Source organism: Amborella trichopoda, chromosome 1 (genome assembly GCF_054954075.1).
Source record: "Amborella trichopoda isolate Santa Cruz 75 chromosome 1, AtrichopodaSantaCruz75HAP2 v2.0, whole genome shotgun sequence".
NCBI classification, from domain to species: domain Eukaryota; kingdom Viridiplantae; phylum Streptophyta; class Magnoliopsida; order Amborellales; family Amborellaceae; genus Amborella; species Amborella trichopoda.
Genome location: NC_142336.1, coordinates 35,000,275 through 35,072,363, shown reverse-complemented (window position 1 = coordinate 35,072,363; position 72,089 = coordinate 35,000,275). Strand labels below are relative to the sequence as shown.

The 72,089-nt window shown below is 34.1% G+C and overlaps 2 protein-coding genes, 1 long non-coding RNA gene and 1 other non-coding gene across 5 annotated transcripts; 1 reads left to right on the top strand and 3 right to left on the bottom strand.

Moving 5' to 3' along the window:
* Positions 1-1,236: 1,236 nt before the first annotated feature.
* On the bottom strand, positions 1,237-2,187 carry LOC18433301 (glucan endo-1,3-beta-glucosidase). The gene has a single exon (XM_011624668.2). It carries the CDS (start codon positions 1,849-1,851, stop codon positions 1,237-1,239), a length of 615 nt encoding a protein of 204 aa, XP_011622970.2. The 5' UTR covers positions 1,852-2,187.
* A 28,501-nt stretch (positions 2,188-30,688) lies between these two features.
* LOC105420576 (uncharacterized) lies at positions 30,689-32,103 on the bottom strand. The gene is made up of 2 exons (XR_966648.3): positions 31,292-32,103; positions 30,689-31,179 (listed from the first exon to the last, which is right to left on the bottom strand). It is a non-coding gene; the product is annotated as an uncharacterized LOC105420576 (long non-coding RNA).
* Positions 32,104-35,443: 3,340 nt separating this feature from the next.
* LOC18433302 (glucan endo-1,3-beta-glucosidase) lies at positions 35,444-44,522 on the bottom strand. Of its 2 annotated transcripts, XR_016052894.1 has the most exons (3): positions 44,339-44,522; positions 35,990-36,504; positions 35,704-35,895 (listed from the first exon to the last, which is right to left on the bottom strand). It is a non-coding gene; the product is annotated as a glucan endo-1,3-beta-glucosidase (transcript). The 2 variants fall into 2 exon arrangements; XR_002280769.2 differs by having other exon boundaries at positions 35,444-36,504.
* Positions 44,523-59,841: 15,319 nt separating this feature from the next.
* LOC18433305 (glucan endo-1,3-beta-glucosidase) lies at positions 59,842-66,520 on the top strand. Its single transcript, XM_006843399.4, has 2 exons — positions 59,842-59,969; positions 65,474-66,520. The coding sequence occupies exons 1-2, from the start codon at positions 59,885-59,887 to the stop codon at positions 66,418-66,420; spliced, it is 1,032 nt and encodes a 343-aa protein (XP_006843462.2). The 5' UTR covers positions 59,842-59,884; the 3' UTR covers positions 66,421-66,520.
* The last annotated feature ends 5,569 nt before the right edge of the window (positions 66,521-72,089 follow it).

The window sequence follows — 72,089 nt, the reverse complement described above, 5'->3', positions numbered from 1 at the left end:
CTCTCTCTCTCTCTCTCTCTCTCTCTCTCTAACTTCATAAATACATTCGTCTAACTTCACAGTGAGTAGACTTTTTCTCTTCCCTTAAAGAGCACAACAGAAACAAAAATCTACATACCCATCCCAACCTCACTTGCTAGCAGTTGGGGTTCTCCATGGCAAATCTCCAAAAGGCCAAACAAGCTCTAAAAATGGTTAAAATCTTCGAAAAAAAATTATTCACTGGATTGCATGCAACTTCATGGTTGTGAAATTTGGTGATATCTTTGATAGAGGAGGAGAAGAGTTCAAGCTCCTTTATTTTTTAGAAAAACTCAAACAAGATGCAAAGAAATCAAATGGGAAGCTATTAATTTTACAGGGAAACCATGAAAGCCTGAATATACGAAGAGATATCAGGTATGTTATAAAAGTTGGCCTTGACGAATTCAAGGATTGGGGTGGCTGATTTTCTATTGGAATTCAAATGAAAAACCTTTGTAAAGGATGGAAAAAGCAATTTAACATTTTTAATAGCGTACCAAAAAATTACCCATCTGGAATTAGAGCTAGAATAGTTGCTTTGAGTCCTAGAGGCCCAATTTTTACTTGTTTTTTAGCTGATAACCCTACTATTTTAATGGTGGGTGGATCTATTTTTGTTCATGGTGGGATCCTCCCTAAGGATGGAGTTTTGGGAATGTAGGGATCACGATCTTAAAATTCTGGGAGCGGAGATCTAATTTGTTCAGGAACGCGTTCCGTGAGACAATGGGAGCGAGATCCATGCGGTAGCGGGAGTGAGCTCTGTTGTGATTGGGATCAAAAATCCTAAAAATAGGAGCGAGCTCCCAAAAAGTTGAGAACGGGTTCTGGGCGGGATCCCAGTCACGGAACGCCAAAGCTAGGTCCCAGAGTGGGAGTGCCACCCTAGTTGGGCACTCCCGATAACTATGGTTCAAACCACTCAAGCCCTGCCCAAACTATAGCATATTTAATCAATTTCCCTTTTCTCAGGTTGAAATATACATTTCAAAATCTCCTTCAACCACGAAGTCACTATGATTTGTTTGTTCAGAACTCAATTATGCAAGTCAACAATGCAATAATTGCGAACAAGATTAAAAAGTGAAGAATGGGGGACAAAATATGAGTTACTTCTTTTGATATTGCATATTCTTAAATGATTAACACAAACAACATACTTTTATTTATTGCAAATACATTAAGGCTTATTTAGCCTTTAATATTCACTCTCTAAGGGAAACTCACATCATAAACCGGCTGCTTGTTGGGATTGAAGAGCCCAAAGTTTTGTTCAATCCCTGCGGCCTTATTATTCTCATTGAACATTGCAAACACATACGTTTCCAGGGGTCTGCCCACCCTCCTCAGAGTTCCTTGATCCACATGTTGCACCAAGTTCGAGTTATAGGTTTGGGCGTTGTCAATTGTGGCTGCAGCGCCTCCGACAGAAGGCCACCCGCTATCACTAGCTACGAGTGGGACTCCCCGTCCGCCAACATTCTCCATTGCAGCATACACACTATCTACCATCGCATCGAAGAGGTTACGGTACTTAAATTGACCATCTATTAGCACATCAAAATTAGCAGTAAACAACGCATACTCCAGTTGAATATCTCTAGTGTTGCCTATGTAATTGAAATAAGGGTACACGTTCAATAGCAGTGGTACTCCAGTGCTAGAAAGGAAACCAACGATGGATGTCATCGTTGAAGAAGATTCGGAAGAGAATGAGTCGGCAGATGGTGGATAAGATGTGCCTATCACATTGGAGGCGACAGAAGTGGAAACCTTGATACTGTCCTGTAATCCCGCTGACTTTATTGCATTGTATACATTCTGCATAGCTGGAAGGACATTACCAGCTTCAGGACCTGGGATTACCTCATTGCTAACAACAATGTAGCGGATATCGACAGCAGGAAAGTAAGCTTGGACATTGGTCCTGACCCAGTCGGCAGCATAGGATGTGTTGGCTGCCGCCTATGTGAGGTTTTCCTTCGGGAGGCCGAGCATAACTTGGATGTCAGATCCTCGAAGGGCTTCTAAGACTGTGGTGTTGGGGTCATAGAGTCGCATCTTCTTGATTTCCTTGGACTGATAGAGGGCCACAACTTCATTAGGGGGTGGAAGGTTGTCGCCCAACATTCAATAACAAACACCCACGGATCGGGCTCCTGACATAGAAATCCACAAAGATCATCAATATTGGTACATACAGAAAGGCATTTATGTTGATTTTTCATGCTAATCAAGTTTTTGTCTTAAAATAGTGTTTTAAAACCCAAATTGGTGGCGCACATCGTCCACCCTAGATCACCAAGTCACTATTCCGGATTGGACCGAATAACAACTTTGAAAAATATTTAAAAATTATAAAAAACTAAAATAAGGGTTTATGGATGTGGATTTAAAAATGACTTAAAAACTATTAAATAAACTTAAAAAAATGAAAAATGGGGACAAGGCAGAGGTGGGGTTTGGGCGAACAGGGAAGGACAGATACCTTCCCAAAATCGGCTTGCTCCTGCCGATTATCAGCCCAGATAACCAATTCTCAATCCTAATCATCGGGTTCTAATTGCATGGGCATGGACTCAAATCAACATGCTATTCAGTCCAATACATTTTGGACTTGTGAGCCTATAATTTGTGGGACTTGTCAACACACTATGAACCGTACATGCCGCAAAACTTATTTAGAAGATTTGATCGAGTTGAAACCCGTTCAATTGCTAGTGATTGGATTTAAACAAATAGCGAAAATAAATACGAACAATAGTTCATAAAAAGAGATTTTTCTTTTCAATGCTAACTTGTGAACTATAGAAATCCCTTAAAAGGTCGGGCTAATAGGATTTTCCGAAATCTAAATTTGAGACCTAGGGACCATACTGAGTTTAGTGAGACATAGTGGACCTAACCTTCTCAAAATTGACCCAAAAGCTATTTTAAACAATAATAGAGCACAAGAGTTTTCTAATAATTCAAGAATCACCCAAATCTGAGTCACCATTTGAAAATTATCTTATAAGGAAAATTATTTGATGAGAAAAATTATTTGAATAAATAACAGGGTATTCCCTGGTGCACACTGCTTCGTGGGTTGCACGACTCATGGAGGTGCGCAGGCCCATGGACCGCACATCCCTCCTCGAGTTGCGCAGGCACGTTGGGCATGGCCGTGTCCCAGACCTCTTCCAGTTAAATCTGGCTGTGCAGTTCTTGTTAGCCCTATTTTGGACGATTTTGACCTTGGTGAATTTAGAATAAATTTCTACGGTAAATCATAAACATTTTAGCCAAACCCTAGTCTAGTCTATATAAACCCTTAAAAAAAGTTAGAAAAATCATCCAGAAATTTTTCCAGAAAACTTTTAGAAAATATAGAAAATCTTAAGACCCCCAAAAATTTAGAACAAATTTCCATAAATCTTTAAAAATTAATAAAAATTCACAAAAATAACCAAAAACATTAAAATCTTACAAAAACCCTGGAAAACCCTAGATTTGTAAATCCTAGAAGTCCTAGAAACCCTAGAGCCCCGTTCTAGGAAATTGTAACCTATTTCCAATAAAATTCCAGCCTAATTAATCTATCAAATAAGAGCATTTAAGGAAGGAGAAGGTGTGCAAAAGGTATCTTGATCTGAGCCCAAAACTCTGGGTTTCGGGTTCTCCAGGTAAGTTTTCTCTTTTTCTTTATTTAATTTGTTTAATTTCTTTTTTCTGATTTTTTATAGTTTGTGAATTTTATTTAAAAATTTTTATGCTTGTAAATATCTACTTTGGTGTTAAATTTAGAGTTGGCAATGCCAATAGATTTATAAGGAATTAGATTTGTCAAATCTGAGGTTGTTTTAATCTATAATTTCAAGGGCCCATCTTTTTTATTGATCTAATTATATTTAACTTGTTTTGGATGAACTTGAAAAACTGTTATCAGAGATCTACTCAGATTTGCACTAAAACAAGGTACGGGGAGAAAGTAATTCACAACAGTATCTGCCATTTTGACTAACCTCTGCTTTAGATTTGCTCTTAATACCTATTAACAAAAGCAAACATATACAAAGACGCCATTTATTTTTAGTACAAGGAGGTGACAATCACTCATGTCCATTATATTTCAAATGGGGTAGTTGTAAGTTTGTTATTAACTAGACACAAAGTTCAGAGAGAAAAATCTTGAACTTCATGACACCCAAGCTATCCAATTTGACACCAGATAGCAAGAAGTAACTATGACGTCCTTGTAACAAAGATAAATACTCTCGCATTGTACAATCCCTTAACAAAGGGAAAGTCTCCCATCCACATCATGTGGACGGTGGAAGGTGCATATATACTCTTTCATTGGCACATATTACACATGGGTACATCCAATGGCAGCAAATTTTTTATTTTTTATTTACTTTTTATTCGGGTTGTTAATATCTTTTATTATAATGAATCAAATAAATAATAAAAATTGTTTTGATAAAAAAGTTTACCAAAATACTATTAAATGTTTTAGGGTATCTTGATCAACTTTTTTGTTTAAAATATTTTTTTTTATTATTTTAATCGTATAGACCATATAAAATATAACTACAAATATTACTTTTAAATAAAAAATAAAACACAAAATACAAAATTCTTTTTTGGCCATGATACTAGGTTCAATCTGAACCATAAAACATTTTCTTTATTATTTTTATCTTATATACCATATAAAATATAACTACAAATATTACTTTTGAATAAAAATAAAACACAAAATACAAAATTCTTTTTTTGGCCATGATACTAGGTTCAATCTGAACCATTTGTTGGTGCTCGTGCACCCTTCAGGCATCCACATCGTGTGGAGGCTATACCATCCCTAAACAAAAAAAAGTTGCTCTACCATGTTTAGTAGGTCCAATAGGTCGAAACTGTAGTTTCAATTGCCTAGAATCAGTCACACATTTATTTTATAAATTTTCAATCGTAGTCATCGCCTTGAACTAGAACGGCTAATACCATAATCGGGAGTCTCGTTAATTGGGCTAACTTATAAGGTCGAGTCTAAGTAATAATGGTATGGATATGAACACATATATATTTGATGCTTTAAAAAACTTACATATCTGGTTAACTTATTCTATTTGATTGTAACTACGAAGGTGTTTAATTTCACTTGAAATCCGAATTTTGTGGGCTTTAAATGAAATGATAGAAACAAGTACAATGTTGAAAGGCCATTTTTGACATTGGCAACAATGTGCGTACGCAATTTTGACTTATGTATGTCTTTGTAACATAAAATCGTTTCTAATTATGAATCCTTGTCCCGCAATAACTTAAATGATTCGTTATTTAATGCCTAACAAATATGAAAAGTATATAAAAATATCATTTACTTTTAATACAAGGAGATCACAATCACTCTTGAGCATCAAATTTCAAATTGAATTTTTATAAATAATATATATATATATATATATATATGGGTGTGGTTTCTATAAAGTTGCAACCATAAGCAATCTAACTAAGGCGCACCTCCAAATTTTATCATAACTTATAGTTTTGGCCTAAAATATTCTTAAGATTAGTTTCATATCTAATTATAAAATTTTAAACTCCAAAAATGGTCAAAAACAAGTAGATCTATAAACATATGAAAATCTTGAAAATGGACGGTATAGATAATGTGTTGCGAGATGCACTATTTCTAGTACTTAATGTATTTATTTTTCATATTCATTAATACCGATGTTGAGATGATCAATTAGAGGATTTTTCAAAATTAAAAAAATAGTTTTCAATGGATTTTGAGGTGCATTTGTAAGTCTACATTTTAAGGTTGCAACCTTATATATATATATATATATATATATATATATATATATATATATATATATATATATATATATATAACATAATATAATATATATATTATATATTATATATTATATATTATATATACTTATTAATAATAATATAATTATATAATATAATGTCATAAATGTTATATATATAATAAATATATGTCATATAATATAAATTACATTAATAAAATACAAAAATATGTAACAATGTAATATAATACAATATAAACGTATGTTAATAGTATATATTGTACATTATACGTTGTACATAGTATTATATAATTTATAATATAATGTACAATATTATTATAAATATATTGTATATAATACAAATATATATTAATAATATAAATATAAATATATATTACAATAAGTATATATATTTGTATTATATATATATATATATAATATAATATAATATTAGATTATTGTAATTGTATTATGTATAATATTAATATGGGTGCAATTTATATATAATTGAGGCTCTAAACAATCAAAGTAAAGTGCACCTTCAAATAGTGTCGAGAAATGTAGTTTCAATACTAAAAATCTTTGTGATAGCTTTAAAATATATTTTCATCTTTAATTGTAAAATGTAGAGCTTTAAAAATAATCTAGATTGAGCGGATCTATAAAAACTTGTATATTAACGGTCCAAAAAAGTGTTACATAATACACTAATTTCAAAACTTGAACACCAATTTTTTCTCATGTCCATGCATCTTGAGGATATTTTGACATCAAAACAACTTCTTCTAGTGAAATTTTAAAGGAGGGATCTAATTTGATTGTTTAGAGCCTCGGCTTTATATAAACTTCTTCCGATTAATATTATTAATATAAGGGTGCAGTGTGTATAGAGGCAAGGCTCCAAACAATCAAAGTAAAGCCCACCTTCAAATTGTGTCAAGAAATGTGGTTTTAGTACTAGAAGTCTTTGTGATAGTTTTCAAATATATTTTCATCTTTAATTATAAAATTTAAAGCTTCAAAAATAGTGTAAATAGAGCAAATATATGAAAACTTGAAAATATTGAAAATTGATTGCCAAAAAATGCTTTACAAGATACACTATTTCCAAAACTTGAAATTCATTTTTTTTCTCATGTCTATACATCTTGATATTGAGATGATCAATTTAAGGATATTTGGACATCAAAACAACATCTTTTAGTGAAATTTTTGAAGTGGGCTCTAATTTGATTGTTTAGAGCCTCAGCTCTATATAAACTTTTTTTTTAATATAATATAATATAATACAATATCATATAATATTACTATAACATCATATTATACAATATAATATTATTATTGAAATATAATTTATATGTTATAAATAGTAAATAGTGATCACCAAGAGCACTAATCGACAAAACGTTCTAGAAGTTACACCCCCACCCCTCCCCTGGAACTTAAACTCTCATCTTTTAAAAAGGAAAGAGAAGGTTTGTTTAAAGTTAAATTTTTTTTTTTTCTGGAAAGTTCTCGTGCTGTCAAAGGCGAAACTTATCAAAAATAGGAATGTTTTCTTTGTGAAAGAAATCTTTGAAAAAATCAAACACGCCCCTAGTGATCCCAAAAGTATCTAGGACTTTTACAACTATAAAACAACATGATATTACGTACCTTTTGGGTTTTATCTCTTCTGGGCCTGAATTACTTGAAGTCTTGAACTAATTATTTAAAAAATGGATAAGTGGGGTGGATCATCTGACTATTGATCTCGATCTAAAATTAGCTGATGATAGTCAAGGTTTACGATCCCAAAAAAAACAGAATATAACAAAACAAAATGAAGTGCACAAGCTATCTCGAGCATTCAACCCCCTTCCTCTCCGTAAAAGATAGCATCGATTACTTCTATACCACTAGTGATTCTCGATCTAGATTAGTAATTTTTAATATGGATCAACGATTTGTGATCTGGATGGGCCAATTTTTAACCACTTTCGGGTACGAATTTGGGTCTGTCTCGATGACGCTAAACAATTGGGCAAGGTGGCTAAAGCATTCCTTCATCCTTCTCCACAACATTTGACACTCCACTATTATGGATTAACGGGTAACTTGTTTTTTTCTCTTGGAAAATTTATGTATGGACTAGTGTGTGCAATATGGGCCGGATAGATCGGAACCAAGTATTGGCCGGTTTCGGTTTTGGTGATATGGCCGGGTTTTTAATAAAAAAATCAAAAAATTGTATTAAACCCCAAAAAATAAGGCATTTGTTTGTAATACGTTTTTTAACGCTTTTTATCATTTTGGCAAAGAATGGAAAGAGTTTAAACCATAAATACTTATATTTACATTTTTTTATCTATTTTGAAAGTTTTCAAAAATACCTATAGGCACAAATCGATTTTTTAAAATCTTGTTTTTTTCACTAATTTTTAACTTTATTTGGATGTACTTTGTTTGAGCATTCTTTAAATATATTTTTCATATTTTTTTAGATTTGTTTTGTATTTTTTGTTTCTTTAACAATTTTTTACAGGCTGGACTTGCTAGGTTAGGCCGGTTGAACCAGCTGGTTTGCTCGTTACCCAGAACTAGCCCTTGGCCGGTTTGATATTTCGAACACTGGTATGGACTATAATTCTTTTGCGGGATTTCATTATGACTTATGTTTTTGTAAATTTTACATTGAGGTACTACATTTTTCTGATTTTATAATCCCAATTTTGCCTCCGATTTTATGTTTTGCAATCATCGGACTCCATTTTTTCTACTTTTGTCGTTTCTAAAGCATTTTGATGCCCTAGATATTAGACTGACTCATTTTTAGGGCAGTCCAATATTGGAAACACCAAATGGTTCTATACTTAGCATTTTTTTTTTGGACTATACTGGTTTGATGTCTCCAACAGTGCGCTACATTTGACATTTTAAAAAAAATAATCTAAAAATGGATAGGTCTCATATCAAAACATATCAGACCACCGACTTTTTTCCTTGATTGTGCCACCTAATAAAAAGTAGCCACCAGATGTAGGTTCTTTTTATGCTTCGGTAATTTAAAATTGCCATGCTTTTTCATTTTAAAGGAGTCGGATTATTCAACGGTCCATTGTTAGAGATATGAAATTGATCCAATTGAATTTTCATTTGTTCTAAATGCAGTATGATATTGGAAGCGCCAGACAAGTACACTTAAAAAACGAAAGAAAAAGAATTAAATATGGGGCAGTCCGATATTTCTTTTGTCAAACCACTCTAAAAATAGATCCATCTGATACTTGGGGCAAAAAAAAAAAAAAGTGGTTTAATATTTACAACATCGATTAAGAAACAAAACTGCAATAATAGCACAATATAAAAATATAAGAACTTAACATAAAATTTACGAACCAAAATGTAATTCTGCAAAAGAATTAAATTTTCCTTTTCTTTTGCAATCAAATTTTGATTGATGTGTAGCAAAAATGACATGCGACCTAGTGACTTGGTAAGGCTCACCATAGGTTTCTACGTGACAGTGTAAGTTATGTCTTTTCCTTAGGATGTCTTGTCAATCTATCAAAGGGTGCGGTTTCCATAGAGAGGCTCTAAATAATTAAAGTAAAGCCTACCTTCTAATAGTGTGAAGAAATATGGTTTTAATAATGAAATTGTTGTGATAGTTTTACAATATATTTTTATTTTTAATTATAAAATTTAAATATTCAAAAAATCAATTTCTACCTAAGGTATTTTAAAAATAATCCAAAAAAAATAGAAAAACTATAAAAATAAGCATTTATGAGCAAAATACTTCCCAATCCTTTTCAAAACAATAAAAAACATTAAAAAATCTATTACAAACAAATTTCTTATTGTTTAGATTTTTCATAAATTTTTTATATTTTATTTTTAAGTTTGTGTGGTCAAGCCAGTTAACCACACTAATACGCCAAAACTGGCCACGGCCAGGTCCGAGTAACCCGTCCGGATTGTCGAACACTGGCCAACTGATATAGGGACTTTTGTGAAAAAATAAAAATAATACAACTCTCTTAATTGGGCTTGGGGCCTCTCGCCAATATCCTAGCTTTAATCCCAACTAAAGAAACTATATCCTCCTTCCCCCATCCCCAAAACTTATAATCTAATGCAAATAATAGGGATGGAAATGGTATAGCACAATGGGTGCAGATATAATGTATTAATTCTGATATGTACATATAAACTACATATAAAGGATAAAAAGCAAGAAAAAAATTAACCATAAGATGATTCGTTAGAATCCCAACCATAGACATAGTGCCCAAAAACCAGAGCCCATAGTGGCTTGAAGAAACCAAGGCGAAATGTTTAAAATATTGGTAAGCTGTAATATGTAATGGATAGTCATACACATGCTACACTTATATTTGTGTGGAGGCGGCTTAGTGGCACAGAGACTTGTTTGGATGGCCCTCAAATTTCCAATTCAAGTCTTAATCGTACAATTATTTTCTCTTGTTTGGATGAACCTCACAATTTCCAAGTCAAGTCTTAACCGTACAATTATTTTTCTCTCTTGATTTGAGAGACGGCCAGCCCTCCCCCTTCCCTTGTTCACAATCAAAATTGGACGTTATTTCTCCAATGGTGAGTGCGATGGATGGATATTTAGAGATCGCGAACCGATCCAATTGGAGATATTCAACACATACCAAGACCTAACCTAATAATATTATGAAAGGATACATTTTTTATACGACTGCAGATGTAGCTATTGGAGTTGGGATGTAGCCATATGCACCTTCCTACAATTTTTGCACAATTCCCAATATAGAAAGAGAACATTTATGTTTGGTATAAACGTGCACAACATCTACATTTCAACCGTTTTGAGAAATATACAAAGAGAGTATTTATTTTTTATACAAAAATATTACAATCATTATTATCTGTTAGATTCTAAATCTGGTGAAATCTCATACTTCGTAGAAACCATACAATTTAACATGTAATAATCATAAGTAATTGTGGCCTCCTTCTGACCAATGTAGGAAAGCACGACTCGACCCCTGAAGTGGCCTGCGCCAGGTCGAGTAACTTAGACCGAGTTCAAGTAATGCGGCCCAAGTTGGGCAGGTCCTAGCCAGGACAAAAAGTGTTAAAAAATAAAAATTTAAAAAATCTTAAAAAATATGAAAAATATCTTTAAAAGAAAAATAAACAAAATACATCTCAATGAAGTTAAAAAAATAGTGAAAAATGGATTTTCAAAAAAAAAAAATCAATGACCAAAGGCATTTAAGAAATAAATTAAAAAAAAGAGAAAATATAAATATAAGAATTCATGACCAAAACACTTTTCACTTTTTGTCAAAATGATAGAAAATATAAAAAAATATATTATAAATAATTTTCTTATCTTTTAAAGATCCCGAACTCGATCACCAAACTCGAGATATTCGGAGACACCAGGGTGGAGAGCCCGTTACCTACAAGCGAGTACGGGCGAGAAATCGTTGTAACAAAGATGTATGGTCTCATTACATGCAATCCCCATTTTAATGAAATCTCTCGTTCACCAAAATATGCTCATGACTTGCGTATGAAACTCCTCCACCTCAATTCTAAGGTTTTCATGGAAAGTATCTTGAAGGTGGAGAAGGGCCTCCCTAATAGAATTGTTTTCCGACTCGTGGCCTTATATCTATATTATATTATTATGCCAAAGTTAAAGGGTGGTTACTTAAGAAGGAGCTTTAATTCTTGAGTGTATAAGACACATAACTTTTAGATTAAAAAAAAAAAACCTAGGGTGCCTAATCCCTACATTTTAGGGGGAAAGAGATGAGAGTACATGGAGAGCAAATTGTGAGAAGGATAGAGAGAAAGATGGAAAAATAAGTTTTTTGATATTTAAAGGAGAGAGAGATGAATAGATTGAATAAGGAGTATTTTCAAAACTAATCTAAAATTTCCTAATCTTTTTTTCTATTATGACCATTTGTTTATTGAAAATCGTTAATTATCTTATCTCTCAATTTCTCTCTCTCTCTCTCTCTCTCTCTCTCTATATATATATATATATATATAATTCTTAACTCTTAAAAACGCCTATTGGGAAAATTGAACAGTGTTTCTCCTTGCTGCGGACATGCTATGTTCGTAGCGGTTTTGTCTTAAAAACTGCTATGGAACTACGAAAGCCGTGGCGGTTACCCGTGGTTTTTTGTATGAAAAAATATTGTCACAGACATGATATGTTTGTTACTGTCTTTTAATCCACACCGTCCGAAAAAAGCAGACGACACCAAGCCTTAAGACAAAAATACTGTTTATTTTTGCTCATAGGCGTTGCGTAGTATATATATATGTATATGAGAAAAGTTTATATAGAGCCGAGGCTCTAAAATATCAAATTAGAGCCTACCTCAAATATTTCACTAGAAGAAATTGTTTTGATAATCAAATATCGTCAATTTGATAATCTCAACATTAAAATGCATATACATGAGAAAAAATGGATTTCAAGTTTTAGAAATGGTGTATTTTGTAATGCATTTTGGACCTTCAATTTCCAAGATTTTCAAGTTTTCATAGATCTATCGATTTAAACTATTTTTAAAGCTTTAAACTTTATAAATAAAGATGAAGCTTTAAACTTTGTATAGAGCCTTGGCTCTAAACAATCAAATTAGAGTCTACCTTCAAATAGTATCGATAAATGTGCTTTAAACACTGGAAATTTTTTGTGATAGCCTTAAAATATATTTTTATAGTTATTATTAAAGTTTAAAGCTTAAAAAATAGTGTAGATCGACATATCTATGAAAACTTAAAAATCTTGAAAATTGACAATCCAAAAATGAGTTACAAAATATATTATTTCCAAAACTTGAAATCTATTTTTTTTGTCTTGTCCATTCTTGATGTCGAGATGATCAATTTGAGGATATTTGGACATCAAACAACCTCTTCTAGTGAAATTTTTGTGATTGGCTCCAATTTGATTGTTTAGAGCCTCGGCTCAATATAAACTTTTCTCATATATATATTTCCGGTCGTTCAGATTTGTAGACAAAAAATAAAAAATAAAATACTACCGGACAATCGTGATTGCGCGATGAACTATGGACGGTGATGAGGTTAGGCGAAATCACAATTCATTTTCGCCTATCGGAGTTGGAAAGGCTTTTTCTATATATATATATACTCCTCATATATAATTGAATACCCGGATGGAGAAATTGAAATATAATTTCCATCATCTAAAAACACTAGGTTTAACATTTCTAATCCACTACATAGGATTCCACCTAGAACCTTGATGTCTTCTGTTCTCCAATCTGACTATTAGAGAGCTCATAAGGAAAGAATAATTTTAGAAGGGCTATGAAAGGCTTCAAATCATGTCCAGCATCCTGTATATAAGGTTAGCACTCTTAGTTCTTTTCAAACTTAGCTAAAAGAATCGACTCTTTCCGATCTTGACTTTGATCTTCTTACAATCCAGAGTCAAAAAGAGTTTGTCATTGATAAAGAATGGATTAAAAAGGATTTCCTGTCAGAAGAAAATAGACAGATCAGGGATTGATGAATTTAAAGAAGAATTAAGGGATGCCTTCCAAATGGAATTCCATAAATTTATGACAAAATATAAGAGAAATGTGAAGTTCTTTAAATGCCTTGAATATATCTTTATAATAAAAGGAATTAAGCTCCCAGAATTTGAATAAACATTGCTGAAAAATCTTTTCAGACATTCCATACTTTTAAAGGTGAGACAGTTGAGTCAATGCATCGTCTAGAAACAAGTTTACAACTTAGAGGAGAGAAACTTGAAACTAAAACTTCACCCTTCATACTAGGGCCTAAAGAATCTGACAATCATATGGCTAAACTAGAAGGAATACCATGCATCATAGAACAAAAAAAATACACCAATATCTTCCTACAAACTATAAGAAAACAAACCACCAGAATCGAAAACACCCTGAATAATTTAAAATATGTACGACAAGAAAAAAAAAAAGAAAGCAGGAAAGAAGCAGTTTTATTCAAACCCCCACCAAGTATAAAAACCGGAAAGTTCAGCCTACATGGAATAAAGAAAAAAGAAGACAATAAGGAGTTGGTTGACGAGCTAATTAAAAGGCTTTTAAAATTAGACATTGATGATAAGGATAAGAGAAAACTTCCTATTGGTGAGTTACAAGTTTGTAAAAAGATCAAGGTTATACACACCAAGAGATTTTTCAAATAGATAATGTTTTTAAGGTAAAAAGATTAGATATTAATAGAATAGACTATGGGAGAAAAACAAGACCAGTCTCCCAAACTAGAATGTATTATCCTCAACCCACTCTTGTAGACTTCCAAATAGAAGAAGACCTTATTTTCTGTTCAGTTTCATACTCTGGTAGGTCTAATTGTTAATTGGAACATAGATGGTATGTCTGAAAATCAAATATTTGACCGGATGAAACACATGACTATGTATATCACCGTTTGTAAGCATAGTCGAAATAAAGATCATGAAATTGCCAAGGCTATCATATGTGGCTTTACAGGATTAGCTTCGAGGATGGTGGGATTTTCATATGGATGAATCTGCTAACGATTAAATTCTGAATGCCACTAAACAATAGCTTGTTAAAAATGAAGTTGCGCCTGGACAAGTCCTAAAACTGTAGTCGACGAAGGTGATGCAGTTAAAACACTGATCTACACTATAACCCTTTATTTTGTTGGAAGTACTGCCCTTTTAACCGCTAGATCTGAGGATCTGCTTTCAAATTTACTCTGCCCTACACTCTCTCACTTTAAATTATATAAGGATGTGTTCTACTTGAGATTATTATCTAGAGAAGATCATAAGACAAATCACCGAAAAGAAAAATTCGTAGTCGTCTTTCTTCATCTTTTTTCTGAAAATTTTAAGACTAGACTCAACTTAAAAATAAGCGTGGTGAAATTATTACATATTCTCAATATACCATAGGAGAATTATCAGCAGAAATCTATGCTGAAGGTCATGCTTTGTGCATAGACTTAAAACTTCGGAGACAATTAGAGAAACAATGAATGATAGGGAAAAAGGAATAAGGAGATTTTTGTGAGCAGTTTGGATATAATAATTTACCCTCTTCCAGACCTTCTCACAAAAAAATATATAAGAATTTACAAAAGTCAAGGGCTAAATATTTACAAAAAAGAAAACAAAAATTTCCAAATAAATGTTTACAAGAGCACTCTTTTAAGAAAAAAGGGAAATGAAACGTACTCGTCTGCTATAACTGTGGTAAAATAGGTCATTATAGGAATAAATGCAGAGTCAAAAGAAAAATCAATGTACTTGAAATCAATGAAAACATCAAAAAATAATTGTTTGACATTTTATTGATAAATGAAGTCAATTATGATAGTTCTTCCAATACTGATGAAAAAATTTTAATTGGACAAATTAAAGATGTAGACTTGGTCTTCACAAGCTTAGACTCCGATTCAGATAATGGGGATAACCCTAAAAATGCATGTCAATGTAACTTTTACAAGGCTAGCATTGACATGAGCGGTCTAAACTATGAGAGAACCTTTAATCTCTGAGTTAAAACATGTAATAAATGAAATACGAAACAAATTAATAACTCTAAAAACTACTTTTAATAAAAAGGTGGAAATTCCCATTGAGAATACTGAAATTGAATTCAACAATTTAATAAATGAATACCACCATAATCTGCTACCACCTGAAGATGAAGATACCAGCCCAAAAGTGCTAGAAAATGAGAAGCTAGAAACTTCAAATGAATGCCTTGTCCTAGAGCGGACCATGCTTCAAAATTTTAAATACATCAACCTTATAGATAAGCTCATAACTCAACGATGGTTTACTATTGTTAAAATAATAATATATAAAGAAAATAGTTTTCAAATCTATGCCCTAATTGACTCTGGAGCTGATTTAAATTGCATAAATGAGGGCCTAGTACACAAAATATTTTAGCAAGGCTATCCAAATTTTAAATACTGTTAATGGTTGTAAAATGTTAATAAACTACAAATTATCTAATGTTGCAGTTTGCAACAATGGAGCCTGTTTTAATTTTCCTTTTATTATGGTTAAAGGTTTGAGTCAAGAGGTTGATCTCGGAACTCCATTCCTAAATATGCTTTACCCAATCACAATTAATGATACAGGAATTGAGGGTAACATTGAAGGACATGAGGTAAAATTTACCTTTATAGATAAGCCCCGTATTTATGAAATAAATAATATTAAGAATAAAATCTCTACTAAGGAGAAATTCCTCTATTTTCTAAAAGAAGAAATTAAGTACAAGACCATTGAGGAAAAATTGTTATCTTCGAAATTACAACATAAAATTAGTACTTTCAGAATAGTTCTTGAAAACGAAATATGCTCCAATGTCCCTAATGCTTTCTAGAATAGAAAACAACATATAGTTGAACTCTCGTACGAACTAGATTTTAATGAACGAAAAATCCCTTCCAAAGCAAGGCCTATTCAAATGAATAGTAATGCTCTGAGAAATTTGTAAAAGAGAAACACAAGAATTGCTTGATAGAAAACTTATTAGAAAAAGTTCATCACCTTGGAGTTGCTCAGCTTTTTATGATGAAAAGGCTTCTGAAATAGAAAGAGGAGCCCCTCAATTGGTTATAAATTATAGCAATTAAATAAGGCATTAAGATAGATTTGGTACCCAATCCCAAACTAAAGAGATCTCTTAGATAGATTGGTAAATGTCTGTGCTTTTTCCAAATTTGATCTAAAATTTGGATATTAGTAAATCGCTTTTAGGATTGTACTTAAATGTTTCCAATGTTGGTCAATTGATTCAAATAACACAAGTACATCATTAACAAATACGATCATAAATTTAGTGGATGAATCATTTATTGTATTTTGAAATTCAGATGGTGCACTTTTAAAACTGAAAGGCATAACGTTTCATTCGTAATGCTCGAATGGAACATTACAAGTTGTTTTATATCTATTTTTTTCGATTATTTGGATTTTACCAATAAATCTTTTCCAAACAAAAATAAGGTTTCTAGGACATCACATTTATCAGAGAAGAATTATTCCCATTGATAGGGCAATTGAATTTGCATAAAAATTCCCAGACGTCATTAAAGACAAAACATAACTCCAACGATTTCTTGGTCGCCTAAATTACATTTCAGATTTTTACAAAAATCTTGCAATTGATGCTAAGCCAATGTTTCAACGGTTAAAAAAGAACCCTCCGGATAGGATTGATGAACATACCCAAACCGTCAGAAAAATAAAACTTAAAGTCAAAGAATTACCCTGCTTAGCATTGTTTAGTCTTGTAGCCTTTAAGATCACTGAAACCGATGCTTCAGAGCAAGGACTGGGAAGCACACTTAAGCAAAAACTTCATAACCAAGAACAACTAGTCTGGTTTACTTCAAAAACATGGAATCTGGCTCAACAAAAGTATTCTACTATTAAAAAGAAATCCTTGCTATTGTTCATTATGTAACTAAATTCCAAAGTGACCTACTAAATTAAAGTTTCCTTATTCGCATTGACTGTAAGGCATCCAAGGATATCCTTAAAAAAGATGTAAAAAATCTCGTCTCAAAACAGATCTTTGCTAGATGACAAGGCATTCTCTCAGCTTTCAAAATTACTATTGAATATATTAATGGTAAAGCTAACTATCTTCCTAATTTTTTGACCCTAGAATTTTTGCAGGGAAGACAAGAGGAAGCAAAATCAGTCAAAATAGATAATTCTTAGCCCAAATAAAGGATTGACAACATCACCAATATCCTCAAGAGCTTTAATAAGAAAGCAAGTTCAAGAAATTGATATATCTCCACAACAATCCCCTTTAAGCACTAGTAGCCTTGGTCCAAGTGCTAATAGAACCCATTTTCTTGAAACATCTTATATACCCCTCATAGTCATTGAAAATGATCATAAAGCAAAAAATCACATTGAAATAGCAGTAATATATTTACGAAATCATATGCATCCTAATATAGGGAAAAGATGTAGAGAATGGTACGAAACCATCCTTATGAAATTTTGATCGGTAACTATTGTTCACCATTATAAAAACAATGACTCACAGATTGCATACTTCAAATTCCAAATTCATAAAATTATGTCTTATAGAGATGGGGGACCAGATTCTTTAAAAACCAAAGATGATAAATACTAAAGGATTTAAAATTAGATCCTATCACTATTTCAAATATATAAAAGCAAGGGATGAGACATTTGCCTATCAAAATGCCAAGCATTCACATAGTTGGTATGCACAGTTTAAGATAATTGACTTTGAAGAATTCCCTAACTGGTTTCCTCTAAAGGGAATCTTGCGACCAGATACTCACTTCAAAATTCCAATATCACAGAAAAAATTCTTTGACTATAATAAATATTGTTTAAAAAGAAATTACCATTTATATTTTATGGCTTTATATCAGGTCCCTTGGATCTTTAAATGGACATACCAGATCTCGGATGACAAAGGAGACAGATGGGACTATATCCTAGAACTACGACGACAAATATCGGTAAAATGGTGGGATAGGTACAAAAATGAATCCCCAGACCTAGAAAAAATTTATATAAAATTAATACCCTCCTCCTCCCAAAATTCTAATATGAATATAATAGAATATGTTGCAATCATGCAACAACAAAATCCAAAATTATCAAAAAAAGAGCTTATAAGAAAGTTACTACTAGCTCTGGAACAAGATGATGATAATATGTCCACATCAACGAAAGAAGAAGATGAGGATTATAGTCCTCTAATGGTGATGACTGCATAGGGGTTTTTCCCCCTCCATCCAAGTAAATCTGATCAAAATTTCAAAGCGACAGTACGACTCCAAATCCTAACCAGGACACGCATCCCTAAAACACCCACAATAAAACAAAGTTGGTTTCTTTTACTGTAGCCATCGACAGGCTCTTACTGTAGCAAGAACATATGTGTCACTTTGTAATTCCAAAAGTTGTCGGTGCATTATTTAAAGGTGTCAGTGCATTATTGAGTGGATTTGAAACCCATTCAAGTCTGACTACCTCATGTCTATAAAAGGGGAAAGGCTTACTCAATCAGGGCATCCGAAAAAGAGAAGAGTATGAGTGCTTCATAAGAGTGTTGTAAGTATGCTTTAAATGTATCAGTGTTCCATAAATGTGTTGTAAGTACTCTGAGTATAACCAGAGAGTGATACATTTTCATCCTACACTGTATATCTGGTGGAGTATCTGCTCATCAAAGTCTGTGTCAAGCATCTATCATGTAAGTTTGTTTATTCCTTATAAAAGTTCTGTTTGTTTATTATTATTCAATCTTAAATATGGCTTATCTGGGTCTATTTTATTAGTTGGTAGAAATTTTTTTATAAAACTCAATGTCCACTATCAATGGTACCAGAGCCAAGGTTCTACACAATGGTGAACTGTATAAAATTAGCAAACTAGATATTATAGTCAAATCTAAAGTCGTTGTGACCCAAATACCACAATTAAGCCAAAAAGGCAAGAAAGGTGCAGAGATTGTTTCCAGTTGACTCGGACCAAGACTATAAGATTTGGTATAGCGAATTTATTAGAACACTATCAAGTAAGACAGCCCCGGCTTGCATTCTTCATATAAATAACTAAGAAGAGGTGATCATTGACAATATCAATAAACAAATCCAAAATTGGAATATCCCCCCCAAAGGTTCCTATAACAGATGTTTATAAAAGGACTTTTGAATTCAAAAATAGTTTTTCAATTAAGATTATAGGAAAAACTATTTGGTCATGGAAACTCAAGATAACTTCCAACTTTTATTGTCAAGGTGGTTGAGGAGCATAAGAGGAAGGAATTTAACTATCTTGGCCTTGTCCAGATAGTTGTAAAGCCTTTGACTAGAACATGATTAAATAATACTGTTTTGCTTTGCTTGAGGGATAATCAGCATGGGAGATTCACTGATTCCTTATTAGGAATCGTTGAATCAAGTTTTTGCAATGGCCCTATCGTTTTCAATTGTTTCCCAAATTTTTCTGTGGCTCTATCTGACCCTAATTTATTAAAGGTTTTAACTTTAAATCTAAAAACTCAAAGTTTTGGTATGGATCCTGGATCCTGGATCCCAAAACTTTGCATTTGTTTATAGGATCTGTTATAAAGTCATGAACACTCTATGTCCAAATGCTAGGCATATAGATATGAAGGGACAAACAATCTTTTTTCAAACAAATATGGATAAATCCAATCTTGTTATACCAAAGGAGATATCATAGACGCAAGTAAAATTACCTGAGAACTGGTCTCTTCAGTCTGAGAACCAGCCCAAGATTCCTGAAAATGGAGAACCTGAGCAGATAATTGAATACCCGGATGGAGAAATTGAAATACAGTTTCCATCGTTCAGAAAAACTAGGCTTAACATTTCCAATCCACTGCATAGGATTCCGCCTAGAACCTCGATGTCTTATGTTCCCCAATCTGACTATGAGAGAGCTCATAATGAAAGAATAATTTTATAAGAGCTACGAAAGGCTTCAAATCAAGTCCAGCATCCTTTGTATAAGGTTAACACTCCTACTTCTTCCCAAACTGAGCCAGAAGAGCGGACTCCTTTTGATCTTGACTTTGATCTTCTTACAATCCAAAGTAAAGAAGAGTTTGTCATTAGTAAAGAACGGATTAAAAAAGATTTCCTATCAGAAGAAATAGACATATAAAGGATTGGTTTTGTAATGAATTTAAAGAAGAATTAAGGGATGCCTTCCATATAGAATTCAATAAATTTATGACAAAATATAAGAGAAATGTGAAGTTCTTTAAATGGCATAAATATATCCTTAGAATAAAAGGAATTAAGCTCCCATAATTTGAAATAACCATGGCTGAAAAATCTTTTCAGACATTCCATATTTTTAAAAGTGAGAATGTTGAGTTAATCTATCATCTAGAAATAAGTTTACAACTTAGAAGAGAGAAACTTGAAACTAAAGCTTCACCCTTCAAACTAGGGCCTAAAGAATATGACAATCACCTGGCCAAACTAGAAGGAATACCACACATCATAGAACAAAATAATTATACCAATCTCTTCCTACAAACTATAGGAAAACAAACCACCAAAATCGAAAACGCCCTGAGTAATTTAAAATATGTACGAAAAGAAAAGAAAGAAAAAAGCTTGAAAGAAGCAGTTTTATTCAAACCCCCACCAAGTATAGAAACCGAAAAGTTCAGCCTGCAGGGAATAAAGAAAAAAGAAAACAATATGGAGTTGGTTGACGAGCTAGTTAAAAGGCTTTCAAAATTAGACATTGATGATGAGGATAAGAGAAAACTTCCTATTTGTGAGTTACAGGTTTTACATAAATATCAAGTTATAAAGACCTAGAGATTTCTCAAATAAAGAATGCTTTTAAGGTAGAAAACTTAGATATTAATAGAATAGACTATGGGAGAAAAACAAGACCAGTCTCCCAAACTAAAATTTATTATCCTCGACCCACCCTATAGACCTCCATATAGAAGAAGACCTTATTTCCAATTCAATTCCATACTTTGGTATGTTTATTGTTAGTTGGAACATAGACGGTATGTCTGAAAATCAAATACTTGACCTAATAAAACACATGACTATGTATGCCACTACTTGTAAGCATAGTGAAAATAAAGTTCATGAAATTGCTAAGGCTATCATATGTGGTTTTACAAGATGGCTTCGATGGTGGGATTTTCATGTGGATGAATTTGATAAGAATCAGATTCTGAATGCTACTAAATAATGGCTCGTTAAAAATGAAGTTGTGCCTGGACAAGTCCTAGAAACTTTAGTCGATAAAGGTGATGCAGTTAATACACTGATATACACTATCACCCTTCATTTTGTTGGAAGTACGACCCTTTTAACCGTTAGATCTAAGGATCTGCTTTCAAATTTATTCTACCCTACACTCTATCACTTTAAATGGTATAAGGATGTGTTCTACTCGAGATTATTATCTAGAGAGGAAAGTAAGGCAGATCACTGAAAAGAGAAATTCATAGCCGGCCTTCTTCATCTTTTTGCTAAAAAGGTTATGACTCGACTTAAAAATAAACATGATGGAGTTATTCCCTATTCTCAATATACTATAGGAGAATTATCAGCAGAAATATGTGCTGAAGGTCTTGTTTCGTGCACAGACTTAAAACTCTGGAGACAACTAGAGAAACAAAGAATGACAGGGAAAAAGGAATTAGGAGCTTTTGTGAGCAATTTGGATATAATACTTTACCCTCTTCTAGACCTTCTCACAAAAGAAAATATAAAAATTAACAAAAGTTGAGGGCTAAACATCTAAAAATAAAAAAACAAAAATATCCCAAGAAATTTTTATAAGATCACTCTTTTAAGCAAAAGGGGAAAATGAAAGTACCCATCTTAGAAGGGCTACGAAAGGCTTCAAATCATGTCTAACATCCTGTGTATAAGGTTAACACTCTTAGTTCTTCCCAAACTGAACTAGAAGAGCCGACTCTTTCCGATCTTGACTTTTATCTTCTTACAATCCAGAGTCAATAAGAGTTTGTCATTGATAAAGAATGGATTAAAAAGGATTTCCAGTCAAAAGAAAGTAGACAGATAAGGGATTGGTTTTTCGATGAATTTAAAGAAGAATTAAGGGATGCCTTCCATATAGAATTCCATAAATTTATGACAAAATATAAGAGAAATATGAAGTTCTTTAAATGGCTTAAATATATCTTCAGACTAAAAAGAATTAAGCTCCCAGAATTTGAATAAACATAGCTAAAAAATCATTTTAGACATTCCATACTTTTAAAGGTGAGATTGTTGATTCAATGCATCCTCTAGAAACAAGTTTACAACTTAGAGGAGAGAAACTTGAAACTAAAACTTCACCTTTCAAACTAGGGCCTAAAGAATCTTACAATCATATGGCAAAACTAGAAGGAATACCATACATCATAAGACAAAAAAAATACATCAATCTCTTCCTACAAACTATAGGAAAACAAACCATCAGAATCGAAAACACCCTGAATAATTTAAAATATGTACGACAAGATAAGAAAAAAGAAAGCAAGAAAGAATCTAGGGCCTAAATAATCTTACAATCATATGGCAAAACTAGAAGGAATACCATACATCATAGGACAAAAAAAATACACCAATCTCTTCCTACAAACTATAGAAAAACAAACCACCAGAATCGGAAACACCCTGAATAATTTAAAATATGTACGACAAGAAAAGAAAAAAGAAAGCAAGAAATAAACAGTTTTATTCAAACTCCCACTAAGTATAGAAACCGAAAAGTTCAGCCTACATGGAATAAAGAAAAAAGAAGACAATAAGGAGTTGGTTGACGAGCTAGTTAAAAGGCTTTCAAAATTAGACATTGATGATAAGGATAAGAGAAAACTTTCTATTGGTGAGTTACAAGTTTTACAAAAAGATCAAGATTATACAGACCAAGAGATTTCTCAAATAGATAATGTTTTTAAGGTAAAAAGATTAGATATTAATAGTATAGACTATGGGAGAAAAACAAGACCAGTCTCCCAAACTAGAATGTATTATCCTCGACCCACTCTTGTAGACTTCCAAATAGAAGAAAACCTTATTTCCAGTTCAGTTTCATACTCTGGTAGGTCTATTGTTAATTGGAACATAGATGATATGTCTGAAAATCAAATACTTGACCGGATGAAACACATGACTGTGCATGTCACGGCTTGTAAGCATAGTCGAAATAAAGATCATGAAATTGCTAAGGCTATCATACGTGGCTTTACAGGATAGCTTCGAGGATGGTGGGATTTTCATATGGATGAATCTGCTAAGGATTAAATTCTGAATGCTACTAAACAATAGCTTGTTAAAAATGAAGTTGCACCTGGATAAGTCCTAAAACTTGTAGTCGACGAAGGTGATGCAGTTAATACACTGATCTACACTATAACCCTTCATTTTGTTGGAAGTACTGCCTTTTTAACCGCTAGATCTGAGGATCTGCATTCAAATTTACTCTGCCCTACACTCTCTCACTTTAAATGATATAAGGATGTGTTCTACTCGAGATTATTATTTAGAGAGGATAGTAAGACAAATCATCGAAAAGAGAAATTCATAGTCGTCCTTCTTCATCTTTTTGTTAAAAAGGTTAAGACTCGACTTAAAAATAAGCATGGTAGAATTATTCCATATTCCCAATATACTATAGGAGAATTATCAGCAGAAATATATGCTGAAGGTCTTGCTTTGTGCATAGACTTAAAACTCCGGAAACAATTAGAGAAACAAAGAATGATAAGGAAACAGGAATTAGGAGATTTTTGTGAGCAGTTTGGATATAATACTTTACCCTCTTCCAGACCTTCTCACAAAGAAAAATATAAGAATTTACAAAAGTCGAGGGCTAAACATCTACAAAAAAGAAAACAAAAATTTTCAAATAAATGTTTACAAGATCACTCTTTTAAGAAAAAAGGGAAAAGAAAAGTACTCGTCTGTTGTAACTGTGGTAAAATAGGTCATTATAGGAATAAATGCAGAGTTAAAAGAAAAATCAATGTACTTAAAATTGATGAAAACATCAAAAAACAATTGTTTGACATTCTATTAATAAATGAAGACAATTTCGATAGTTCTTCCAATACTGATGAAGAAATTTTAGTTGGAGAAATTAGTGATGAAGACTTGGTCTTCACAAGCTCAGACTCTGATCCAGATAATGGGGATAACCTGGAAATGTCTATCAATGTAACTTTTACAAAACTATCATTGACATGAAAGTTCTAAATCTCAAAACTCTTACAAAAGAGGAAAGCTTAATCATTGACTTAATAGATAAAATTGATGACCCCAAGGATAAAAGAGAAGCCTTGATTCAACTTATCAATACGGCAAAAGATCTTTCTAGACCCACTACCCCCAAGGCTTCTCTCGTACTAATAAGAGAAGAATACAGTTTAAATGATATCCTTAAAAGAGTTCAGAACAATACTCAAACTATGAGAGAACATTCAATCCCTGAGTTAAAGCATGAAATAAATGAAGAACGAAACGAATTAATAACTCTAAATGCTAGAGTTCAAATATTGGAAATGGCTACTACTACTTTTAATAAAAAGGTGGAAATTCCTATTGAGAATACTGAAATTGAATTCAACAATTTAATAAATGAATACCACCATAATCTGCTACCATCTGAAGTTGAAGATATACTCCTAAAAGTGCTAGAAGAAGAGAAGCCTGAAACTTCAAATGAATGACGTGTCTTAGAACGGACCAAGCTTCAAAATTTTAAATACATCAACCTTATAGATAAAGTCATAACTCAACAATGGTTTACTATTCAAAATAGTAGTACAGAAAGAATATAATATTCAAAATACTGCCCTAATTGACTCTGGAGCTGATTTAAACTACATAAATGAGGGCTTAGTACCCACAAACTATTTTAGCAAGACTACCCAAATTTTAAATACTGCTTATGATTGTAAAATGTTAATTAACTACAAATTATCTGATGCTGCAGTTTACAACAATGGAGCCTGTTTTTTTTTTTTATCATGGTTAAAGGTTTAAGTCAACCGGTTATTCTCGGAACTCCTTTTCTAAATATGCTTTTACCCAATCAAAATTGATGATACAGGAATTGAGGCTAACATTGAAGGACATGAGGTAAAATTTACCTTTATAGATAAGCCCCGTGTTCATGAAATAAATAATATTAAGAATAAAATCTCTACTAAGGAGAAATTTCCTTATTATTTAAAAGAAGAAATTAAGTACAAGACCATTGAGGAAAAATTGTTATCTCCAAAACTACAACATAAAATTAGTACTTTCAGAATAGTTATCAAAAAAGAAATGTGCTACGATGTCCCTAATGCTTTATGGAATAGAAAACAACATATAGTTAAACGCCCGTATGAACTTGATTTTAAGGAACAGAAAGTTCTACCCAAACAAGGCCTATTCAAATGAATAGTGGGCTCTTAGACATTTTTAAAAAAGAAATACAAGAGTTGATTGATAAAAATCTTGTTAGAAAAAGTTCATCACCTTGGAGTTGCTCAGTTTTTTATATTGAAAAAGCTTCTGAAATAGAAAGAGGAGCCCCTCGATTGGTTATAAATTATAAACCATGAAATAAGGCATTAAGATGGATTCAGTACCCAATCCCAAACAAAAGAGATCTCTTTGATAGATTGATAAATGCCTGTATTTTTTCAAAGTTTGATCTAAAATCTGGATATTGGAAAATCCAAATAATAGAAAAAGATGGATACAAAACAGCTTTTAATATCCTATTCGGGCATTACGAATGGAATGTTATGCCTTTCGATGTAAAAAGTGCACTATTTAAATTTCAAACTATTATGAATGATATATTTAACCCTTTCACTAAGTTTATGATCGTCTATATTGATGATATACTTGTGTTCTTTGAATCAGTTGACCAATATTGGAAACATTTAAGTACATTCCTAAAAGCTATTAAGAATGCTGGATTGGTAGTATCAGCAAAAAAGATAAATCTTTTCCAAACAAAAATAAGGTTTTTAGGACGTTACATTTATCATGGAAGAATTATTCCCATTGATAGGGCAATTGAATTTGCATCAAAATTCCCAGACATCATTAGAGACAAAACAGAATTCCAACGATTTCTTGGTTGCCTAAATTACATTTCGGATTTTTACAAAAATCTTGCAATTGATGCTAAGCCTCTATTTCCACGGTTAAAAAAGAACCCTCCTGATTGGACTAATGAACATACTAAAGCCGTCAGAAAAATAAAACTTAAAGCCAAAGAATTACCATGCTTAGCATTATCTAGTCCTATAGCCTTTAAGAACATTGAGATCGATGCTTCTGAGCAAGGACTGCGTGGCATACTTAAGCAAAAACTTCATAACCAAGAAGAGCTAGTCCGATTTACTTCAGAAACATGGAACCCGGCTCAATAAAACTATTCTACTGTTAAAAAAGAAATCCTTGCTATTGTTTATTTTGTAACTAAATTCCAAAGTGACCTACTGAATCAAAGTTTCCTTATCCGCACTGATTGTAAGGCAGCTAAGGATATCCTTGAAAAGATGTCAAAATCTTGTCTCAAAACAAATCTTTGCTAAATGGCAAGGCATTCGCTCAGCTTTCGAATTCACTACTGAACATATTAATGGTAAAGCTAACTATCTTCCTGACTTTTCGACCCCCGAATTTTTGCAGCGAAGGCAAGAGGAAGCGAAATCAGTCAAAAGAGATAATTCTCAGCCCAAATAAAGAATTGACAACATCACCAATATTCCCACGATCTATAATAAGAAAGCAAGTTCAAGAGATTGATATATCTCCACAACAATCCCGTTTAAGCACTAAAAGCCGTGATCCAAGTGCTAATAGAACTCCTTTTCTTGAAACATCTTGTATACCCCTCATAGTCATTGAAAATGATCATAAAGCAAAAAATCTCACTAAAATAGCAGCAATATATTTATGAAATCATATGCATCCTAATATGGGAGAAAGATGCAAAGAATGATAAGAAACCATCCTTATGGAAACAGGATCAGAAACTATTATTCACTATTATAGAAACAATGACTCATAGATTGCATACTTAAAATTCCAATTCATAAAATTATATCTTATAGAGATTGGGGACTGATCTTTTAAAACTAGGGATGCTAACTACTAAAGGATTTAAAATTAGATACTATTACTATTTCCAATATATAAAAGCATGGGATAAGACATTTGCCTATCAAAATACCAAGAATTCACCTAGTTGGTATGTATAGTTTAAGATAACTGACTTTGAAGAATTCCCTAACTGGTTTAAAAGTTAGTTCCTCCTATGGGGATCTTGCGACTAGATACTCCATTCAAAATTACAAATATCACAGAGAAAATTCTCTGACTATAATAAACAGTGTTTAAATAGAAATTACCACATATTTTATGTCTTTATATCAGGTCCCTTGGATCCTTAAATGGACATACCAGATCTCAGAGGACGAGGAAACAGATGGAACTTTATCCAAGAACTACACCGACAAATATTGGAAAAATGGTGAGATAGTTATAAAAATAAATCTCTAGATCCAAACAAAAATTAAATAAAATTAATACCCTCCTCCTTGCAAAATTCTAATATGAATATAATAAAATATGTTGCAATCATGCAACAACAAAATCCAAAATTATCAAAAATGGAGCTTACAAAAAAAGTTACTACTAGCTCTAGAAGAAGATAATGTTAATATGTCCACATCAACGAAAAAGAAGATGATGATTATAGTCCTCCAAATGGTAATGACTGCGGAGGGATTTTTCCCCATCTATCTAAGTAAATCTGATCAAAATATCAAAGGGATGGTATGACTCCAAATCCTAACCAGGACACGTGTCCCTAAAACACCCACAATAAAACAAAGTTGGTTTTTTTTTACTGTAGCCACCGACAGTCTCTTACTGTAGCAATAACATATGTGGCACTCTTTTATTCTAAAAGGTGTCGGTGCATTATTTAAATGTGTCGATGCATTATTGAGCGGATTTGAAACCCATTCAAGTCCGACTGCCTCATGTTTATTAAAGGGGGAAAGCCTTACCAAATAAGGGCATTCGAAAAAGAGAAGAGTCTGAGTGCTTCATAAGAGTGTTGTAAGTGTGTTTTGAATGTATCAGTGTGCCATAAGTATATTGTAAGTACTCTGAGTATATCTAGAGAGTGTTTTCGAGTGATATGTTTCCATCGTACGCTGTATATCTGATGGAGTATCTGCTCATCAAAGTCTGTGTCAAGCATCTATCATGTAAGTTTGTTTATTCCTTATAAAAGTTTGTTTGTTTATTATTATTCAGTCTTAAATATTGCTTATCAGCGTCTGTTTTATTAGTTGTTAGGAATTTTTTTTATAAAACTCGGTATTCGCTATCAATGGTATTAGAGCCAAGGTTCTACACAATCGTGAACTGTATAAAATTAGCAAACTAGATATTATAGTCAAATCTAAAGTCGTTGTGACCCACAGACCACCGTTAAGCCAGGAAGGTAAGCAAGGTGCAGGGACTGTTCCCATTTGACTCGGACCAAGGCCATAAGATCTAGTATGACGAATTTTATTAAAACACTATCAAGTAGGACAACATTGGCTAGCACTCTTTGTGTAAATAACAAAGAAGAGGTAATCATTGACAATATCGAAAAACAAATCCAAAATTGGAATATCGCAAAGGTTCCTATAATATATGTTTATAAAAGATGGACTTTTGAATTCAAAAGAAGTTTTCTAATTAAGACTATGGAAAAAACTATTTCGATAATGGAAACTCAAGATAGCTTCCAACTTTTATCGTCAAGGATGATTGAGGAGCATAAGAGGAAGGATTTTAACTATCCGCATATTGGCCTTATTCAAATAGCTGTAAAGCCTTTGACTAGAACATGATTAAATAATTTTGTTTTGCTTTACTTGAGGGATAATCGGCATAGGAGATTCACTGATTCCTGATTAGGAATCATTGAATCAAGTCTTTGCAATGGTGCTATCTATTTCAATTGTTTCTCAAATTTTTTGTGGCTCTATATGATCTTAATTTATTAAAGGTTTCAACTTTAAATATTAAAACTCAAGGTTTTGATATGGATCCTAGATCCCAAAACCTAGCATTTGTTTATAGGATCTGTTATAAAGTCATGAACACTCTATGCCCAAATGCTTACGCAGATGGATACGATGGGACAAACCATTTGAGAGCTTACACCATCAATGGCATCAGAGCCATTGACTGTATAGAACCTTGGTTATGATAAGAGATTCACTTATTCCTTAAAAGTATTATCATAGTCATTGGTCCGAGCCAAGGTTCTACATAGTATATGAGCCTATATATATATATATATATATATATATATATATATATATATATATATAGACAGACACACACACGCACAAACAATCTCTCTCAGTCTCTCCAAAACATCAATCAACCTCTCTATCTATTAGCCCTCTATTTGGTCTGGCACAAATGCTTCTGTTGTCTAGAATGGTGTACCAATACATTTTATTCCTGGTCCGACACAAATGCTTCTGGTGCCCAAAATGCCGGTCGAACACATTTTATTCTCGGTCCGACACATATTCTTCTGGTGCCCAAGATGTCGGTCCTACACATTTTATTCTCAGTCTGGCAAAATGCTTCTAGTGCCCATAATGTCAGTCTTAACATTTTATTTTCGGTCCGACACAAAACCATAAAATTTCAGAACTGTTCCAAACTTGGAACTTATGAATTTCACATAGAAATTTAGGACAGAAATCTAAGAAATAACCATAAAATGTATGGGCATGGAGATAGCCTTCGTTTCTAATTTATGTCAAATAGAAATATCCTTTCTAATTCCTCCAGATTCATACACCTGGTAGTGTCAGGTAAGAAGTAGATATCAAAACAGAAGCTTACATGATTCCCAAAAATTACCCAAATTTGCTTCTAGTACCATGAGAAGTGATTAAAACTACCATTGCTTGCCCATTTTAACATTTTTACTACCTAGACCAAATTCCTTGAATTGAAAGGAAACACCAAGCCTGAATTAGACCAAATTCCTTGAATTGAAAGGAAACACCAAGCCTGAATCAAAAGGAAACACCAACCCTGATTCGAAAGGAAATTCCTTGGGAACACAGTTTGAAGAACTTGAATTGCATTCCATGATTCCCATAAGGAAATACTGTGTATTTAAAGTCCTGTTTACTATGAAAAAGATAAAATGTGTAAAAGACACTGACATGCAGGACCTTAAAAATTCATTGTCTCAACTCCCAATTCACCAAAAAAAAGACAAAATGTGATAAATAGAATTCATTTAAGAAAGATTACTATCTTAAATAGATGTTAATAATATATAGATTTTGAGGGCAAGGCACTACATGAAAATGTGACTGCAAAACTGAGTATGTACATATCAAACTACAAGACTTTAAAATTACAACAATGTAGGAGACCCCTATTTAAGTACACCCTTCCCCTTCACCCTTGGTCGGAGTTCCCATCTGGGTTCCTCATGCATAGCAGGATCATGATACTGGTCTTCTCTGGACTTTATTCTCCTTTCATCGTCCTCCTCAGCTTTACTCTCCTTTTCTCCATTTTTCTCCTCACCATCTTCTTCACTTTCACTATCCTCCTCACCATCCTCCTCACTATCATCTTCGCTTTCACTAGCATCTCATGCATCTAGTGTGTTCTTTACTAACAATTTATGGGCCACGACTACATAATGCCTGGAATCCTCTTCTTTTTTAAGTGCGGCTTCTAACATCCTTATATAGGTGTGTTGCTGCAATTACAACAATATTTATATAATTACAAGACAAACGAGATTGGATAAATTTGATTAAATATATAACGAAACATAAACATGTAATGAAATACACAACAAAATAATTTACCCACGACCGGGAGCAGGTGGGGTTATTGACAGCTTCAATAACGTTGCATTGACCCATCTCTGTCATACGTCATACGTCATATAAAGTTGCCATCTCGTCAACGTTTAGGCGGGAGTATTTGTTTGTGAACACGATGTTTTTATGAAGGCCTTCAACAACCTGCAATTGACTTTAAAGACCCTATGTCCATCAATGAGCCCAAACCAGTCTTTCTGATCAGGTCTACCTGTCGCCGATCAAGCTTCCATTTTGACAAAGCTTGAGTGGATTCATTGATACGAAACCTTTTTTTTATGAAATGAAATTCACTAGCATAATAAGTACTCATTGTAGACAATGTAAAAACATTAAAATAAATTTTTTTCATAATATAATAAAAATATGAATTATGAAACAACAACTAAATTAGTTAGATGATAAGAATATGTCGTAACTCTATTCAAATATAGGAGATCAGGGTATTGTCCCTTATACAAATTCTTAAGTGAAAGACAATACATAGTTATTTACACATTGATCAAAATCTCAATACACAAACAAAAATTAAATTATAGGAGAAAAATTTTGCAGCATAATAATTCACAATCACCATCTCGAACATTCTATTCACAATGTTCTTAAAATTAAAAAATGAGAGGCTAAGTTTATTATCTTGTGAGGAAGATGTTTTTACAACTTTTTTTCTGAAAAAAGGTATTTTTAAGAATGGTTGCAATCTTGTTTATATCTGTTGAATTTAATTTATAATTGTTATGGAAAGAAAAAATATATATATGAGAAAGAAATTATAAACCTATTCCAAAATTGCTTTCTAAGTTCAAGAATGATTAGGGTGCCCACAAAGAACCGTAGCAAAGTTTGTTGAATATAGTCTACCAAAATTATTCCTAAGTTTCCAAAGATCAGACCTAAATGCCTCCACCCTTAAGCACTGACTCAAGCTTAGATGAACAATTCTACGCAGCAGGACCATTAAATTGAAATTCCGAATTCCCCTTTCATATTCCCCATAATTAAGGATGCTGAGACAGTTTGAAAAAGAATAAAAGGAAAATATCGGTAAAAACAAACAACAGGTGAAAATGCACAAACATAGTAGATAGAGAGAAATGAATCTGAATTGAAAAAAATCATTATCTTGAAAGATCATATCTCCTAAACAATTAAAGGGAAAATTAAATGACTGGTACATCACATCAAGTAGTTCATACTAGACAACTTCAAATTGAGCACATAAATATCAAAGGTGCCATGTTTTTGATATATTGACATGAAAATTTTTTAATATCATCGATTGGATGGATGGATTGCTACATGCAAGTCAATTTGCTAGAAAGACAATCCATGCATCAATCCGTTAATAGCAACCTAAGCATGTCTCTATCCTAAGCTCTCTCACTGAAGTTTATGGATCATCTCATAGAAGCTCATGGTAGGAGTCAAGCATATTAGCCATTAATCTTTTCCAATGAATCAATCACAATACTGCTATTAAAATGCAAACAATCGTGAAAGAAATCCTTTGATCCAATGAAGAAAAGATAAAACCTATAAATCAGAGTCCAAGCAAAAAAAACAGAAGTGGATGAATTTTTTAGAGGAATAGACCCTGTGGCAAGAATCATTAAGAAAGAACTTAGAATAGAATAGAGAAAAAGTTAGAGAGAGAATGGGAGTAGAGAGATGGTCGGAGCATCCTTTCCTGTGTTTCTCTCTCTTCTTGAGAGATGGGTTTAGCCTATCTCTCTCTAGAATCCATCCCATGGCTGAGAAGATCTGGCGTAAATGGGTTTCTCTCTCTCTGTCTCTTCTTTAGGGCTATGCACTTTCTCTCCTCTTCCCTACACTTTCCCCTTTTCTCTCGTGGTTTCTCTGCTCTGTCTCCAAACCTAAAACTAAAAATGAGTTTCTCTCTCTCTCCTATGGGCTATTTCAAATGGGTTACCGGCTGAGCTGATGACTTTATTTTTGGGACAACTTGAGTGGATTAATCTCAGCCACCCATTTGAAATCAATGGTTAAAAAATTGGGAGACGATAGAACTTAAACCTAAAAAGCTTTCCCTAAATATATAAGATATCTTTGACTTAACAACAGGGGATTCAAGCAAGGCCATTAAGTAACGGAAAGGTTTCTATACTTCCCCTATAACAAGCAAGGCCATTAAGTAAGGGAAAGGTTTCTATACTTTCCTTACAACATAGAAGATCTTTGTTTCCCTTACCATCTAGCGATTCAATTTTGATCAAGTGAGCCACTTATCGTTTGAACCTAAATCCAATGTTTCAGAGTATTTTATTTTTAATTTTTTTATATAAAATGTATGAATATTTGGTACGTATCATCTTCTCATTGGAGCACACCTATAAAAAATATTAAAAGTAATTTTTTGATAAAATATAATTACCAAAATACCTTTTTATTATTTTATGGTATATTGGCTATTTTATTTTATTGAGAATATTGTTTTTATATTTTTTTACAAGTGTGAGTTTAATAGAGGATTGGATGCTCAAAATTTAGTATCAAAATATTATATATAAAAAAATTTAAAATAAAATAGTGTAGAGACGTAACATTGTGATTAGGACAATCTTAACCCTCCATTCAAAATGGACGGTTGGATAAGGGGAAGTATATAAGTTCTATATTGTAGAAAAAACATTGAAAGCTTACCCATGAAGTAAAGTAAAAAAAATTTATGTATCTGTAGCGTTACCGTCCACTTACTCCCTCTTGCTAAAACCTTACTTTAGGAACCCAAATTTTGCGATATGACCTCTTCCATTTACCAACTAATTTCAAAAAGCAAAACTTTTAAGTATTAATATATGCACTTGAAAAATATAATGTCCGTGTGTTTTGTACGAGGTTGTAACATTAACAACCAAAGTAAGGTGCACCTTCAAACTTTATCATAAGATGCAATTTTGGTGTCGAAAATTCTTAAAATGGTGTGATATCTATTTTCAACTCTAATTATAAAATTTTAAACTAAAAAAATGCTCCAAATCAAACACATCTATAAGAACATGAAAGTCTTGAAATCGACAGTTGAAATAATATTTTGCATTATATACTAGTCTTAAGGCTTGAAATCTTTCTTTTGTCTATATCCATAAACGTCGATATTGAGATGATCAATTAGATATTTTTCCAACATCAAAACAATGTTTTTGAGAGATTTTTGAGATGCATCTTAAATCTATATTTTAATTTGTTAACCCTTTATAAACTTTTTCCTAAATAGAAAGACCGTCTATTAATTCAAGGGTGAAATCTAAGTATCAAGCCCCCTGCGCAAGGATGGCATGCACAAATCGAGAAATGATCCTTTTTTTTCCTTGTCAGAAATAGATCGATATCAAAGAACTCAAAAAGTACAAATTCCATATTTAAATGATCAGATTCTTACGAAGATCCAAAAAAACTTATTTAAATAAAAAAAAAACTCCCTAATAACTCTTCCTCCTACATGAGTATAATATACATGATAAATTCTTTTTGCTTAAGGTTAGATTGGCCTGAAGATGCACAATGCGATATTCCACAAAGCCAATTTTATTTAGACAAGTCAGCCGGATTACACATGCATAGATTATTTGTGTTCGTCCTGTTTTCATGCTCGGGGAATACGAAATCATATGTTATGAAGCTATAAAAATACAATGTCATTCTTTTTGTAGTTGAGGGGTAAGAATGGTTCGATAGGAGCCGCAGGCTATCAATACAAGTAAACCCTCACCTCGTAACTCATCGAAAATTGCAATTCAAGCATTCAAAAACTTTGATATCGATCATATCGGTTTGAACATTATGGTTGTGAATTAAAATTAGAACGTCAAGCTCTAAAAATAGTTTACATTATAACAAATTATCTAGACCGTCCATCTCGCCTTAAATAAGTGTTCATAGATTCGCTAGATTTGTACCATTTCTTTAGTTTCAAATTTTATTGTCGGTGTTGACAATTGATTTTAGAGCCATCATAGAGATTTCCGTTACCGAAAGTACTTTTCGGATGAGGATTCGAGGTGAGGATTACAAAAACTTCATCCTTTATCAAGTCCCCTTTTCTCATGTTAGAACATACATTCCAATTATGCAAGTCACCTGTGCAATTGCTAACAAGATTAAAAATTGAGGACTGGGGAACAAAAGCTGAGTTACTTACTTTGATATTGCATATTTTGAAACGATAATCACAATCAGCAGACTTTTATTTGTTTCAAACATATTGAGACTTACTTAGCCTTTAATATTGACTCTCTAGGGGAAATTCACATCATAAACAAGCTGCTTGTTGGGATAGAAGAGCCCAAAGTTTTGTTCAATCCCTGCTGCCTTCTTATTTTCATTGAACATTGCAAACACATAGATTTCCAAAGGTGTGCCCGTCCTCTTCGGAGTTCCTTGACCCCCATGTCGCACCAAGTTCGAGTTATAGGTCCGGGCATTGTCGATTGTGGCTGCGACGCCTCCGGCAGAAGGCCACCCGCTCTCACTAGCTATGATCGGGACTTCCCCTCCGCCAACCTTCTCCATTGCAGCATACACACAATCTACCATTGCATCGAAGAGGTTACGGTACCTAAATTGACCATCTGTTACCACATCAAAATTAGCAGTAAACAATGCATACTCGAGTCGAATATCTCTAGTGTTTCCTATGTAACTGAAATAGGGGTACACGTTCACCAGCAGTGGTGCCTCAGTGCTAGAAAGGAAACCAACGATGGATGTCATCGTGGATGAAGATTCGGAAGAGAATGAGCCGGCGGATGGTGGATAAGATGTGCCTATCACGGTGGGAGCAACAGAAGTGGAAACCTTGATACTATCCTGTAAGCCTGCTGACTTTATTGCATTGTATACATTCTGCATAGCTGGAAGGACATTACCAGCTTCAGGACCCGGGATTACCTCTTTGCTAACAGCAATGTAGCCGATATCGACAGCAGGAAAGTATGCTTGGACGTTGGTCCTAACCCATTCGGCAACAAAGGATGGGTCGGTTGCCGCCTGTCTGAGGTTTTCGTTTGGGAGGCCGAATATTAGTTTGATGCCAGATCCTCGAAGGGCTTCTAAGGCGCGGTGTAGGGGGAGTAAAGTCTCATCTTCTTGATTCCTTTGGATTGATAGAGGGGCCACCACTTCATGAGGGGGTGGAAGATCGCCTGATGCCCCATAACAAACACCCACGAATTGGGCTCCTGACATAAAAATCCGAAAAGATCATCACTATTGGTACACACACAAAATCATTTGTGTCAATTTTTCATGCTGATCTAGTTTTCATGAAGGACTTAAATGTTTAAAACAATATTTCAAAATCCAAATCGGTGAGCCACTCCGTCCAGCCCATATATCCGTGTTAGATTGCCAAATCACCGTTCTGTATTGGTCATGGATTTAGAAATGACCTAAGAAAATATTAGACAAATATTTTAAAAAATGTAAATGGGCCCGGGAGAGGTGGGGTTTGGGGGGAACATGACTAGGACAGATACCTTCCTGAAATCAGTTCGGTCCTCGTCGATTCCATTCATGATCATTGGGCCTGCTGGTCGATCCTACGTATTTTGGATCCGTGCGCTTATAATTTATGGCTCTTGACAACATAGTATAAACTGTACATGCCGCAAAACTTATTAGATGATTTTATCCTATCGAAACCCATTCGATTGCTAAAATCAATTTGATTGGATTTAAACAAAAAAAACACTATAAAACGCTTATAGGTGAAGTTTTACAGTACTTCCCCTACACCTCATCACCATCCAAAGTTTATTACACGGTCACAGTTGTCTAGTAGTATTTGAATTTTTATAATTATTGTACTAATCATATTAATATAAAATTTGGGTTGTGTGTACATGTGGCCAATTCACATGAAAATAAAATATTAAAAAAATAATAGTCATAAAATAAAATAATGGAATTACCCCTAAAACATTTTAAGGGTATTTTGCATAATGTTTATCGTTCAAATTATTTGTTTTATATTTTATTTATGTGAATCTTGCTAAAACGTACATACCTACAAAATTTCAGATCATTATGATTTGTAAAACAAATATTAAAATTCAAACACTATCAGACATTTATGGCCCTATGATAAACTTTGAACGGTTATAAAAATATAGATGATTTACATAGAACTTTTTCACCGATAGACATTTTGTAGCACTTTTCTTTAAACAAATAGGAATAATATATTATAGAAAAGACTTTTGTTTTCAATGCTAACTTGGGAACTATAGAAATCCTTTGGCTGATAAGATTCTCGAAGACTTAGTTTTGACCCCTAGGGACCATTATGAGATTAGTGAGCCATAGTGAACCTAGCCTCTATAGAATGGCCCAAGTTCACCCAAAATCTAGTTCAAATAATACTAGAGCCCGAAAACTTTCTAGTCGTCTTTGAATCACTCAAATTCGAGGCACCGTTTAACTGTTATTGTCCGAGGAAAAATATTTGAAGAAATGACAGGGCATTCCATGGTGCACATTACATGGGTTGCGCCCATGAACCACACATCCCCCCTTGAGTTGTATAGCCCATTGGGCCTGGATGCGTCCCAGACCTTCCAGATAAGTTTGGGTCCGCAGTTTCAGTCCAGGTAAGCTCTATTTTGAATGATTTTTCCCTTGGTAACATTTCATGCATACCCCTAGACCTAGTCTATATAAACCCCTCTAAAAGCGCAGAAAAATCGTCGAGAAATTTGACCAAAAAATCCCTAGAAAATGTAGAAAATCATAAGAGCTTCCATAAATTTCGAAAAAATCCTCAAAAATTTAAAAAAATGATAAAAATTAATAAAAATCACTAGAATTGCTAAATTCCTAGAAAAACCCCACATATGGGGTTTTTCTATATCTTGTGTACCCTATATCTAGAACCCACATATGGCGTTTTTCTATATCTGGGGAACCTTATATCGGGAAACCCTTTGGGGAACCCTATATCTGGAAACCCTTTGGGAACCCTATATCTTAGAACCTTTAGGGAACCCTTGGGTTCCCTATATCTGGAAACCCTAGTTGTCTTAAAAACCCTAGAATCCATATCTAAGAAATTCTAACCTATTTCCAACAAAATTCCAGCCAAATCAGTCTATCAAAGAAAAGCATTCAAGCAAAGAGAAGGTGTGCGAAGGCATCATGATCCGACCCCAAAACTCGAAACTCTGGGCTTCGAGTTCCCTAGGTAAGTTCTCTCGTTTTCTTTATTTTAATTTGTTCACTTTATTTATTCTGATTTTTATAGTTTATGAATTTTATTTATAATTTTTTGTACTCTTAAAGATCTATTTTGTTGCAAAATTTAGAATTGGGGTTGGCACTAGATTCATACGGCATTAGATCTGTCAGATCTGAATATGTTTTGAATCTATAATTTGAAGGGCCCTATCTTATCTATCAATCTATAGAATATAGAATAGTTGCTGTCATATTGACCATCCTCTACTTTAGGTTTGCTCTCAATATCTACTAACAAACATAAACGCATAAAAAGTCACCATTTATATATAGTATAAGGCTATCACAATCACTCTTATCCATTATATTTCAAATCTGGTAGTTGTGAGTGTGTCATTAACTAAAAGCAAAGTTCTAATAAAAATTTTTGGAACTTAATGATATCCAAGCTATTTGATTTGACATCTGATGGCAAGGAGTATTTGTGACTATCTTGTAACAAAGATAAATAGTCTTTCACTATACAATCCCTTAACAAAAGAGAGAGTCTCTCGTCCGCATCATGTAGACAGTGGAAGGTGCACAAGCACTCTTTCATTGGCACATACTAAACATGGGTGCATCCAACAGCCACAAAACCCTTTTTTTTTAAAATTCAAAATAATATTTTTTTAAAAATTCGGTTATAAATATATTTTATTATAATGAATCAAATAAAAATAATAAAATATATTTTGATAAAAAAAAGTTGACCAAAATGCCATTAAATTGTTTCAGGGGTATTTTGACCAACTTTTTTGTTTAAAATATTTTCTTTATTATTTTTATATTATAGACCATATAAAATGCAGATGTAAATATTAGTTTTAAATAAAAAATAAAAATGTAATACAGAATTCGTTTTTTACAATTTGATGATACTAGGTTCAACCTGAATCAGCTCGTGCACCCTTAAGGCATCCACATTATGTGGAGGGTTTACCATTCCTTAACAAAAAAGTTGTTCTGTCATGTTTAGTAGGTCCAACATGTCAAATTTGCCGCAACACATTGATTATTATAAATTTTCAGTCAATCTTAGTTTTTGGACTAAACCCGCCAATGCCCTAATCGGAAGTCTAATTCATTGGGCTAGCCTGTAAGGTCCAGTCTAGGTAATAATGGTATGGAGATAAACACATATATTTCATGCTTTTAAAAACTTAGGTATATGGTGAACTTTTTCTATTTGATTGTAATTATGAAGGTGCATAATTTTACTTGAAATCCGAATTTCGTGGGCTTTCAAAGAAATGATACACACGAGTAAAGTGTTGAAAGGCCATTTTTTATATTGGCATCAATGTGCGTACCAAATGTTGACTCATATATGTTTTTGTGACATAAATTCGATCTAACTAAAGGACTCTAAATCCTTTTCTTCGCAAATAACTTAAATGCTTAGGGTTTCGAGGCCTAACAAATAAGAAAAATATATAAAGATATAAATTACTTTTAATGCAAGGAGGTCACAATCATTGTTGTTCGTCGGATTTCAAATTAAATGATTGTAAGTATATCATTGACTAGATCAAAGTTCAAACAAAAATGTCTCAAATTTTATGACACACCTCAAGCTTTACAATTTGACATCTAATTACTAATAGCAATTGTGACCTCCTCGTAACAAAAATGAATGATCTCGTAATATACAATCCATAACAAATAGGATAGCATATTTAAAAAATTTCAAATGTGGCATTTATTGGTGTAATATGGGAGGCATGGGGAGGAAGAGTAGGTGAGAATAAGCTTTTGGTAAGGAAACCCCCGTCTATGCAAGAATAAATAAGAGGGAAGAACATGTAGATCATTATTATGTATGAGCAAATGAAGGGACATAGAGCAAGGTTTAAATGGTTCAATACTAGGCTCTTCCACAGATTAAATAACTTGGACGTGTATGTGTGGACTTATTCATGTGCAGGTATGAAAATGATTTAAAAATAGCAAAAAAAATAAAAAATACTAAAAAAAAAAATTTTCAAAAAAAAAAAAAATAGATTTTAGAGAGAGGGAGAGTATTTCAAAAAAGAGAAAAAATCTACTAGGTAGAGAGAAAAATAAAGCTTGAAATGGATTTATGCTTCCCTTCTAAAGAGAAATGAAAAATGATGCGCAAATAGCCCTCCCACTAGGAGGGAGAACGAGAGTGAGAGAGATGAAGGGGATAAATTATTAGTCCCCTTTTTTTGGAGTGAGAATGAAAAAAGAGGGTGGATTTCTGGCCCTTTAAAAGGGGAGATGAAAAAGGGTGATGCACATTCAGTCCCACCCCTGGATGGGCCCCCACTCATTTTTCTTTTATTAGAAGTAGTACTTTGGCAAGTGCGGACATACCCAAGTGCTATAGAATTTGGGCTAATGGGCCCGAGTTCTACATAAGGGAGCGACTCGACACGGTACATGCTTTAGCACTTTGCGTGTTCCAAGATGAGGCTGAGTACCTCGATACCATGTTAAGGCGGAGCCCAAGTTGACTAGGTCGAGTTTATGAACACTATTAGAGAGAAAGATGGTGATCGTATTTCACAAATTATATGAAAAGCAAGCCATGTAGCCTAGTATTTAAGGGTCGTTTGGATCGAATAGTTTTCTAGAGAGAGAGTTACTGTTTGGATCCAAAATAATGGACCTTCCTCCTTCTTTCTTTTTTTTCCTTTTCTTTTCTTCTTCCTTTTTTTTTTTTTGGTATGTACCCTATTTCTATGTAGAAATGGTCTTTTGGGATGCATACAGATGATATCCAAACAACATAAAAATCTATTCTACAGGAAACCTTATTGTAAGAAGAAATGATCTTATAGGACCCTCTCCCACCCATATGTGTAGGACTCCAAAAGATCACTATTAAATTTAGTACCGATTTATAGAAAAGTCAAGCTCCACAACCATTTGATAACTTTTCTAAATATTCATGCCAACTTTAATTATGATCATTTGGGGTCATACACACATGGATGGAGGACAGTCCTATAAGATCATTACTTGTGTAAGAAATGTATTTCATAAAAAAATAGTCCTATCATCTAGTGATATCCTAGACTTTTACCACCATTAAACAACGCGATATTACGCGCTTGATGGGTTTTAATTCTTCTGAGTCTGAATTACTTAAACTAATGGGAAAAGTTTATATAAGGTTGCAACCTTAAAATGTAGAATTACAGATGCACCTGGAAAATCTATCAAAAAGATTATTTTAATGTTGGAAAACCCACTATTTGATCATCTCGACATCGAGATGTATGAATATATATATAAAAAAAAGTTTTTGAGTCTCATAAATAGTATATCTTGCAACACATTATCTAGACCGTCCATATTCAAGATTTTCATATGTTTATAGATCTCATTGATTTTAATCATTTTTGGAGTTTAAAACTTTCGAATTAGATATGAAATAGATTTTAAGATAATCTTAAGATTGTTTTTACAATAAAATTACATGTTATGATAAAATTTGTTGGTGAACCTTAATTGGATTGTTTAAGGTTGCAACCTTATAGAAATCGCACCTTAAACTAATTATATAAAAAATAAATCAGCGGGGTGGATCAACTGGCCATCGATCTAGATCCAAAATCAGCTGAATAAACGATCTAGATCTTCTAGATTGGTGATCCGAAAAAAAAGAAAAGAAGACGAATTACACAATATATGATAACAATAGCGAATAGAGTACACTTCCTCCCTCAAGGATTCAATTCCCCTTACTCTCGATAAAAGATTGCATCGGTAACTGCTATAACATTTGAGCAAATTTTGCACCATTATCTAAATAAGATTGTATATAACGAGACAATTTATCATTGGCATAAGGAGGTCACGATGATTTATAACTATCCGATGTGAAATCTGATAGCTTTATTATTTCATAAAGTTCGATCAAATATCTTTAGAATTTTGAGTTTGATCGATAGAATAAATGTAGCCACTCATTTTCACATTCAGTGGTTAAAATTAATTGTGACCATCTTGTACCAAAAATAAATGATCTCATCGTACACCTTTTCATATATACCAGTGTTGACATAAGTCAAAATAAGTTAGTAATGGAGTGCCTAAAAGCACTAATGCAAAGACAATGTTAAATAAAAAAATAAAAAAAATAAAAAAAAGAAAGAGAAAGGTTTTTTTTGCTTAAAAACTTTAGTAAATTTTTTGTGCTCATCAAATGAAAATGAAAGAAGGATGAAACATTTTCGAAGGACAAACGAGTGCCCAGGAAGCTTTGAAGTCCTGACAAGTGCTTCATATGCAAAAATATGCTCTTTTATGACGATATTCGGTGGTGTGCAGGAGTCAACTACTGACAAGCTTAAATTGTCGACATTTCAGAGTGAAAAAACAATTTTTACTTAAGGGTGCGGTAAACTACTGACAAGCATAAATTGACGACAATGTAAGAGTGAAAAATACATTTTTTACTTATGGGTGCGGTTTGTATAGAGCGAGGCAATAAACAATCAAAGTAAAGCGCACCTTCAAATAGTAACAAGAAATATGGTTTTAATACTAAAAATCTTGTGATAGTTGATGAGTTTGATGAGTATCTTTAATATCAAGGCAGACTTTTTCTCATATACCTATGGGAGAAAGATGAATATTGGCCTATCTTTTCCTTAAAAATATGGGAAGCCAGAAAAAAGGACGTATAGAAAATACACAGCAATTTACAGAGCCTCTAGATAGTTACCTTTCTCTTTTGGGTAATTTTTACTTAAGATCTGAGCTCTGTGATCACCAGCCTCACAACATTTCTTCTTTATGATCTCGAGTTTGGTCTCATTTGCGCTCCATCAATTTTTACTACCAATAGCCTTAAAATATATTTTCATCTTTAATCATAAAATTTAAAGCTTAAAAAATAGTATAGATCTAGTAGATCTATAAAAAATTGAAAATCTTGAAAATTGACTGTCAAAAAATGCATTACAAGATCCACTATTTCTCAAACTTGAAATCTATTTTTTTCCATGTCCATGCATCTTGATGTTGAGATGACCAATTGAGATATTTGGGCACGAAAACCACCTCTTCTAGTTAAATTTTTGAGGTGTGCTCTAATTTGATTGTTTAGAGTCTTTTATTTAAATTTTCATACTTTTGGTGCATTTATAAACGGTCTGAATAACCGCCCCTAATTGGGCAACTTCTAGCCAGTCTAAAACGGGTTTTAAAAAATCTAGAAAAAAACTCAAAAAATATTAAAAAATATGAAAAATATATTTAAAATATAACTAAACAAAACGCATCAAAAAAAAAAGTGAAAAAATAGATTTTAAAAAATCAATTTTTGCCCAGGAATATTTTAAAAAAAAAAAAGAAAAAAAGAGAAAATATCAAAATAAGTATTTGCAATCGAAATATTTCCCAATCTTTTCTAAAACAATAAAAAACATTAAAAAACCCATTAGAAATAAATTTCTTAATTTTTTATACTTTTTTTGGATTTTGATTTTTAAGTTATGATGGCCAAGCCAGTTGACCACCTAATCAGCCAAACTGGCCATGGCCAGTGGTCGGGTCCGAGTAACCCGGCCAGGTTGTTATACACTGGCCAACTGATGTTGAGTCTTTTGAGGAAAAAAAGTAACAATTCTTTTAATTGGGTTTGGAGCCTCTCGCCAATATCATTGCTTTAATCCCAGCTAACGAAACTATCTCCTCCCTCCCCAATCCCCAAAACTTATAATCAATCCAATGCAAATTATGGGATGGAAATGATATGGCACAATGGTGGTAGCTATATAATACATGTAGAAAGCAAGAAAGAAATTAACACATAAGCAATCTCACCAGCTTTTTGTAGGTTATTTGTAAGAATCCCAACCATCGCCATAGTGCCCAAAAACCAGAGCCCATAGTGGCTTGAAGAAACCATGGCGAAATGTTTAAAATATTGATAAGTTGTAATTTGTTATCGATAGTCATACACATGCTACAATATAATGGGCTTAGTGGTACAAAGACTTGTTTGGATGGACCTCCCAATTTGCAAGTCAAGTCTTAACCGTGCAATTATTTTTCTCAGTGAATTGAATAGAAGGCCAGCTATTTCTTTCCTTATTCACAAACCGAATTCAAATAGAGTGGGCATTCATTCATTCAATACGAACACTCAGGCCTAATATAACAACAATGAAGTCTACGGACCCAAAAAGTCATGTGTATGTCACACATGTGCATCATCTTGACTCCAAACTTTGCTCATTACGTGCGAAACCAAAACTCGAATGGTGAGCGAAATGATCGGGGCCATTCGACTATGTTCGGACCAATTTTTCTACCTTGACTAGCATATCTATTCCATGCCCCCCACCCAACACGCAAAAAAAAAAAATGCAAAAACACCTATGATCCTACTTTTTTAAAAACTCCCCCCAACCAAATTTTTTGTCACAACTTTTATCATAAAACAAACTTTTCTAACAAAATACCCCCATTAAAAAAGTTATAATTTTTAGAACCAAAATGCCCTCTCTCTCTCCTAACACCCACGACCATAACACACACCAAAAGCATGGGAGATCTTAAGGGCTACCTGATATTTTTCATTTGTTGTTTCTATATATTTTTTGCTTTGTTTAGAGGTGAGATTCCTACCTTGAACGGGTTATTAGAGAGGTACCATGCCTTTAATATTATGTTACGTAATGGATAGTGTGCTGCGACTCGCCTTGCCGAAGGGACTCGATCGTTGACGGATACTAGTTACTTAGCCTAGACTTGCACAGCGCCAAAATGCTCGAATAAATTCAGAAAATAGAAAAAATTTGCAAAATAAAACAAAGTACTAAAAAGTAAAATAAAACTAAAAACAACTTTTAAAAGTTAAATGCAGCTTAAAAAAGTATAGAAAAATAGATTTTTTTTTAAAAAAAAGATTTATAGTTAGACATATTTTAAAAATCCAAAAAGAAAAAAAAGATATGTGACAAAATACAATCATCACTCTTTGCGAAAAACATCCAAATTTTTTATTTTTTTGACAAAGGTTCCAACTTTTATTAATGAGAAACTACTAAAAAGAGAATACATCAGAGGAAAAATAAAAAGAAGGCAGGGAGACCCCACCTTTGGCTAGAGAATCAGCTAAATCATTAGCCTCCCTATAAACATGAGAGAAGAGATAACTAAAGGGGCTAAAATGTCCATAATCTCCAACCAGAAAGATCTGAGCTTCCAGGGAATGCGCAATTCCTTCTTACACCAGCCAACAATATTAAGCGAATCACCTTAAAAAATACAACTATTGCCAATGCCTTTGGAAATAAAGAGCTTAAGACCTTGCAACAATGAGACAAGTTCTGCATGATTGGCCGTAGCAGAGCCTAACAAACCAACATAATAAAAGACAACCTGTCCCTGATCATTACGCAAAACACCCCCAATTCCAGCAAGGCCAGGATTACCTAAGGAACTGCTATCAAAATTCAATTTAAAATGACCAACTGCCTGAGGAGTCCAGAAGCATTTAGGTTTCATCTTAACTTTTCCCAAGAAAAAATAGGTTTTGCAGGTTAAGCAAGACATCTGGTTGAGAGACGCCCCAGCCATCCTTAGTGATCGAAAACCAATGTCAAATGGAGAGCTTAACATATCAAGTAAACTATCGGCTGAAATACACAATCCCTCAAAAGTGCGCCTATTCCTTTCCTTCCACAGCTCCCAAAGCACTGTGCCTCTTGCAATTTGCCAAACCAAGATCCCCCTGAATGTCAATGCTCAAAAGATAGTTGTGACACTAAGTCCGCCACCGAAAAAGGAACAGAAGTCTGAACCCCAAGAAGATTAAAAAACCAATACCAAATAAAAGAAACAATCTTACAGTGAATGAAAAGGTGATTCCTAGTTTCCTCATCTTCTTTGCACATCAAACAGATATTGGGTAGCACCTTATCCCTCTTAACCAAGTTGTCAATAGTTAAGGGCTGCTAACCAGAGAAAAGCTTGCACTTTATGGGGAGCAGGCCATTTCCAGATCTTAGCCACAAGAGGTAATGACCATCTCTATCTGCCGTAGAAAAAAAGCCTGTAATTGGATTTGACCGAGAAGATGCCATCATTCTCAAATTCCCAAATAAGTTCATTTGACGACCCTTGGTAAATATAAACTGAATCCAATAGACTCAATAGTTCTAACCACTGAACCATTGAAATCCACTAAATCCGCTATCATATTCCAAACAATACATGAACCATTGAAATCCACTAAATCCGCTATCTTGGCTTCTGGGAGAAGAACCTTTGCAAAAAGATCTAGAAAAGTAAGCTTCAAAGGGGTGCCACCCATCCATTTATGATGCCAAAAGGAAATGGAGGCACCATTCCCCACCAACCACCAAAAATGTGCCGCTATATGAGGACGACATCTAGAGATGGGCTTCCACCGAAAGGAGAAGTCACTAGAGCGATCAACATGTCGCCATAAACCATACTGATCTCTCCTGTATTTTGAAATTAAAACCTGACACCAACGCTGATCCGTGTAATGGAAACTTCGCCACCACCACTTAGAAAGCAAAGCTTCGTTCATAAATTTCAACTTGCAAAGACCCAAACCACCTTCACATCTTGGGGTACAAACCCAGTCCCATCTCAATAAATGATATTTCCTCTCTACTCCAAAAGAACCCCAAAGAAAATTACTCATCATCCTCTCAATTTTCTTAATTACAGAGGCAAGCATAAGAAGAAGCGACATGAGATAAATTGGTAAATTCGCTAAGCAAGAGCATAGCAAAGTTACCCTACCCCCCAAAGAGAGATATTTGGGCTTCCATAAGTCCAACTTAACCTGCACACATTGTAGGACATTGTCCCAAATCGAAATAGGTAGCCTAAAGTCAGAAATCGAAATGCCCAAATAGGAAAATGGGAAGGAGACGACCGAAAAGCCCAACTGAAGAGCGAGTGAATGGCACAAATCAGGATGACAATTAACTCCAATTAAAGAGGTCTTAGAAAAATTAACTTTGAGCCCTAGAGAAGCCTCACAACAATCAAGAAAGCAGGTTATATATAGACAACTGAGTCGAAGAAGCATCACAGAAAATAAGGGTGTTGTCAGCATACTGAAGATGTGAGAATCTTGGACCCGAATCAGCAACCTGAAAGCCAGAAAATCTGCCTCAAGCTTCTACTTTCTGAAGCATAAGATTAAAACATTCCGCATAAATAGAAAAAAGAAAGGGTGATAGTGGATCCCCTTGACGAAGACCCCTAGTGGCTCTAAAGAAGCCAAAGGGGCTACCCTTAATCAGCACTGAGAAATGGGCTAAGGACAGGCAGTTATAAATCCAACTCCTCAACTTCTCCCCAAAGCCTATATTTTTAAAAATCTCCAACAACTCCCCATTTAACACAATCATAGGCCTTCTCCAAATCTAACTTCACTACCACACCAGGAAGCTGACATCTCAGTCTAGAATAGATACACTCTTGAGCCATCAAAATACTATCAGTAATCTGACGGTTTTGAATAAACACATAATGATTGAGGGAAATAATGCTGGGGAGAATAAGTTTGAGTCTCTCAGCCAAAACCTTAGCCACAATCTTATAAAGGCTTGAAAGAGGACTAATGCGCCTTATATCAGATAAATTTGTAATCACCGACTTTTTGGGGATAAGAGCAATGTAAATGGCATTAATCCCTTTGAAAACAGAGGTGCTTAACATAAACTCTCTAACCATCTCTAGCAGTTCGAACTTAACTAGCTTCCAAAATTTATGGAAAAACCAGAGAGGGAAACTATCAGGACCCGGGGCCTTATCTCCAGGTAATGCAAAAACAACTCTTTTAAGATATTCCACAAGGACCAAACACTCCAAAGAATTGTGCAACTCTACAGAGAGAGTTTTGAAAGGCAATCCGTGTAAAAGAAGTGTGAATTTGACATCTGAAGAAAAGGCCTTCTTTAAAATGGTCAACAATAGCCTTAGCCCACTCTTCACTATTATCAATGTCGACCCCCTGGATGATGAGACCATACATATCATTTTGTCTTCTTCTCGCACTAGCAATAGAGTGAAAGAATTTAATATTCAAGTCTCCCTCCTTAAGCCACTTTACCCTAGATCTTTACTTCCAATATAACTCCTTCACCTTCTGAAGATCAAGGAGGTCTTTTAATTTAGATTTCCTAGCTGCCAGTAACTCCGGTGTCAAAACTCCGTCAGCTTGAACCTGCTGGTTCAAAGCATTAACTTCCCCTAAAAGCTCGTCAATTTTCAACTTAACATTAGCATTATTTTCTTTCTTCCAAGCAATGAGCTTATGTTTGATATTGAGAAGCTTTTTATAAAGCTGAAAACCCAAAGAACCAAAAGAGATGAAATTCTGTCAAGTAGATTGAATGGGATCCAACACTTCAAGATTCTCAAGCCATCCAATTTCAAACCTAAAAGGTATCGGCCCAATACTAGCCATGCAAGTACTTAGAAGAACAGGGGTACGGTCAGAAGAGAGCCGTGGCAGAGCATGGATTGATACAAGAGGGAAGACAGCCACCCAATTCGAAGAAACTAAGAATCTATCAAGTTTCGACATAGCAAGAGAGGAAACACTATTGTTGGACCAAGTGAATTTAGTCCCCACAATTGGAAGGTCAAAAAGAGAATTCGACTCAATAAACCTGTTAAAGATCCTCATTGAAGAATGAATAGCCAAGTGTGCAAGGCATTCATATGGCCACCTAATGAGGTTAAAATCCCCACCAATACATATAGGAAAGCCGAAATTACTGATAACATCATCCAACTCATTAAGGAAACCTTCTTTAGATACAAAGTCTACAGGACCATACACATGCAACAAACCCCATGAGAAACTAGGATCCGGTCCATGAAAACCAATAAGCATAAACATTTCCTTAAATGCATTCACAAAACTATGCAAAATAAGAGGGTCCCACAGCACCCACAGTCCACCAGCGGCACCGATGGCATCAATTCCAGAGAAAGACACAACACCCTCGCCCCAAACTTCCCTCGCCCCAGAGACATTAGGTCGAGGAAGTTTGGTCTCTTGCAAGAGTAAAACCCAAGGTTTATATTTAGAAACAAAAACAAAAATAATATCGCTTGAGGAACACCTTTTTTCAATAAGAAAGATGGCCAAGGGAATCTATTCAGTAGTGCGACTAAGATTTCCCATCCCCCTAACATTCTATAAAAGGATGTTCATTTTAAAAAGAGGAAGAAGAAGAACTTGGGCCATTAGGGCCTGAGCCAAATAAAGCTCCTCTAGCATCATCGCCTCAGCAGTAGCTGCTGAGTCTAGAGAGTCCGAGGGTTCAGGGAAATCATCAGAGGGTTATGAAAAGTAGATAAACAATGGTGCCTTCCCCGCCTCATGGGAAGGCTTGGTCATCTTCTTAATGATGCCTTGGGCCTCCATGCGTGTAAAGGATCTAGTCCCCACCTCAGGTATCTTCTTTAAAGAGGGCTTTTTCATATTTAGTTTAGCAGCACTCTGTGGCTCCTTAGCAACCTTCCTCGCGTCCTTTGCCACACTCGAAGCCCCAAGAGTGCCTCTCGCAACCTTCAGACGCTTTACCTCCGCAAAGAACACACCAATGGGAACGTTAAAATCCATTCCCATATCTCTCACCATCGAAGCTGCCTCCGTCTCCTCAAGAATCACAACAGTCTCCTGCTCAATAAACTCACTCACAACAAAGGAAGGGTCCTCATCAAGTAGTTGAGGCCCCAACCGTCGAACATGTTCAGAATTAGATACCACCATTAGAGGGTCCACTCCCTCCGACCTAACTAAAGCAACAAAGGGATCGAAAGAAGGGACTCCAACTTGCAAATTGGGAACATGATCAGGAGAACCAGCGAAAGAAGGTGCTTCTTCATCAGGCACAGTCACCACCATTGCCAACGGATCGATGGTCAGCGGATCAAACCGCTGCTTAGCCTTGGACACTTTAGCTTTTGGTCTAACTGCAACTGCTCGATACGGTAGTGGGTACATGGTCAGCGACATGCACCAAATAAGGAACCAAGTCTGAACAACTGCCTTCACCCAGACATATTTCTTCACTGGAAGAGAAAGAAATCCCCTGGCTAGTGAGAAAGGAAGGGCAGCCGGTTTTTGGATAGAAAGGCACAGAGGCAGGGAAGTCAGCGAATGCAGAAAATCGCCAAAGATCTTCGTACAACATGCAATCACTGTAGGCACACCTGTCGGGAAATTCTTGAGACCCAACAAAATTAGTCTCGCGGGACCACTCAAGCCGGGTGGACGTGCAAAAGAAGTCACCACTTCAACGGGAACGTCAGCCGGAACAAAAAGAACGTCAGCCGCAAATCCCTTCGTCCAAGCCGAAAAACGGTTGATAGGAATCCACCGTTTGGAAATTTTCAAATTTGAAAAGCTAGGGGATTGCGGAACTGACGGCCAAGTGTTACTCCGGGCTTGAAAACGCTTTCGAATCTGTTTATGAGGGTACCGGAAAACAGTCAGAGGAGCCGCAACAACAGTTTTAGACGGAGGAGAGGGTAAGTTCCTAAGAGAATTCATAGGCCTTGTGATGTTAGGAACCATGGCTTGAATTTTGATAAAGAAAGAAAGATTGTCGACTAAGATAAAAACGTGATTAAGAATTGCAGAAGCAGGGGGAGTTGCAATTTGAATACGAATAAAGATGCAATCCTGACATACAAAAGAACTCCAATCCAACTCACAAAAAGAGCCCCATAAAGAGGCAATCTTTTTAATGGCTTCCAATTTCCAAATTTGTAAAGGGATACCCCACAACTTAATCCAAACTAAATTCTTGGGGGCCAAGGACCCATGATCCGAGGGTTTCCAACGATCAAGGGAAAGAAGCGAGCCACGAATTCGAGAGAACCGAACATGCAATGCACGAAAAACATCTTCAATCGACTGTTCCCTATTACCTTAGTGTCAGGAGAGTAAGACAGCCCCCAGGCCCTCCTACTCCAGTCATCGAGGCTTAAGAAATCCAAATGGCTGGAGAAAATGAACCTGAAAAAGAATTATAATTCGTCTCCATGTGAATCACCTGTTGCACAATCTGAAGAAATTAAATAAAATAACATCTAATTTTCTTATTGTAACGACCATTACACAATAGCTTAACAGCCATAACAGGCACGTCGTTTGAAATTTGAAAAAGACGTGCGTTATATCTGTTGTTACGCCCTCTACATAAGCTCCTTATTTTCAAAAACATTGCTGCAAGTTCCCTTATAACACCATCATTTTTTAATTTTTTAATGAAAGTTTAATTGATGAAAAGTCCTTATTGTAACGCCACCATATTTGTTACTTTTTAAACAATAGCATTATAACAGTATTTTAATATTTTAGATAGTTTTATAGGGATGAAGTTCCCTAGCCATAATTGGAATGAATTCAAGATGTCATGTTGAAGTGACCTACCGCGTTAACTACTTGGTCTTGAGCTCTTTTCTATTTTAATATTTTAATTACAATTAACCATTCCTATTTTTATGCCAATTAAAACAACAATATATTGCAGTATCCATTTTGATGGCTTAGAGAATGTGTTGAAGTCTTCAATTTTAAATGTTTACGTAGAAATTTATCATTTCTTAGTCGTAAACTTGAAATTGTTCGTTATTTCTCATCATCCCCCGCAATGTCCAAATAGTCATTCGTTGGAACACTGCTCTCACATAAAGCTTTTACTCTTTCTTCTTTCTTCTTCTTCCTTTTCTTTTCTTTTCTTTACTCATCCTTTTTTTTTTCTTTTTTTTCTTTTTTTTTTTTTTTGTGTAATTTAGGGAAAGACAATCCTCTACCTATTTTTTTTTATAGATTAAGGAGTTATTTTTTTTAAGGCGTCAATGGGTGGTGTCAACAGGATTGGAAACCACAATGTGGTAAGTAGGTATGGGGTTGCTACCACTACGACCTAGCCCTTCTTTTAGGTTTAAAAAAATGGATCGGTGACTCGAATCGGTCACACTCATGCCCATGTTGGATTGGGGAATCGGTGGATTGGATCGAAGAATCAGCGGAATCGACAATTTTGTCCCCAAAATTTTTTTAAAAAATCATTATAAATCTCTAAAAATAGTGTTCTTTTAATTTCTAAAAAAATTTAGGAGTGGTCCATTATGTATTTTCATTACCTTATAAAAATAGATGAATACTGAGATATTATTTTCATGTCTGGATGTCGGTATAATTATTAATTGTAATATAGTATTATAATATAAGTAATGATCCTATGAAACCCTCCCACACCTATGTGTGTAGGACCCCAAAGGAGCACCATTAAATTTGGCACAAATATCTAGAAAAGTCAAGTCTCACACCCATGTGATAACTTTTCTAAAGATATGTGCCAAATTTAGTGGTGATCCTTTAGGATCCTATACACATGGATGTGGGAGAGTCTCATATGATCATTACTCTTATAATATTACATCAAAATAATTTTAAAATATTAAAAAACACTTTCATATTATAAGATTAGAAAAATAATTTCCCATATAAAGTGAAATTAGTATCACATCAAAGTATCAAATATTTATTTACTCATCCAAAATTGTGCTCAACATTAATGGGTTTTGCTAGGCTACACCATTTGGTGGTGTAGACTCTTAAAGTGGTCAACATTTTTTTGACACTAAAATGCCCTTGAATTGGAATACAAAATTTTTCATTGTAGGGACATTTTTAGCCATTTAGAAAGGTAGAATGGATATGGTTTTAAGAAATAGTAGCATTCTATTAGTAGTTAAAAACAATTAATGCATCTTGTGGGTGATGTCACATACTATATCAGTGATGTCATTGTCCACTATCGTTAATAAATACTTTTGTTTCTATTAGGAATTTCTAGTTTACCCTTGAATAATTACTTAAAATACCTCTAAACAAAAAGTTACTATACTATATAATAAGGGTATTTAAATGTCTAAAAATGTTGAGCATTTTAAGAGTCTACACCATAAGTGGTGTAGCCTAAAAAAACTCATATATTCTATATTATACGTTGAAATTATTGGTTTATAACATTATGTCTTATAATTATTTTATTATACAAATAAAAATAACCGGTTTGGATTAAATTGCCTAATCTTCCTCTTATTTTCTGGGAGCCGCTGATTCTATTTCGTATTGCGTCGAGTGTAGGAAAGCCCATTTTCATGGACTAACCTACAAAATTGTAAACACGGGCGGAGCCGAGGACTTGTGTTTCAATGGATGTCAATAATCCGTGCTTAACGTAGGAGTGGTTCGATATCCTGGGCAAAGAGTACTGCCAAAAGATTGTATAGAACTAGTCACATGTCGGACTTACGTCGTTCATCTTTCGTTTCGAAAAATACATCAAAGATCAAAGGCTTTCAAAGAAAGACATGAAATGGTAGTGGCTCAATTATTGTGTAACCATCGGGAGAAGAAGGATGAAAAGTCGTCAAGGGAAGAACCCAGATGAGTTATAAAAAGAAGGAAGTGTTGTCTGCTCTTAACACTTTTCAGGTGCTATCCGAGGATGTAAATGCCTCTGAGTTGGGGATCGGGAGGTACATGATCAATTGGGTCTGGTGCAAATGGATGAAGGTTTGAATGATGTAGCACCTGATACTATATGTATGGACGAGGCTAATACAAATGTTGATGATTTTCCTGAAGAAGTAGAGGGAGTGGTAACTACTGAGGTTAATAGCTTGCATGACTTGCATAATGTGATAGAAGTCCAGGAGTCGGGTGGTTGTGATGAAGGAGGAGAGATCTTTGAGATGTTGTCTTCTATCAATGGCGATGATGAACTTCTAACTTCGGGTACCCCACCCTCTAACGAGCGCATTAGTGTGCAGGAAGAGGTTCATGGGGAGTCCCAACTGATAGATCTAGCAGGCGAAGTTTTTTTATTTGCATGGCAAAGGTACAATTGATTGTGCAATCAGGGTTGATGAAGGCATCAAGTAGAATGATGAGGGATCATTGCCTCCTAAAGAGTTATATCCAACACTGCATGTCCTAGATGGAGTGGATAAGGTGAAAGGCCCTAGTAAGCGTGTGCAAGATCTTACTTTTGGGGACGGGTTGAATAAACCTATAACCCGGTCTCAAATGAAGGGATCTCCAGTAATTATTAGTAGCAAAAAGGAGGCTCTTAAGGCACATCATCTCCCAATGTCCATAAAATGTGAGGTTTCCCTTACTAAGCATTCAAAATCTTAAAAGTTTTTATGTCTGTTGTTGCTTGGAATGTAAGGGGTCTTAGAGGACCAGGTAAATTTTCTGATATTGTTTCACCTAGACACCAGCAAAATATTGGTATTTTATTTCTTTTAGAGACCATGTTGCCTGGAGAGTTGAATAGAGTGTACTAAAAAAAATTGGGCTTTTACAGTAATTTCCTTGCAAATAAAATCAATGACAGATCCAGAATTATGATGCCATAGAACCCATTGATATATTAAGTTAATGTATTGGGTGTTAATGATCAAATGATAACAGTAGAAGCCACTAGAATTTGTAATGGTCGTGTGGATGTAATTTCGAGGGTTTATGCATTTAATTCAATATCTCGGAGAGCTTTGTTGTGGAATCATATGCGAAGTATGGGGGCAGTTATATCAGTGCAGCTCGGAAAAAAATGGGAAGAAGTAGCTCGTTACCATTAGATTAGAGTGACTTTGCCCAAGTCATGACAGATTGTGCTTTATCTGACTTGGGGGTAGTCATAACAGATTGTGTTTTCTTGGTCTAATAGCCAGACCAACAAGGGGTATATAAGGAGCATATTAGATCGCGTAATGACAACCATTGATTGGGTCTTGGCTTTTCTGAAATCTAAGGTCGAGCTTCTTGATTGGGTCTTGGCTTTTCTGAAATCTAAGGTCGAGCTTCTTCCTAAAAGGAATTCTGATCATTGTCCGCTAATGGTATCAGTTTTTTACGAAGAACCAGTTGGTCCAAAACCATTTAAATATTTTTCAAAGTAGGAAAAACATCTTGGCTTTATGGACACGGTCTATACATCATGGCAAGTTAGAATTGGGGGTACGGCCATGTTCAGATTTATGACTAAATTAAAAAGATTGAGGGTGAACTTGTGTATATGGAATAAAGAGTTCTTTGGTCATGTTAATGAATCCATTGTAGTTGTCAGAATTAAACTATCTTCTTTACATGATAGCTTAAGTTCCGACTTTTTTAATTAGGCATTGATGTTAAAAGAGCAAGAAAATACTCAGAGGCTTCAAATGCTCTTGGGGCATGAGGAGAGACTATAGAGACATAAATCTAGGTAGAATTGGCTTAAGGACGGAGATTCCTATACCAAGTTCTTCCATCCTTCTACTATGATTCGAAGACGAAATGATAGGATTATATCATTGAAAGATCATAATGGGGACTCGCTAGCTTCTGAGGAAGATATTGATAGGCATATGATCAGTTTCTTTGAGAACTTGCTTGCTCATGAAAGTGATATTGATACGAGTCAAACAGATCAGTTTCTTCCTCCATGTTTATTATTTTTGGATCAGATGGTAAAATTGGATGAACCAGTCACTATGGAGGAGATTAAAGACGCTATCTGGGACATGCAAAGTGAGAGTACCTCTGTCTTTTAATAAGAATTTCAATTTTACCTCTTATAAATATGACAAAAGTTCATCTTGCTTTTTAGTGATATTTAAACAAACATCCTTCTTAATGAGCAAGATATCATAAAAATACATTTTTTAAAAAAAGGCATCTCATTTTTAGTAAATCTACCCATCATAGCTCACACTAACATTAACCATTGTAATTTGAAAGATTGTGAATTATAGATTATCCTATATATAATATATGAAGGTTATATATATTAATATATATTATTTTATATATGTTTTTCATTTTTTTGTGCAAATCTTCTTATTAGTCTTAAAATGAGAAAATTGATAAATTCTTTCTCAAATCTTCTTATTATCTATTTACATATTCTTGTTAATTGTTAGCTAATAAGTAATTTTTAGTAAGTTTCTGGTATATATTTTTAGGTAATTTGTTAGTTTTTACCAATTTTTTTATTTTTTCTATATATAATCTGTAGGGTACAGATCCTCCAAACAAATTCCAGGTCCATATTTTTCCAGATATTTTGGACACGGTTAGGTCTAGGTCTACCCATTCCCACTTGGAATCTCACCTCTAATCAAGCAAAACATATATCAACAAGTGAAAAGCGTCAATTCGCCCTTAAGATCGTCCATATGTTTGGTGCATTAATAGCTGAAGGAGCATGACAAGAAACTTAACCAATAATGTCTGAATAATTGAAGGAGCATGTCAAGAGCCTTGGCCAATAGGAAAATGCATGAATTCAATCAATCGCACATGAGTTAGTGAGATAAATCATAGGACAAATTAGCACCTTTCAACTTTTTACATCGTAACCTCTTTGTAGAATTAGTTCCAAAATCTATTTCGGATCACATCATCATCAAAGCTTTTTTTCTTTTTGTTTTTTTGTTTTTTTTAAAGTTATTTGGGGTTGGCTACTTACAGTCCTATACATAGCCATTCATAAGTCCAGCCCAGGGGCCCCTATCCAACGTCGTGAGTCCTTTACCTAGGGAATTCTATCTAGGCGTTGGCCTGACATACAATTTATTTTACAGCTTCTAGGGTTGTGAGTTTATTTAGCATTGTGAAATAGCTTGTTAAGGCTGAAAAATCGTTCACAATGGTAAAGGTTGTTTTAAAAGAAAAAGTGCATCTTACCCAAACATGAACAATTGTTTGATGCAGGCTCGACCGCATTTGTACAATATGCCGTCTATAGGTATAAAACATCCATCTTAATGGGGGATGCAAATACGTGGCCTATCTAAAAACAATTGAAACTAACGGCTCAAGTATTTTTTTAATAGAATTATTATTTTTAATTTTCAAAATTTATTTATTTTTTCATATTCATGATCTCCGTGTTAAAGATTATAAATTCTCTAAAAATTAAGATCAAATTCTATTTCAAAAATAAATTTATTAAGGAACCCCCATCTCGGCATGTGCGGGCTTGGCCGCATGCTAAACGTGTCCCCCCAACAATACCGAGTAAAAAGGAAAAGTAGAGGCAAAATGGAGAAAAACTGGGGTTATATTTCAAAAAGGGATTGTATACAATGAGATCATTCACCTTTTATACAAGGCGGTCACAATTACTTACAACCATTCAATTTGAAAATTGATAGCTTGGATATGTCACAAAATTCGAGAAATTATCTTTTGAAGTTTAAGCTTGGTCAATGAAATAATTGTAGCCACCTAATTTCACATCCAATGGTCAATATTAACATGACCACCTTGTACCAAAAGTAAATGGTCTCATTCTATACTTTTCCTTTCAAAAAACAAGGTTTATTTCTTTTTATAGAAAGGGCGTTCTTTCCTGCATAAGCTGCTATTTCAGCTATTTCTATTGCAACAGACGGGATCTCCATTCTTTCAACATTATTTTATTATAAAACTTAAAATCATTTATAAAAGTGGTTAAAATTTATAAAGGAAATGACTGCCCTCATTTTCACTTTCAGACCATGTTTTACACCTATGGCCATGGCCTTCATATAACGTCACGACGAGAGAGCAATTGTCGTATATCGGCTATTTATAAAGGTCGATACTGGTGTTTATTTACCAAGGATTATATTTTTCCAAGAAAAACTTTAGCCACCACGAAAGTAGAATGTCTGTTTACTCCATCGAGTAAAACTCCATGGAGAATTAAGACCCTAAATTTTGAGGATGTAATCTCTTCAAAACCTTAATAAAAGTTTTTTTCAATTGTACCCTCGATACACTTTTGGTGCTGGTTTTGGTGGTGTGGTTAGAGATTATCAGGGTGTAGAAGGAGAACTACAGCAAACCAAGTAGAAATGTTAGCTATCCTTCAAGGTTTAAAGCTGTTGAACGATCGTTGTGATCAATCTGCATAGTTGGTGGAAGGGGATTTTTTTAATATTATCAATTAGATGTCTGGGGTCTAGTAAGCCACCTTGAAGCTTGAGAAGGTTTTGGTTGGAAGCTTTGGATATTTGTGGTAATAAAGTTGTGGCTTTCAATCATGTTTTTAGGGAAGTGAATGAGAGGGCAGACTCGCTTGTTAAGGATGGAGTGTTTGTCCGTCTTTGTTGCCCAATTCCTGATTCTTTTAATTGTTGTGTTTATCATCCTTTCATTGTAATCTCTGGGTTATGGAGTAATAAAGTATTTGTGATCTTGTCAAAAATATAAAAATAAAAAAAATTGTACTCTTGATACACTTAAAAAAAAATAAATGAGTTACTTACATATGGCCCTTAAATAAGTTAAGAAAATACAAGTCGCTCTCTTTATATCCGAAAATAATGATCAAGGTCGGTTAACGATTTTTTTTTTTTTTGACAAAATTACCCCCTCGATCCAAGGATCCATGGACTGCATTTTTTTAAAAAAAGAACTTAAAGTTGTGGTTCGAGGATGTCATTCTCATACCGCTCCTTTTTTTTTTTTTTTTTTTTTTTTTTTCAAAATTTAAGTTGCAGTCCGAAGATGACATCCTCAAACCAAAAAGTAATTTAAAAAAAAAAAAAATTACGTTGACCGACTTTGATTGTAATTTTTGAAAATAAAAGGAGCAACTCATATGTTTTAACTTATTTAAGATTCATGCATAAATAACTCAAAAAAAAAGACGCCTCAAGATTGAGTAAAGACCATCCAATTTTCAAAATATATTATCTAAGTATTTCACATTTGTTATGAGAATAATCATCTAATAATTCTTAAATAGTTTTCCAAATATCATAATGAAATTTTTTTTCTCAATTAAGTCTTCTAACCGAAGGCAGTACACAAGCTCTAAACTTAAAAAATGAGGTGGAAGCTTTAAATACGTAAGTAGTAAATACAGGTGCTCCAAACTTCAAAAATGAGGTGGAGGCTTTAAATACGTAAGTACTAAGTACAGTATGTATGGACTCAAGATGATGCCCCTGTGGGACATGGACATGACGTTTTAAGTCGATAGACTTCATTTGTTGTTATATTAGGTGTCAGTGTTTGTATTGAATGAGTTCTCCCTATTTGAATTGGCACGGTACGCCACGTTCTTATATCTGACCCACCATGGGAGAAATAAATGTCCAATTTGAATAATGAACAAGGAATTGGGTGGAACAATCCAAGAGACATAAATTTAGGATTTGACTTGACTAGATTTGGAAATTGTGAAGTCCTTCCAAACAAGTTTTTGTACCACTAAGCCGCCTCCACACTATATAAATGTAGCATGTGTATGCCTACCCATAACATATTGGGACTTACCAATAACAATTTTAAAATATTTCACTATGGTTTCTTCAAGCAACTATTGGCTTTGGTTTTTGGGTATTATGGCTACGGTTGGGCTTCTTACAAACCACCTACAAGAAGCAGGTGAGATTGCTTATGTTTATTTTTTTTATATATGTCTATGTATGCATGTCTGGATTGTAAAGACCATTTATCTTTGGGTGTGGTTTTTATAAGGTTGTAAGTTTAAACAATCCAATTAAGGCACATTACCAAATTTTATCATAACATAAAATTTTGGTGTAAAAGTCCTAGTATTATCTCAAAATCTATTTTCATGTTTAATTATAAAACTTTAAACTCCAAAAATACTTAAAATCAAGTAGATCTATAAACATTTGAAAATCTTGAAAATGGATGGTCTAAATAATGTGTTGCAAGATGCACTATTTCTGACAGTCAAAATCTGTTTTATTTTTTCATATATATACATCTCGATGCCGAGATGATCAATTAAAGGGTTTTTCAACATTGAAACCACCTTTTTCCATGGATTTTTGAGGTGCATCTTTGATTCAAACTTTAAATAAACTTTTCCCTTTATCTTTTAGGTACGACATCACAATTACTACCTTATTGGGACGCCCATTGTGTTATATCATTTCTATCTTTTAATTCCTAGTGGATGATAATCTTTTCTTTCTAGATCTGTTCGGGTGGGCCAAAGTTTTATTATTTTGTATGGGGATGGGGAAGAGGGGATCTGGTTTTTTAGTTGGGATCCAAAGCTTGGACAAGGTTCCAGGCCATTAATATTGGTAAGCATTATTTGGTCAAGGGTCCAAACGTCCGTTTACTTTACTGGTTCAAAGATAGGAATTGAACTTTAGATACAGTGGTGACAACATCAACTGCTTATCTTTCGCGCAAGCCCATACTCCCAAATACAAACTTCATAATCAAATAAGCTGAGGTTCCAAACATAGTTCCTGAGAGCACCCAATTAAGGTGGCGCTCCCGCTCCGGAACCTAGCTGGCGTTCCATGACTGGGATCTCAACTATAACTCGTTTTAAATTTTTCAAGAGTTGGCTCCGATTTATAGGATTATTGATCCCATGCACAAAGGATCTCGATCTTACTGTTGCACGAAACACATTCCTTAAAATTGTAGATCTCGTTCTTGAATAATTAGATCCTTGCTCTCGGAATTTTAGGAGAACGATCCTTACGTTCTTGCAATTCCATCCCTATGTTCACGGAACTTCGTAAAGGAAACTTTTTAAATAAAATTAACTTTTAAAATAAACTAATTATATTATAAGCCAAATTTAATAGTGGAGTTTTACAAGGGGAGCGTGGACAAATCATGGACAGAACGTGATCCTTCCTTGAACGAAGCTCGATCTTTTCCAATCAGAGACACAATCATTCTTAACTGGGGGTACGATCCTATTGTTGATGGGAGTGCGATCCTAATAAATATAGGTCCACAATCCCATTTGACATGGAATGCCGACCTATTAAATAAGGATCTACATCCCGATGTATTGAGAATGCGCTCCTTGTTCATATAAGATCTCGATCCACTACTTTTACCCTCACTGGAACTCACTCTCCGAGCTCCGGAGCTTTGGGTAGCCGTCGATCCGATGCTCCCGGAACTGGAGTCGTTCCCACTCCAGTAACTATGGATCCAAATATTCGACAAAATCTCCTCTCTCTCTCTCTCTCTCCTACGAGAAGGACCACTCTCCTTTCCACTTTTATTTTGGGGCAAATGTCGCATAAGTGCCTAACATATTTGATTGGAACCGACAAGCAAAATTTACACAGTCCAAGCAGTTGTTTGAACAAGTTAATGGTATTGTTTTTTATCAAAGTTTTATTTTACTCCTCACACAAACCGGGCTGAAAAGCAAAGTTTTATGACACATTTTAGTACAATATCACTTCTTATATTATATTAGAGATTTTTATTTTTCTTATATTATATTAGAGATTTTTATTTTTCTTATATTATATTAGAGATTTTTATTTTTCTTATATTATATTAGAGATTTTTATTTTTATTTTTCCTTTCAAAAGACTCAATATCAGTCGGCAACATGACAATATGCAGAAGCCCCAATATGGTCACAAAGCATGTGAAGCACTAAGAGGACTTTTAGGCTTTCTAGGCACTCGTGTGTTCGTTGCAAATGTCTTATCCTTCGTTCATTTTGACTAGAAGTTCACAACTAAAGTACTAAAACTTTTTATTCCCATTGAAGCACAAAATCTGTTTTTTTTTATATACATTTTATTTAAATTGTTGTTGTTTAAGTGCTTTTTGACCCTCCATTGATCACGGAAATGTTTTATACAAGTAATTTTCCTATGTTATCTCATTTATTAACTTATTTTGACTCATGTCAATAGTGAATATATATATTGCATTGAATCATTATATATATATATATGAGAGAAGATACTACAAAATACCTATAAGAAAAAAATGAACAATGATTTCGCCTACCTTCATCACCATCCAAAGTTCATCGTACGATCATGATTTTTTGGTAGTATTTCATTTTTTTTTTACAAATTAGAATGATTTGAAGTTTAGAGCGTGTGATCATAAAAAATAGGAGAATCTACAAAAAATATCAAAAAAATATTTTACATGAAATAAATTGATTAAAGTACCCTCGAAATGTTTCAGGGGTATTTTGGTCAATTTATTTTTAAGAATTATTTTTTTTAATATTTTTATTAGGTGCACCTCACTAAGATATACACACGCGTTTAAATTTCAGATCATTCTGATTTATAGAAAAAAATAAAAATTAAAACACTACCGGATAACTGTGACCATGCCATGAACTTTGGATGGTGATAAGGGTCAGCGAAATCACTGTTCATTTTTTCCTGTAGCCGTTGGAAAGACTGATATATATATATATATATATATATATATATATATATATATAAAAGCTAATATTAAGTTGTTTCCTAAAATGAATTTTTAAGTTATACTCCAAATCCGATCTTGATTGGATGGTTGAATATATATTATATATAAGCACATATTCTCCTCCTCCTCCTCTTCTTCTTCTTCTTCTTCTTCTTCTTTTTTTTTTTCTTTTTTGGTTTTTTTAGTGTATTTTTTCATCACCTTATTCGTTCAACACAGACCTGCACCTCACTGATAGGAATTAGGAATGATGGTTAACAGGCCCACAACGAGTGGAGTTGTCTTGTATTTTACTACAAATTATTGCCGAAGCCACTTAACCTTGTTTTACCCACTGTACCTTTTCATTTCCAATTGGAATGATTTCGATTTAAAGTTGAGAAGATGTCCCTATTGAAAAGACAGAATTTGCATTCTCAAGTAGGAAACCCTGCTCTAGCCTTCAAAACACTTTGCATAAATCAAATGTTTTAAAATGCAGCAAATTCTGAATTTGGATTGAAATTTTGGATGGGAATCAGTCAGGACACAGCTGGTTCTGCGACAGTACAGGTGCTGCCTTAGTTTCCTCCTGAAACCCTGTTTATATTTTTCTCTTTATCTGAAGCTTATCTAACGATTTTTTAGATCCCCTTAAATTCCCACCCTATAAATCCCTATTTTAATTTTAATTTAATTTTATTTATTTATTAAAGTTTTTTGGATCACTGGTACGGACTGATCCGGGCCCAATCCCCATCATTGATATCCAGTATAGATCTATAAGTGAATGATCTGCCCCGCCGATCCAGATTTTGGAACACCAGTATAACTTATTTTGTTATAAATCAATGAAAATTCAGTGAAGATTATAAGGGGGAAAACAAACTACTTTTAACCCTTAACTAGTGTACGGTCAAGTGTTACGGTGATGGAAGGGCGACTTGTGCTGTTCCGAAAGTCCTTCGACATCATCGAGAGTCATCCAAAACTCATGACCTAATTTTTTCGAGGATTATTTACAAGGAGACAATTTATCTTTTGTACATAGAAGTCACAAACATTCTTGTCTCTTAAATTTCAAAATGAGTCGTTGTAAGAGTGTCACTGAATAGACACAAAGTTTAAAAAAAAAAACACATTCTCGTACTCTGTGACTTACTCCAAGCCATCCGGTTTGACATCTAATGAGTGGGAATGGTTGTAACTTCCATGTCCAAAGATAAATGGTCTCTTTGTAGTCAATCCCGAATATTAAATAGTTAAATATCAAATGTATTCGAAATTTTTGAAATAGTTTGTGGTTTTTTAATGTATTTGATGAGAATAGAAGCCTAAACCTTAACTGGAGCATAAATGATGATACTACCACGACCCCAATCCCATTTTAAAAAATGTAAGACTTTTACCATGATAAAAGACAACTTATTGCGAACTCGACGGGTTTTAATTCTTCTGTGCTTGAATAACATATGAAAAGTTACACCCAGGGGTTAACCATTGGTATCTTCTGCGTGTAGTTTCAAGTGAAATTAATCACAATCAAAACAAAAGGGGTTAACCATAGACTGACATTTCTAAAGTGTGTGGACCTTGCGACTACTGCTTTAGTTGTTCAGGTCCAAAGTAGAAATTTAGATTTGTTGAAAATAGTCAAAATCAATACCTACGTTGAGCTAGCTGTTTTTTATTTGTTGAACTTGCTAAACATAGTTGACAACTTTTTTGTAAATGTATTTTGAGAATGGGCTCTAAGCATAGGTGGTGGTGTGTCATCGTGCTGTATTGGGTTCCACTCTTTCTAGGCCCCAATTTACGTTAAAAAATAAATAGAAAAATATTTTTAATCTAATATTGACTTTTTCTCTTCTTTTTAAATCCAATCAAATCTTTCGGCTCAATTGAATCGATTTTGACTAGACTAACTAGTCCAATTCCAATAATAGCACGGGTCCATCATATGTTGACAACTTTATAGACACATGAATCCTAAGTATATCAAGGAAATGTATAAAATTAGACCATTTATTTTTTATATAAGAAGGTCACAATCATCATTATCCATTAGATTTGAAATCAGATCGTTGATGATATGTCATTATTTGGGCACACAGTCCAAAATAAATTTTTTCAAACATTGTGACACACTTTCATCTACTAGACGTCACATCCAATGGCTAAAAATGACAGTGACCTCTTTATACAAAAATAAATAGTATCATAGTATAAAATCCCTCATATAAACAAAACAGTTTATATTAAGTCGAGGCTCTAAACAATCAAATTATAGCCTACCTCAAAAATTTCACTAGAAGAGATTGTTTTGATGCCCAAATGTCCTCAAATTGATCATCTCGACATCAAGATGCATGGACATGAGGAGAAAATGGATTTAAAGTTTTGGAAATAGTATATTTTGTAATACATTTTTGAACCTTCACTTTTCAAGATTTTCAAGTTTTCATAGATATGTCAATCTACACTAGTTCTTAAGCTTTAAACTTTATAAATAAAGATGAAAATATATTTTACAGCTATCACAAAGATTTCCGGTGTTGAAACCACATTTCTTGACACTATTTGAATGTAGGCTCTAATTTGATTGTTTAGAGCCTAGGCTCTATACAAACCGCACCCTTATATAAAAGGTTTTCTAGTTTGTGTCCTTGAGCTTAAACATTTCACACCTTGATCATTGTGCATTTGTACGTCAGGAGCCCAAACCGTGGGTGCTTGTTATGGAATGTGGGCCGACAACCTTCCACCACCAAATGAAGTTGTAGCCCTCTATCAGTCCAAGGGAATCAAGAAGATGCGACTCTATGACCCCAACACCGCAGCCTTACAAGCCCTTCGAGGCTCTGGCATCCAAGTTATGCTCGGCCTCCCAAATAACAACATCCGGCAGGCCGCAACCGATCAGTCCTATGTTGCCAACTGGATCAGAACCAATGTCCAAGCATACCTGCCTGCGGTCGATATCCGCTACATTGCCGTTGGCAATGAGCTAATCCCTGGTGGTGATGCTGGTAATGTCCTTCCAGCCATGCAGAATGTATACAATGCAATAAGGTCAGCAGGCTTACAAGACAGGATCAAGGTTTCCACTTCTGTTGCCACCACTGTGATAGGCACATCTTTTCCACCATCCGCAGGCGCGTTCTCTTCCCAATCTTCATCAACGATGACATCCATCATCCGTTTCCTTTCCAGTACCAATGCACCACTGCTAGTGAATGTGTATCCCTATTTTAGTTACATAGGTAACATGAGAGACATTCGACTCGACTACGCGTTGTTCACTGCTAATTCTGATGTGGTAACAGATGGTCAATTTAGGTACCGTAGTCTCTTCGATGCGATTGTAGATGGTGTCTATGCTGCAATGGAGAAGGTGGGGGGAAGTGGGGTCCCGATCGTGGTCAGTGAGAGTGGGTGGCCTTCGGCCGGCGGCACCGCAGCCACAACGGGCAATGCCCAGACCTATAACTCAAAGTTGGTGCGACATGTGGGTCAAGGAACACCACGGAGGGCTGGCAGGCCCTTGGAAACCTATGTGTTTGCTATGTTCAATGAGAACAAAAAGCCAGCAGGGATTGAACAAAACTTCGGACTCTTCTTTCCAAACAAGCAGCCGGTTTATGATGTGAGTTTCCCTTAGAAAGTGAATATTACAGGCTAATTAAGCCTTGATGTAATGCAATAAATAAAAAGTCCACTGTTTATGGCTATGATATAAAAGGATGCATTAGCAAAATAAATAACTTATCTTTTGATCCCTTATCCTTCAATTGTTAATCTTGTTAAAAATTGCATAGGTGACTTACATAATTGAGGTACGTAGAAACAAATTATAGTAACTTTGTGGTTGAACGAGATTCTGTTAGTATTTTTTGTTTGAAAAATGCTCAAGTGTATTTCAAAACAACACTTTGGTTTTATTGTACTTTCCTAAAATAACTTTGTAGAGAGAGAAAGATGTGGGTTTGAGTCCCACATTGAAGATGAGAGAGCTTGTTGAGCTATATTTAAGAGCGCGCATTCCCATGTAATATACTCTAAGTATAAAAGAGAGAGAAGACGCATCTGTGAGGGCGTGGGAGCAAGGGTGCTTGATGGCGCACTTTGAACGTGTGGGTTGAGCTCGTGGCTCATTATCTTTTTGTTAGCCTCCTGTGGGACATCCAACAGTCATCTAGCTATTGATGAGATGGAGGATGGTAGCAGCCATCAAGTGCATGTAATTCAGCCTCTTGATGCTCTATAACAAGGGCCTTCCTATCCATACGATTTTGTCTTTTACAACACACTTTTGAGCTTCTCAATGCACATTTTCTTATGAATTCCAGCAAGCAAACCAGTGGGCTAACTCTTTACTCGATTTTCTCTCTTTCTCTATCTCCTGAGGACAAATTGCGAAGGGGGGGAAAATATCGTCTTGAGATAGTGCTTCTACGTGCTCGAAACAAGAAGAGTTCGAGCTTTCATTTTTGCAAATCGTACTATTTTTTGTCCCCATTTCATCCACCAAAACTCTAACAACTCAAGACGATACCATAGGTGATAGAAAGGAGAATGCCATGACTTTTTTGAAGGTCATGAATCACGATTTTACTCGACCCGAACGCTTCAACGGGCTGAATTTCATGAGATGACAACAAAATGTTCTTCTTTTGCTTACTACTATCAAAGTGACTTACATAACCACCGAGTCAATGCCTGCATCGCCGCCACCATTGGATGACTCCACCGATGAACAAATTAATCATACAAGCGATGGATGGAGGATGAATATATATGCAAGGATCATATCTTAAATGCCTTGACGGACCCGATCCATGACATGTAGGCATCCATTGCACAACGACAGAGCTATAGAAACTACTTAAAACCAAGTACCTCACATAAGAGTCTGGTAACAAAATATTTTTAATCTCTAACGTTTTATATGAGTTACAGCTTGTAGTCAATTAACTTAAGGATTGTGTGGATGAATATTTTCTAGTAGGCTCTATAATTCATAAGTTAGCTCCATCTTGGAGAGAGTACCAAAAGAAGATGAAACACAAGAAAGTTGATCTCGATTTAATTCAACTTCAAAGATTTCTTCGAATTGAAGAAGAAAATAGACTTAGGGAAAAGAAAGATGAATCAATTAATTTTCACTCTATGGTAAACTTTGTTGAGCAAAATTCAAGTGCTCATTTTAACAAGAAGTTTTTTTTCTAAGGTCCATAATGAAAATTATAAGGACCAAAACTCTATTGCCAATAAAAATAAAAATAAAAATAAAGCCGCTTGTTATGTATGTAAAAAGTCAGGACACTATTCAAGAGAGTGCCCACACAGGAAAGGGCTCAAAAGGGCTAGAGACCAAGTGAACTTGGCTACTGCAAAAAATTTTGTAACAATGGTCATTGAAGTAAATATGATCGATAAAGACAATGGATGGTAGGTTGATACCAATGCTACCATTCATGTGTTTAACAATCGATGCATGTTTAAGACTTTTGAACCGATGGGTGATGGTAATTCAGTTCAACTTGGAACCCAAGCTATGACAAATATGCTTGGAAAGGTGGAACTAAAGTTTAGTTTGGGGTGCTCACCTTAAAAAATGTGTACTACATACCAGATATGAAAAGAAACATTGGTTCATGATGTATCTTGAACAAAAAGGGCTTTAAAAAGGCCATTGGGTTTGACAAACTCATCTTGACAAAAAATGGTGTATTTATTGGCAAGGGATACTCATGTGATGGAATGTTCAAGTTTGATCTTGTTAATGAAATGAATAAGTCTTCTGCATATATTGTTACTTCTTGTAATGTATGACATAGTAGATTAAGACATGTTAATTATGTTTCTATTAAATCTTTGGTTAAATTAAGATTGATTTCTAATTATGATAAATTATCTACATAAAAATGTGAAGTTCGTGTACAAGTTAAAATTACTAGAAAACCATTTACTTCAATTGAAAGAAATAGTGACTTGTTAGGTCTTATACATAGTGATGTATTTGATTTAAACAATGTTCTTACTAGAGGTTGTAAAAGATATTTTATTACCTTTATTGATAATTTTTGAATATTTTCTTATGTTTATTTGCTTAGACATAAAGATGAGGCGTTTGAAAAATTTGAAGTTTTCAAAGCAGAAGTTGAAAATCAACTTAGTAAGAAAATCAAATTAATTAAAAGTGATAGATGAGGAGAATATTTATCAAATGACTTTAATGAATTTTGTGAAATTAATGGTATCATTCATCAAGTAACTGCTCCTTATGCCCCTCAACAAAATGGACCAGCAGAAAGAAAAAATAAAACTTTAATTGAAATGGTAAACGAAATGCTTATTTCTTCTTCTTTGCCATTAAATTTGTGGGGTGCAGCTTTATCATCAGCATATTTTATTTTATCATCAGCATATTTTATTTTGAATAGAATTCCATATTCAAAGTATGGACTTCCAAATCGTAAAAGAAATAAATTTGGTCATAGAACATCTAAATGTGTTTTTGTGGGATATTCTTATAATAGTAAAACTTATAGATTTCTTGATCTAAATGCTAACACAATAATGGAATCTAGATATGCTGATTTTTTTGAAAATCTCACTTGTAAAAATGAGTTGAATGAATTAAGTAGCATGCAAAATAAAATTAATCATGAAAATGATCATAATGTTGATGAATAACATATAGAAAATAGTGATGATGAAATAATAGAAACAAGAAGAAGTAAGAGAATTAGAGGAGATCCATCTTATGACTTTGGACTTGACATTTATATTTATCCTGCTGAAACTAATCAAAATAAAATTTTGAATTAATTACCTATAGTTTCAAATGTGGAGGAAGATCCTACATCTCTAAATGAAGCTTTAGCATCTCAAGATGTAATTTTTTAGAGAGAAGCTAGAAATAATAGAATGGAGTCTGTAATAACTAATAAAACTTGTAAATTGGTAGATCTTTCACCAAGTTTTAAACCCATTGGATGTAAATAGATTTTTGAAAGAAAAATGAATTCTAATGGTTCTATTAATAAATATAAAGCAAGATTAGTTGCTAAAGGTTTTAAACAAAAAAAAAGAATTGATTATTTTGAGACATGCATTTGTGGTAAGAATTGTTACTATTATATTGCTCTTAGCATTAGCCTCTACTAATCATCCAGTCATACATCAAATAGATGTAAAAACTGATTTATTGAACGGTACTTTAGATGACGAAATATACATGGAACAACCCAAAGGGTTTGAAATGTTAGGTTATGAGAATAAAATGTGTAAATTGGTTAAATCACTTTATGGACTAAACTAAGCACCTAAACAATGGTATAATAAATTTGCCCATGTATTGATGTCAAACGTTTTCGAGAGACATGAGGCTGATAATTATATATATAGTAGGAAAATAAATTTTTTATTTGTCATAATTTTTTATATGTAGATGACATGCTTATCTTTGACTCTAATCTAGAAATTGTGGAGGAAACTAAAAAGTTCCTCGCATCTAATTTTGATATGAATGACTTAAGAGAGGCTGATGTGATACTTGATATCAAAATAGTGAGAAAGAAAATAAATTAATTTGACTTAATCCCACTACATTGAGAAAATACTTAATAAATTGAGCATATTGATAGCAAGCCAATCTCTACTCCTATAGATCCTTATATTAAGTTAAAGAAAAATTCATGAGAGATGTATATTTCAACTTGAATATGTTAGGGTAATTAGTAGTTTAATGTATGCAATGACTAGCACGAGGCCTGATATTGCATATGCGGTTAGCAAACTTAGTAGATTTACAAGTTGCCTAAGTAAAAAGCATTGGGATGCTATATCTTGAGTATTAAGATACTTGGAAGGAACTATCAATTATGACATAATATATGTGGGTTATCCCAATGTGTTCGAAGTGTATAGTGATGCTAATTAGAATAATGAAATCCAAGATTCAATATCAGCATCCGGATAGATATATACATTAGCGGGTGGTGCAATATCTTGGGGGTTAAATAAGCAAACGTGTATTTCACTCTCTATTATGGAGTCTGATATTATTGCTTTAGATTCTGCCAGCAAAGATGTCGAATGGCTAAAGAATTTGTTATATGACATTCTCACCTGCAATAACAACATATTGTGAAAATCAAGCTACTATTGCGAGAGCTAGTAATGATATATATAATGGAAATTCTACAAATATAACGAGAGGGCATAATTCTATTAAAATGTTAGTTGGGGATGGAGTGATTAGTGTAGAATATGTAAGACCAAAAGGAAATTTGGCTTATCCTTTGACTAAAGGCCTTGCAAGGGATAACATTAGTAAGATATTAATACGAATGGGGTTAGAGTCTATTGGGTAATCATCTATAGTAGGAACCTAACTTAGTCTTTTGTAACCTCAAAATTCTAGGTTCAATGTGGTAAAAACAAACTATACGTATGATTAGTTTGGTCACTAGACAGAAAAATTTTGTAAGCACCCATTTTTAGAAAATCGATACGGTGGATAAATATAGTGATAACGTGTATGTTAGTAGGATGAATTATGCTCTTAATGTTGTCTACGGACTATATATATAAGTCGTAGTATTTTATATATAGGGGCACTCTGGATATACACACCTATGTAAGTGTGGAAGTGATGCCGCTTCTTATGAGATTAACTTGTCTCAAGAGCATTTATGAAATTGGGATATAAGCACAAGGCCCAAAACTTGCTCGCAGTTAAAAAGACACTAGAGTTGAATATTGTTTGTGAGTTATACTACTGATCTGTTAGATAAGCAACTTGGTTCAAAATTATACACTGCCACGGTACTTGATGGACTTTGTAATGTACACTCCACATGAAAGTTCAAATCGAAAGTTACTTTCATGGTATGCAAATATATGTTTCTTATGTTTTGTTTTGTTATTTTGAAATAGTGAAGGAAATTGTTAATATTTTTTGTTTGAAAAATGCTCAAGTGTATTTCAAAACAACATTTTGGTTTTATTGTACTTTTCTAAAATGCCTTTGTAGAGAGAGAAAGATGTAGGTTTGAATCCCACATTGAAGATGAGGGAGTTTGTTGAGCTATATTTAAAAGCACGCATTCTCATGCAATATATTCTAAGTACAAAAGAGAGAGAAGGTGCATGTATGCAGCACGCAAAACATATGATGCGTACGTGTACGTGCGTGTGTACAAGGACACTTGATGACGCACTTTGCACTTTACATGCTCGCATAGGCACATGAAGTGTCCCTCGCACGTGTGCCAGTTAGGCTCATGGTTCGTTATCTTTTTGTGAGCCTAGCTCGTAGAG

Coding starts and splice junctions, on each gene's coding strand:
- LOC18433301 (XM_011624668.2), bottom strand. CDS start 1,851: ATGCAGAATGTATACAATGCAATAAAGTCAGCGGGATTACAGGACAGT.
- LOC18433305 (XM_006843399.4), top strand. CDS start 59,885: ATGGTTTCTTCAAGCAACTATTGGCTTTGGTTTTTGGGTATTATGGCT. Junction 59,970..65,473: donor AAACCACCTACAAGAAGCAG/GTGAGATTGCTT, acceptor TTTGTACGTCAG/GAGCCCAAACCGTGGGTGCT.